Source organism: Zingiber officinale, chromosome 4A, assembly GCF_018446385.1.
Source record: "Zingiber officinale cultivar Zhangliang chromosome 4A, Zo_v1.1, whole genome shotgun sequence".
Classification (NCBI taxonomy): domain Eukaryota; kingdom Viridiplantae; phylum Streptophyta; class Magnoliopsida; order Zingiberales; family Zingiberaceae; genus Zingiber; species Zingiber officinale.
In genome coordinates, this window is record NC_055992.1 from 101,928,206 (window position 1) to 102,000,133 (window position 71,928).

Genomic DNA, 71,928 nt, shown 5'->3' on the forward strand with positions numbered 1-71,928 from the left:
GTTGTGTATATAAATATTCCAGCCGCATGTGGCTGATGTATTTTGCTTGTAGTGATGCTTCAGATTGTCACCGGTACAGGGGAGATGCTGCCGGATTTTTGTCTGGCAGAGACTCCTTTGGGGGCGTGACAAATTAGTGGTATCAGAGAAGGTATGATGCCTGTTGTTTGTGTTTTGGATTTCGTGATTCGATTTTCTTGATGTGACTTTCCTGGTTTTGGGACCAGGCAGCAGCAGGACATCTCCAGGCTATAGGAGGTATGTTTGCATATTCTTATCATGCATCTTTGTTGGTGTATGTATTGTTGCTCATATGGTTATGACATGTGTTAGTATTCTCTTGTTAGTACTTGCCTATTTGTTTGTACCATACATTTCATGTGTTGGGTCAATCACTGATCACGGTTGACCTACTGGAGATCAAGGATTTACAGTCTGAGGGGATTTCCTCATATCATATTACTAGTAGTCTTGGTGTCTGTTACTACTAGTTGGTTGAGATTTAGAGTCACATACCAGTCTCTATTAGTATTAGTTGGATAGTGGATGATATCTGTATACATATGTTGACTCGGTTAGTAGAGTAACAGTTTACTCCTGTTGAGGATTGATTTACCTGGTTGACTTGTATAGTTAGGGTTTGACTTATTACCCTTGTTGACTTGGATAGTTGAGGATTGACTTATCTTAGTTAGTTTTGTCAGTGGTGTATTGATGTACTCTTGTTGGATCATATAGTACTTGACCGATTTATTTTATTGGTCCGACCAGTAGGGGGCTGACTTACTCTATTTTTGAAGATTCCTATCTTTGGGATATTTCATACTTGGTTAGATATTTTGACTTGTACTGGTGTAGAAAGGACTGAATTGGCCGTATACCATTATCAGATTGGTCAGTATATAGAGGATCGAGATATCCTATTCCATGGGACTTTGACTATGGATTGTCTGTACCTGGTTGGGGGGCTTAGAAGGTACATTCAGATAGGATACCGCACGGTGTGGAAAAGTGTAAAGCTACGTGCTTAACACTTTGAGATATAACCGTTAGTATGGTGTATGAGTTGGAGAGTACCTTCGGACATATGAGTTGTACTGATATGAGAGAGTTGAAGTTAGTTGCTTAACCTTTACGTGACTCGGTACCACGTGAAGGGAGAAGCAGAGAATGTTTTCTTGGAGATCAGGTCATCACTTAGTGATCTCCTTGAGATGTTCGAAGAGAGAGTAGTTCTCTACTTCTTTCGTCAGCATGATGGAGTTTAAGGCGATGACTAGTAGACTCGCCTAACGTTGTTCCATGGGAGATCCTGACTCATGGAACTATTGGATAGGATTAGATATCCATGATGTACTTAGGGATATATATCCCGCAATGGTGCGGAGGAGGTGGTGTTAGTTGAGTAATACCTAGAAGGTCCGACTGTAACTAGGTATAATTTCAGATGATGATCTTCGAGGGGTAGAACGTCGATTGACGGATATTTTAATCAGCTATTTAGTTGTAGCATTCCTCTATATTTGTGTTCGTTGCTCGATACTGGAGGTTGCTGAACTTCAGGGTGGAGCAATCATAGTATGATGGGGTACAAGACAATGGTTAGATGACTCAGCTAACATTGTCTCTATCAGGTGGCTTAAGACCTTGACCACGTGATCGTTTTACCAGATATTGTAGTCTATATCTCATATTAGAGGGTTTGACCTTTTATCGGTATTTGTCGAGGGACATTTATAGATGAGGGTTGTGGAGATATCTTCTGGATGGATAGACTCTTAGTCAGTAGGTGTTGTGGGTTGGATGCTTTCATTTTTCTCTATCATTGTTTAGGAGACTATCTAGTATGATTGAGTGATATTGAGGATGATTATGATTGGTAGATATTGGGAGATTAAGTATGACTTAAAAGGTTAGATGGTACTATCCATATCACCAAGGTGCACCTTCCTTTTCGGAAGCCCAAACTTAAGAACTCCAAAGTTAAGCGTGCTTGGCTTGGAGAAATCTTAGGATGGGTGACCTCCTGGGAAGTTTCCCAGGGTGTGTGCGAGTGAGGACAAAGCACGCTGAAAGGACCTTCGGTGATTTGTGGAGCTAGTCGTCAACCCGATGGACAGTTATGGGTAGCGTTCCCGGTTCGGTCTGGGTGGGGCCGCCTGGGCTGGGGCGTTACACGGTGGGTAGGTCTAGGGATGTCCAAGGTGGGCATGTTAACTCTAGGGTTAGAACCCTAGAGTTGGAAAATCAATCCTTGAAAGCAAAGCTTGAGGAAATGGAGAAAGTCCTAGAGAGGTTCATTATTGGACCTAAAGGACTTGACATGTATTTGGGATGTCAAAGACCCAAAAATGTCAAATTCAGTCCCTCCAAGACCAAAAAGGGGTCAAGTGTTAAGGTAGCACATGACATTGGTAAGGGAGGTGTGACCAAGGACAAGGGAGAGTCATCCAAGGCCAATAAGAAGGAATATGCTAGGGTGGCATATAATTATGGCAAGGATGAGGAGTCCAAGGTTAAGCATAAGAAGAAATTAACCAAAGACAAGGTGTCTAAGGTTAAGAAAGTGAGTTTTGTAGGCCAAGTTGTTGGATCGTAGACATTCGATAGAGGGGGGTGAATATCGAAAAACATTCGGACAGTAGTAAACGCAGCGGAAAAGTAAAACAATGCTAACACAATTCACTTTACTTGGTTCGGAGCCTGTGTCGACTCCTACTCCAAGGCCCGCGGTCGTTGACTGCTTTCGTTCTGTGGGCAATCACTATCAATTCGAATAGTACAAAGTTTAAGTACAAGAATTAATAGAGAAAGAAAATACCGACAATAAAATGAAAAACAAAGCCAGCACTGAGTCAGAAAGCTTTTCGTGGCGTCGCGAGAGCACAGAGAAGCAGATCTTGGATTCTGAGTTGTTATTGAAGCTCTACCTCTGCCCCTTCTTTTATATGAGGCTCGGGGCGCCTCGGATCCCTTCCGGGCACCCTGGTGAGACGTGGCAGGTCCAACCTGCGATCTCCACGTGGCGACGACGCGTTCAGGATAAAAGTTGCCTCCCGGGAGCCCGGATCCCTTCCGGGCGCCCGGACCTCCAGGTGCCCGGATCCCCTCCGGGCGCCCAGACCACCTTTTTCCAGGGAACACCTTTCCTGCAAAACAAGGTTAGTCCGAGGCAAATAGATAATGTATATCCTGCAAAACAAAGTGTTAGCACAGTTTATAAGTTCAATATAAAGGGTATGACTTAGATTTTGTCTTTTCAAGACCGGTATCTAGTCACGATCTCGACTTAGATATCCGAAATGGATCTAAGTCGGATCGATGCCTAATGTTCCATTCCCGGGAACGCGTCCTCACAGTCACTCCCTTCCAGTGACTTACCTTTACTCACCTACCAAACGTCCGGTCAGCGCTTCGACCCGTCTGGACTTCTCGCCAAGCGTTTGGTTAGCCCGTCGACCCGCTTGGACTTCTCGCTAGCTATCCGGTCAGCTCGTCGAACTAGCTAGACTTCTCACCAAGCGTCCGGTCAGCCCGTAACCCGCTTGGACTTCGTGCCAAACATCCGGTCAGCCCGTCAACCTGTCTGGACTTCGTCTGCACACTTGGTCAGAGTGTTAGATCACGACAAACCTAACTTAACCTGATTTATCATTCATCAAAAGCTGAGTTAGACCGTTAGTGCTAACTACACCAACAATCTCCCCCTTTTTGATGTAATGACAACCTGGTTAAGTTAGTGAAAAATATGCTAGTAAAAAATAGCATGTTTTATAAGGTTTAAGTTAGTTTTTAAATATGACATTTTATTTCTCTAACTTAACACCTATCCCTCCCTCTTTGACATTCATCAAACAAGGACATAAGTTAAACATTAAAAAATACAGAATACAATCAAAGTTAAAATGTAAGAAATGATGTCAAGTTAACTTGGGGAAGTTTAAATTTTTAAAGACTTGTTTAAAACATTAGCTTTAGCTTTTAGAAAATAGCTAAGTTTTGAAAGAGTAACTAATTTTTAAAGATCATTTTTGCAAAATTAATCAAATTTTAAAAAATGACTTTGCAAACTCAAAGAGAATTTTCTAATCAGAAATTTGAAAAGCTAATTTTCCAGTATAGGTGTATAAGTTTCAAATTTTAGGATCAAGTTTTAATTTTTCAAAATACGTTTCAATTTTGAGGTATCTTTCAAACATAAGTTTTCAAAATCAAAATTTTAAGGCTAAGTTTTCAAAATTAGATTTATCAAGAAAATTTCCAAACATAAGTTTTAATTTTGAAACACTTTTCAAACCTGAAAAATCAAAGATTTCAAAGCTGAGTTTTAAAAGATATTTACTTTTCAAAACTGATTAAAACTAAGTTTGCAATAGACTCAACATCTTAGTTTATAAAATCTAATTGAAGAATTTAGTTTTATAAAAGCTAGTTTTTTCAAAATTAAGGATTTCAAAGCTAAGTTTGAAAAAAATCTTCTTTTTAATACTGATTAAGTTTGAAAAAACTTTTAAATTTGAAAACTGAAATTCAATCTCAAAACTTAAAAAAATATTATGTTTAAGGTTGAGAAAATAATTTTAGTGCTAATTGTTGATTTAATCCTCCCCCTAAATCTGACATCTAAAATAGTTGTCTAACAATTAGATACTTACTGACTATCAGAAGATAGCAGCTTTCACTTGGTTAGTCAAGTTAAGTTCATTGTAATCAGTTAGCGGTTGACTAAACTGAATAACTTAACTTGATTAATATATGTTTGGTATTTAACGCCCAGACTTATATTGATACACTGATATAAGCATCTTAAGTCCAGGCAATTGGCCTATACATCTCACTCCTTTCTATGTATGTCAAACACAAGCAAAGTAAACCTAGGGTGTTGGTGAGATGCTCAAATACTAGTCATGGGGGAACATGATTTCTAAAGGGACTTTTCTAGTCTAAGGCTAAAATTATTTTGAAATTATAAAAGTAGGAAGGTTTTAAAAAAAAATAAAACAATTTTAACCTAGAATTTAAAACAATTATTTTTGAAAAATAGTTTTGAATTTTGAAAAGTCCTAGTCTATTAAGCACATTCCTAATTTTCTACGCAGATTGCTAAATTCACTTTCAGGGAGTGGTTTTGTGAATATGTCAGCTAAATTGGATTTGGACTCAATGTATTTGAATTCAATGTCCCCTTTAGTAACATGATCCCTGATAAAGTGATGTCTAATTTCAATGTGTTTAGTTCTAGAATGATGCACTGGATTTTTTATTAGGTTAATTGAGCTAATGTTATCAATTAAGACTTTGACATTTGTAAGGTTCAAGTTAAAATCTTTTAGGGTGTGCATCATCCATAATAATTGTGCAACACACTCTTCTATTGCTATATATTCTGACTCAGTTGTGGATAAGACAACACAGTGTTGCTTTCTACTAAACCAGCTGAGAAGTGATGGACCCAATAATTGACATCCGCCACTTGTGCTTTTGCGGTCTAATTTACATCCAGCATAATCTGAGTCAGAGTACCCTATTAATTCAAAATTATTAGTCCTAGGATACCAAATACCTACATTTGTTGTTCCTTTAAGGTATCTAAAGATTCTTTTGACTTGAGTCAAATGAGATTATTTAGCACAGGTTTGGTATCTGGCACACATACTAACTGCAAATAAGATATCCAGTCAACTTGAAGTTAAGTATAGTAGGCTACCTATGGCACTCCTTGTTGGTGCGGGAAGCATCCGACGATCGAACTCATGTTTTGATAATGGCAAAGAATTCAAAGTTAAGATGTTTTGTATTCTAACAAGTCTACTTGAGGATTTCAGGAAAGTCCTAACTGCGGTTAGGCAAAGGAATAAAACCCTAGGGGGTGGTAACCCTAGGTCATAGGGGGTGGTAACCCTATGCGGAAAGTCTTGGCAGGTCGATGACTTCAGGCAAAAAGTCCTAGGGGGTGGTAACCCTAGGTGGAAAGTCCTGGTGTCGTGAGCCAGGTGAAAGACTGGACTAGCCGGGAAGCGGATGTCAAGCAGAAAGTCCAGAAGTATCGAGTGCTGAGCAAAAGTCCAGTCGATCTGGAGGATCGTACTGGCAACAGGTAAATCTCCTGAGTGGAGTAGGTGAGGACGCGTTCCTCGTAGAGGGAACAGTAAGCGTCGGGTCGACCTAGGGTTTCCGGTTGGAAATCCAAAGTCAGACCCGGACAGTCCGGAGACTGTCTTAAACATTCTTTATTTTCTATACTGTTATTTTGTGCTAACTTTGTGTTGCAGGATGTTGTTTGGGACTAACATATCTTGCAGGTACAAAATAACGAAGATTTTTCTCGGATGAACAGTGTCCGAGGCGCCTCCATGGGGCTTGGAGGCGCCTCGGGTTCAAAATCCTGAGCTAGCGCGAGGAGCAGGCTTAAGGCGCCTTGGAGGGGTTTAAGGCGCCTTAGACAGCTTGGAGGCGCCTTGAATGGGTTTAAGGCGTCTTCAGGTCGCGGCAGTCAAAGGATTATCCCAGCGAGCAGAACGGGATAAAATTCAGGCTTAAGGCGCCTTGAAAGGGTTTAAGGCGCCTTGAACACTGTTTATAAAGGGGATTCGACTAGCAGCTCAAACCAACGAGTTCCAAGTCTTCTTTACTCAACGTGCTGCTCCGAAAGACTCCCGGAAGTGCTGCTACAAGTCTACGACGGCCCAGAGCTCCAAGATTTCTCTTTTTCGTCGTCGGTATAGATTTCTTTTATCGCATCTCTTGTAATACTTAGTCTGTAATAATCGAGCTTATAGTTGTTGCCCACCGGAAGCGATCAAGGATCGCGGGCCTTCGAGTAGGAGTCGCCTTAGGCTCCGAACGAAGTAAAATCGACCTGTGTTCTTGTGTGCTTGCTTTTATTCTGCTACTTTATTTACTCTAACGCTGTTTACAATTCCGATACGTACGAAATAGCCACGAGCGCTATTCACCCCCCCCCCCTCTAGCGCGATCTCGATCCAACAATTGGTATCAGAGCGGGGTTGTTTTTGAACTGGTGCAACCACCATTCAAAACAAATTTTTTTCGTGGTATTTTGTTTCAGAGTCACTTAGAAATTAGCTAATTAGCTAAAGTTCTAATTCTTTTCTAATCAGTGTTGCTCAAAGTTGGTCAATACAACTTGAGCTCGTTGTTTTTTTTCTTCTTCCTCCCGCACTACTAATCCAAGACTCAGTCTTGGAACAGATCTTTTTGTTTTTGTTTGTTTAGGTCTAAAATGACTCAACAAGAAGGATACAACACTGTTCGTCCCCCACTATTTTCCGGAGAAGACTTCGGATATTGGAAGGGGCGAATGGAGATATATCTGAAGATCCAGTTCGACACCTGGATGATAGTCAAGACAGGACTTAAACTACCAACTGATACAGACGGTAAGCCTACATCCTGTGAGAACTGGGAGCCAGCCTTCATCAAAAAGGTGGAAGCCGACGCCAAAGCTACCTGCACCATCCAGTGCGGTCTTACCAAGGAGGAGCTCAACAGAGTCGGTCCCTTTTCAACCGCAAAAGAACTCTGGGAAAAGCTGATCGAACTCCACGAGGGCACCACGGACACAAAAGTAAGTAAAAGAGATCTACTATTTAATAAGTTGTATAATTTAAAAATGCAGGAAGGTGAGACGGCGAGCCAACTACACGCGCGCATCCAGGACATTCTCAACTCTCTTCATGCAATTGGACAGAGAGTCAAAAACCGAGACGTCATAAGGTATGCATTAAATTCGTTTCCAAGGAGTACATTCTGGGCATCAATGGTAGATGCCTACAAGGTCTCCAAAGACTTATCTTCTTTAAAGTTAGACGAGTTATTTTCTGAGTTTGAACTTCATGAACAAACTAATGCACAGCCATCCAAGAAGGGTATTGCTTTGGTTGCAGGTACGAGTCGAACTCGGGAATCAAGAGTACGACGAAAAATTGAATCAGAATCAGAAGACGAACCCGACTCAGAAGATGAATTGACCAGCGAACTCGTGAATCTTGTAAAGAAGCTTTACAAGAAAAAGAAGGGCTTCAACAAGAAAGATCTGAAGAAGGCAGTTCAATCCAGAGAGTCCCAACCGAACTCAAAGGTAAAGTTCGAAGTCACTTGTTACGGGTGCAACCAGAAGGGGCATATCAAAGCCAACTGTCCCAACCAAAAGGAGACAAAAAAGCAAAGAAGAAAGAAGGTCCTGAAAGCAACCTGGGACGAATCTTCTTCGGAGGACGACGATGATGAACTTGATCAAACAAGTCTACTAGCACTGATGGCCCGGGATCAGATCATCGAGAACGAGAGCGAGTCAGAAGCCGAGTCTGAGCAAAGCCACGGATCCGCATCCGTTTCAGAAGGGCCAGACTCCACTGTAAGTATTCCAAGGCTTAATAATTTAGTTAATTACTTACTTCGCAAACTAGCTAAGTCAAACCTTAGGATTAAATCACTTCTAAAGGAAGTAGCTGTCCTTAAAGAAGTGGCAAACACTAATTCTTTACCTGATCAAGTTCAAACTGAAAATTCTACTCAAGTTCAAAAACTTGAGGAAGAAAATTCTAATTTGAAAAATCAGTTAAAATATTTAAAAATTACTTTAGAAAAGTTTTCTCTGGGCTCCAAGAATTTGGATCTAATTCTTGGGACACAAAGAGTCATTTACAACAAAACTGGGCTGGGATATAAAAGTAAAAAGACATATAGATCTTATCTATCCTTAATAAACAAACAAAATAGTAAATCAGTCCAAGCATAGGTCCCCAAGTCCAAATTGATCAATCAAGTTGGACTTGGCCAATACTGGGTTCCGAAGGATCAAATACACTACGTCGATAAACCATACCGAGGATATGATCCAGGGAAAGCTAAAAGAAAAACTATCTTAAAAATCTAAATTCAAATTAAAAATCAAATTTAATAATTCGAAATTAAATTCTAAATTCTAAATTCAAATTAAAAATCAAATTAAATACGAAATTAAATTATAAATTCCAAATTCAAACATAGAAGGTGGATCCAAACTAGCTGGCACCTCCAACTGAACTACCCGACAGGGTAACTGAACCCAATTTACCCGAAATGGATAAAACAAGAGTAGATTACCCGATAGGGTAATTAAGGCTAGTTTAAAAAACGGGCTAAGTTTAACTTGAACCATAGTACCGGTGGAGTTTTTGGATGATAGTACGTTAGGGAAACTTGGGCATTGCATGTCTAGGAAGATATGGCTTCGACCTGGTGCATTTGGCCAAGTGGAACTGACCGAAGCTACCCTTAAATGGATCCTAACTAGTTAGACCAAGGATTAGTATTAAGTCCAATGGGTAGGACTATTTGGAAAACCTCGAAAGCATGGTTACTTTAATGAGCTCCGTGTGACTTACCATAGCCCAGAAGTTTATCAAAATAATGCTTACTTGTTGAACCCAAAGCTAAACCTGAATCTAACACAAAGTTAAACCAGACCCTTAAAATTCAATAATAACTCATCTCACAACAATTATAGGATTCCCTGATTGACAATTTAGATCGGGTGAGATGACTAAGAAATTTCAAAATTATTTTAAAACTTAAATTTCAAAATCATTTTAAAAAACTTGAATTTCAAAATTATTTTAAAACTTAAATTTCAAAATTATTTTAAAAACTCAAATTTCAAAATTATTTTAAAAACTCAAATTTTAAAATTATTTTAAAAAAACTTAAATTTCAAAATTATTTTAAAAACTTAAATTTCAAAATTATTTTAAAAACTCAAATTTCAAAATTATTTTTAAAACTTAAATTTCAAAATTATTTTAAAAACTTAAATTTCAAAATCATGTTAAAAACTTAAATTTCAAAATTATTTTAAAACTCAAATTTCAAAATCATGTTAAAAACTTAAATTTCAAAATTAATTTAAAACTCAAATTTCAAAATTATTTTAAAACTCAAATTTCAAAATTATTTTAAAACTCAAATTTCAAAATCATTTTAAAAACTTAAATTTCAAAATTATTTTAAAACTCAAATTTCAAAATTATTTTAAAAACTTAAATTTCAAAATCATTTTAAAAACTTAAATTTCAAAATTATTTTAAAAACTTAAATTTCAAAATTATTTTAAAAAAAACTTAAATTTCAAAATTATTTAAATTTCAAAACATTAATAATCATAGGATTAAAGTGCTTGCAAAATTACCTTGATACAATAGAGTAAAATAGAAAATCTAAGGAGTAGACTTCAATCACGGTATCTTTAAATCCATTAAAAAGAAACCAATTCAACTACTGCTTGTGTAGGAATTAGATCAATGGATGTTGGATAGTGGATGTTCCAGACATATGACTGGAGGCAAGTTGAAGTTTACCAAACTCAAGTACAAGAATCTAGGATCAGTTGCATTCGGCAACGACGGTAAACTTAAAGTAATCAGAAAAGGTAATATTGAACTTAGTTCCGATTTCATTATTCGAAATGTTTTATTGGTTGAAAATTTTAACTTTAATTTACTAAGTATAAGTCAATTGTGTGACAGTGGATATCTAGTCAATTTTGATAAATCTGGATGTCTAGTTAAAAATATTGAAAACCCGGAAATTAAACTTAAAGGACTTAGAAAGAATAACATCTACACTATTGACTTATCAATATCCTCAATAAAGTGTCTCCTGACACAACAAGAGGAAACCTAACTGTGGCACAGAAGACTGGGTCACACTCACACTAGACTCATTTCAAAAATGAGTCAAAATGGTCTAGTTAGAGGTTTGACCAAATTAAAATTTATTGAAAACTCAGTCTGTGATGCATGTCAAAAAGGAAAACAAACCAAGTCAACCCATAAGTCAACCAACTTAGAAAGAACTAACACCATATTGGAGCTCCTTCACCTTGATCTATTTTTCACATGGAGCCAAATCACTAAGCAAGAACCAATATTGCTTAGTAATAATTGACGACTACTCTAGGTACACATGGGTAAAGTTTCTAAAAACAAAAGACGAAACCTATGAAATATTTAGTAATTTTTACAATTTAACGGAAAATGAAAAAGATACTAAAATTAAAAGAATAAGAAGTGATCACGGAGGGGAATTTGAAAATCATAGGTTTATCCAATTTTGTAAAATAAATGGATACCAACATGAATTTTCATGTCCTAGAACCCCCCAACAAAATGGTCTAGTGGAACGTAAAAATAGAACACTACAAGAAGCCGCTAGGACTATGTTGAACAAGTATCATTTAAATCATCAATTTTGGGCTGAAGCGATAAATACTGCAAATTATATTCAAAACAGAATTTTAATTAACAAATTTCACAATAAAACACCATATGAACTCTACTATCATAAAATTTCCAATCTAAACTATCTAAAAGTATTTGGGTGTAAAGTTCACATTTTAAATATTAAAGATTACTTAGAAAAATTTACACCTAAATCTAACCCACAGATAAGACCAACTAGAGTAAGTACCTCTCACCCACCTGACCAAATTTTAGGTGATCCAAACCTAGGAGTCAGAACTAGATCATCATAAAGAAATTTTAGTCAGATTGCTCTTATTTTCAAAATTGAACCTAAGACTATAGAAGAAGCTCTGCCTGATCCAGATTGGATCATTGCAATGTAGGAAGAATTAGCACAATTTGAGAGAAACCAAGTCTGGGACCTTGTACCTAAACTCATAGATAAATCAATAATAGACACCAAATGGGTTTTTAGGAACAAATTGGATGATCACGGTGATATAATAAGAAACAAAGCTAGGTTAGTAGCCAAAGGGTTTAGTCAAGTCGAAGGCTTAGACTATGATGAAACCTATGCTCCGGTAGCTAGACTCGAGTCCATTAGGATGTTATTAGCCTATGCAGCAAATAAAGGGTTCAAATTGTACCAAATGGACGTTAAGTCAGTCTTCTTAAATGGTGTTATCAAGGAAGAGGTCTCCGTAAGCCAACCTCCAGCCCCTAGAGCATGTATCCTAACCATGTATTTAAATTAAAAAAGGCATTATATGGACTAAAACAAGCCCCTAGAGCATGGTATGAAAGATTATCTAATTACTTAATATCCAAAGACTTTAACCAAGGACAAATCGATCCGACCTTGTTCGTAAAAACTATAGAAAAAGACATCTTTATAGCCCAAATTTATGTTGACGACATAATCTTTGGTTCAACTAATTCAAAATTCTTGAAAGAATTTGTCAAATTAATGGAAAGTGAATTTGAAATGTGTATGGTTGGGGAACTTAATTTCTTCTTAGGCTTACAAGTTAAACAAACTAAAGATGGAATCTACATTTATCAAACTAAATATGCTAAGGAGTTAATTGAAAAATTCTGTATGGAAAATTCAAAAATCATAAATACTCCAATGGCAACAAACATAAACATTGACTCTGACCCTGAAGAAAAACCAGTTGACCCAAAATACTATAGAAGTGCCATAGGTAGCTTACTTTACCTAACTACAAGTCGACCCGACATATTGTTTGCAGTAGGTATGTGCGCAAGATACCAATCCTGTGCAAAACAGTCTCACCTATCATACATTAAAAGAATACTTAGATATATTAAAGGAACTCTAAATGTAGGACTTTGGTATCCAAGAACTTGCGCCTTTGACCTTTATGGCTATTCTGATTCAGACTATGCCGGGTGCAAGTTAGACAGAAAAAGTACAAGTGGTAGTTGCCAGATTCTAGGTCAGTGCCTAGTAAGTTGGTCAAGCAGAAAGCAACATTGTGTTGCTCTATCCACCACAGAAGCTGAATACATAGCTCTAGGAGAATGTGCATCTCAACTGTTGTGGATGATGCATACATTAAAAGACTATCAACTAGAATATAAAAATACACAAATCTTTATTGATAATATTAGTTCAATTAATCTCACCAAAAATCCTATTCACCACTCTAGGACTAAACACATAGAGGTAAAACACCACTTTGTAAGGGATCATGTAGCTAAAGGTGAAATTGCACTCAATCACGTTGAGTCCAAATCAAACCTAGCCGACATCTTTACAAAACCCTTACCTGAACTTGAGTTCAGTGCACTTAGAAGGCAAATAAGAATGTGTTGGGTAGAGTAGGTATCTCATTTCATTTTGTAAAATTTAGGAAAAATAATTTTTTTAAAATTCCCAATTTTCTTAGAGTTTTCAAAATTTTGGAATTAGCCTAAGTTTTCCCCCTAGAAATCATGTTCCCCTAGAATTAAGCCAGAGCATCTCACAAACACCTAGGTCTACCTTGATTGTGATTGAAAAATATAGAACGACGTGAGATGCATATGGTTCAGCCTGGACTCAAGAATACTTATATCTGTGCATCGATATGAGTCTGGGCGTTAAACACGCAATAAAAATCAATCAAGTCAAGTCTTCCAGCTCTAGTCAAATCTAACTGGACCAAATTGACTTAACTTGACTAACCATACGAAAACTGTTGCCCTATAAGCAGTCAGCAAGTAGCTAAAGGTTAGACAGTTGAAAAAGACACTCAGTTTTTGCCTAAACATGTTTTGATCTTTAGGGCTCTGATACCTAGTAAGTTAATTGAATATAACTCATGCTTGGACTTAAGGACCAACTGAATTTGAACCTAAGTTTTAAAATTCAATACTTCTAAAAGTTCTATGCAACATTACAATCTTAATGTTCTCATCCTTACTGAGCCTAGCTAACTTTAAAATCTATCTTTGCACTTAACTAAGAAATATCTAGTCTATTATTGTTTTTTTTATATATATATATGGCAAAGGGGGAGAGTAGCAAAATTCAAAATTTAAATTAATAAAAAGGGGGAACATCAGTTAAGGGGGAGCAACAGTTAAGGGGGAGCATAGAGTTTAGCAAAATTTGCTTTGGTTAATATGGTCACCTATAATTAGCAAATTTGCCGGTATTAAGTGGTTATTTATTTTTTTAGTTTACTTAACTTTGAATTTGAGTTGCCATAATCTAAAAGGGGGAGATTGTTGGTGCAGGAAGCATCCGACGATCGAACTCGTGTTTTGATAATGGCAAAGAATTCAAAGTTAAGATGTTTTGTATTCTAACAAGTCTACTTGAGGATTTCAGGAAAGTCCTAACTGCGGTTAGGCAAAGGAATAAAACCCTAGGGGGTGGTAACCCTAGGTCATAGGGGGTGGTAACCCTATGCGGAAAGTCTTGGCAGGTCGATGACTTCAGGAAAAAAGTCCTAGGGGGTGGTAACCCTAGGTGGAAAGTCCTGGTGTCGCGAGCCAGGTGAAAGACTGGACTAGCCGGGAAGCGGATGTCCAGCAGAAAGTCCGGAAGTATCGAGTGCTGAGCAAAAGTCCAGTCGATCTGGAGGATCGTACTGGCAACAGGTAAATCTCCTGAGTGGAGTAGGTGAGGACGCGTTCCCCGTAGAGGGAACAGTAGGCGTCGGGTCGACCTAGGGTTTTCGGTTGGAAATCCAAAGTCAGACCCGGACAGTCCGGAGACTGTCTTAAACATTCTTTATTTTCTATACTGTTATTTTGTGCTAACTTTGTGTTGCAGGATGTTGTTTGGGACTAACATATCTTGTAGGTACAAAATAACGAAGATTTTTCTCGGATGAACAGTGTCCGAGGCGCCTCCATGGGGCTTGGAAGTGCCTCGGGTTCAAAATCCTGAGCTGGCGCGAGGAGCAGGCTTAAGGTGCCTTGGAGGGGTTTAAGGCGCCTTAGACAGCTTGGAGGCACCTTGAATGGGTTTAAGGCGCCTTCAGGTCGCGACAGTCAAAGGATTATCCCAGCGAGCAGAACGGGATAAAATTCAGGTTTAAGGTGCCTTGAAAGGGTTTAAGGCGCCTTGAACACTGTTTATAAAGGGGATTCGACCAGCAGCTCAAACCAACGAGTTCCAAGTCTTCTTTACTCAACGTGCTGCTCTGAAAGACTCCCAGAAGTGCTGCTACAAGTCTACGACGGCCCAGAGCTCCAAGATTTCTCTTTTTCGTCATCGGTATAGATTTCTTTTATCGCATCTCTTGTAATACTTAGTCTGTAATAATCGAGCTTATAGTTTTTGCCCACCGGAAGCGATCAAGGATCGCGGGCCTTCGAGTAGGAGTCGCCTTAGGCTCCAAACGAAGTAAAATCGACCTGTGTTCTTGTGTGCTTGCTTTTATTCCGCTACTTTATTTACTCTAACGTTGTTTACGATTCCAATACGTACGAAATAGCCATGAGCACTATTCAGCCCCCCCCTCTAGCGCGATCTCGATCCAACACTTCTATAGTGTTTTAGATCAACTGGTTTTCCATTGGGATCATCATCTAGAATTGTGTTTACTGCCATAGATGTTTTTATCTCTTTGGTGTTTTCCATTCCAAATTTTTTAAGTAATTCCTTAGTATATTTTTGTTGATAAATGTAGTTACCTTCATTTGTCTATTTGATTTGTAATCCTAAAAAGTAGGTTAATTTTCCTACCAGACTCATTTCAAACTCGTGTTCCATTAAACTTGTAAATTCATATAAAAATTCTGAATTTGTTGAACCAAAGATTATGTCATCTACGTAAATTTGTGCTATAAAAATATCTTCTTTTATTAATTTGACAAATAAGGTTGGGTCAATTTGACCTTGGTTAAACCCTTTAGAGATTAGGTAAGACGTTAGTCTTTCATACCAAGCCCTAGGTGCTTGCTTAAGTCCATATAAGTCTTTCTTCAATTTATAGACATAATCAGGGTGTTTTAGACTCTCAAACCCAGGTGGTTGTCCTACGTAGACTTCTTCTTTTATTAATCCATTTAGGAATGCTGACTTAACATCCATTTGGTATAGTCTAAACCCTTTGTGTGCTACATAACTTAGTAACATTCTAATGGACTCTAGTCTAGCCACTGGGGCATATGTTTCATCATAGTCATGTCCTTCCACTTGACTGAACCCCTTAGCAACTAGCCTGGCCTTATTTCTAGTAATTTATCCAGTTTCACTTAATTTGTTTCTAAATACCCATTTTGTTTCTATTATTTTCTTATTCTTGGGTGGTGGTACCAAGTCCCAAACTTCATTACGCTCAAATTGAGCTAATTCTTCTTGCATAGCTATAACCCAGTCTGGGTCAAGTAGTGATTCGGCTATGGTTTTGGGTTCAATTTTTGAGATTAAAGATATTTGACTTAGATTTCTAAAGGAATATCTAGTTTGAACCCTAAGATCTGGGTCACCAATTATTTGATCAGTTGGGTGATTTGGATTAACTCTTATTGTTCTAGGGGGTTGACTCTCCTGAGGTTGTTCTTCTTCTTCATTACTTAGGATTTGGTTGGTTTCTTCAGAGTTATTATTTTCTTGAACAAATTCAATTGATTGATGTTGTGTTTGTTCTAGGTTTTGTTTGGATTCTTCAAATTTCACATTAGTAGTTTCTTCAATTCTTAAGGTAACCTTATTGTAAACCCTGTAGCCTCTACTATTTAGGGAGTATCCTAAAAAATTCCATTTTCAACCTTAGAGGTGAATTTTCCTAAGTGTTCTCTTGTGTTTAAGATGAAAGCTGGGCACCTAAATACTTTAAAGTATTTTATATTGGGTTGTTTATTGTAATAAACTTCAAAAAGTATTTTGTTATGGGTATTATTTAGTGTTGTTCTATTTTGTACATAGCAAGCTTGTAACGACCCGACCCTTTGGCCTCTTGGGCAGCCCTTGCGACGGCCCACTGGCGGCGTCGTTACTCACTAGGACTTTCCACCCCTGGCCAGTGGATTTTTGCCTCCCCCAGGATTCGAACTCTAGACCTCCAGGCTTAAGTATTAGAGTTTATGAATCATGGTAATCAAGTGAGCGCCTCTCACTTGGTTACTAGGATTCATAAACTCTAATACTTAAGCCTGGAGGTTTAGAGTTCGAATCCTGGGGGAGGCAAAAATCCACTGCCAGGGGTGGAAAGTCCTAGTGAGTAACGGCAAGGCTAAGGGTCGTCGGTCGACGACATTAGAGGTCGCCAAATGGGCCGACGACATAAGGGGCCGCCAGTGGGCCGTCGCAAGGGCCGCCCAAGAGGCCAAAGGGCCGGGTCGTTACAATAAAAAGGCGTCTTTTATTTTAGAGATTTTAATTTTAGAGAAAACTTTCCCTTTTTGAAATCATCCACGTGTTTTAATAGAGATATTTTAATTTATAAAATTTCCTTTTATAGCCAACCATGAAGGGAAAAATTATTAGAGAAATTTTTATTTTAAAAATTTCCGGAAATAAATAAGGAAGTTTTAATTTTGTGTTTAAAACTTGCCTTATTTGGAGCTTGTGATGTGGCCGGCCATAGCATAGGGAAAAAGGAAATTTTAATTAAAATTTCCTTATTAACCAATGGCAAGGAATATAAGGGAATTTTAATAATAATTAAATTTCCTTATTTTTCAAGATTAAGGAATATAAAAGAGGGGGTAGAGGTGTCTTACCAAGAGAACAACTCTCTTCTATTTTCTTCCCCTCTTCCTTGGTGTGGCCGGCCCTATTCTTCTCCTCTTCTCTCTTCTTTAGTGGCCGGTTCTTCCTTCTCTTGGAGCTCTTGTTGGTGGCCGATTCTTACTAGGAGAAGAAGGAGAGAAAGGAGACTTTGCTCTTGCATCCCTTGGAGCTTGAAGGTTGGTGGCCGAAACTTGCAAGAAGGAAGGAAGCTTGGTGGTTCTCATCTCGGAAGATCATTGCCCACACAACGTCCGAGATAAGAAGAGGAATACGATAGAAGATTAAGAGGTTATTGCTTACAAAGAAAGGTATAACTAGTAATTGTTTTCCGCATCACGCTAATTTTCTTTGTATGAATTCCAAACACAAGTGGCTAGTTATTCTAGATTTCCGAATTAGATATTCGAAGTTGTGTTTCTTTTGTTTTATTTTTCGATCTTGTGATTCGATTGTTCTTTTTGGTTAAACCTAGAGTTATATAAGGAAATTAAATATTGAATTTCGTTAAGAGGCTTTGTCGAGGCAGTGATGGATGTTCCCATACTCAATAAGGCCAAGTGTCTCGCCATGTTTGACCTGGGAGCCGATTTTTAAAATAAATATTTAATTGAATTTATAACATAGGTGGATTTGGATCTATAATGGTAAGTATCGTTTGCGATCCAAGTCTAAACCTCTAAGAACAGATAAGTTAAATTTGGAATCAATAATCTTAAGTTCCATTTGCGATACCGAATTTAATTTCTAAAGAACACAATAGGTTGTTAGGAAAGGTTGGACACTTGTACAAAATTTTTGTACAGTGGAACCGGTACAATATTCTTAGGGTCAACCAACACCACTATCGTCGGTCAAGAATGCATGGGATAGCCACCACCTCCTCCGTTCCCTGGCGATGACGCTGCCGAGGAGCATCACCGTTGTCTCCGGCAGCTGCCGTCACCGCCTCCTGTAGCTGTCGCAACTGTCTCCAGCAGCTACCACTTCCAATGGCTGTTGTAGCCGCTTCTAGCAGCTACCACCTCCAACGGTAGCCGTCGCTGCCTTCAACGACAGTTGTTAGCCGTTGTCATCTCATCCACAGTCCTTACCCTCATGACAGTCGCCACCTGAGTTCTTAGACTCCGTACTAGTTATCTGCTTGGGCCTGTGAGCCGATATGGTGTTCGACCTGCGAGCCGATATGGTTTCGACCTTCAAGCCGTTGACATGTTCCTGCTCCTTAGTTCCGTGGGACCTCCGACTTGTATTACCCCAGTTCTGCGTTGACCCAGTTCTCCATCTAGTCCGATCCTTTAGGCTATAGAAAGTCCCGCCCCCTCAAGCCAAGGTACAGGGAGGTTATCACTCCCCTTTTTACATATGATATTTTTATTCGTCATCATATTTTATATCAAAGGAGGCTAACCTGAGACAGCTTATCATCTCTTCTTGTGGCTACGGGCCAAGCATTATGACCAGCTCACCGGTCTACTAGAGGGCACCCCCCTCCCCCCGGGGCCAAGGTACGTTACCGTACTCATTCTCTATTCATTTCATTGTTCTATTATCATTCAGGTGCTTATATATTTTTTGGGCATGCCTCGAGTATCGGGGTACCAGGGACCGGGCAACTTGGTCGCTGGCTACAGGTAGTGTTGACTAGAGGTCTCCTGACGATTTGGTCAACATAGAAGACAGTCCATCACCCCTCTTCACTTCGGGTTATGGAGATGCGGTCAGCATTCTAGCCACGTCACCGGTAGTTCCATCTTCTTAAATTCACGATAGGATCACCCATAATTTAGGAATCATGTAGGTAGCCCTTCATTTTATAAATTGCATAACATAATATCCAGACTTTCTCAAAACCATAGTCTTTAATTTGGTTCAAGATAAACATTAAGAAATGAAGAATAGCATTTGGTTGTTAGGCAGCAATTAAAGCCAGGATACAAAAACAATGGTTATTGATCCCGTCCGGAAGCTGAGTTGGATGAAGGTGGGCCTTGATGTATTGGAAATTGACGAAAAGTTGTCGCGGAGTCTGATCTACCTGGCACCCCTCGAAAAGGCTCGCACGAGCGGATGATGAAGGAAGATGATCAGGATGATGACACTGCAGCTCTGCGCACACTCAGACGATCCCACGAGTCGTTAGAGACTAGAAACCTGGGAAAATGTCCCCAGGTCAGGCCCTTCGACGCTCAAGTCAGATACTTTTTCCCCAGAAAGCACAGAGAAAGGATGAAATGTAAAGACTAGTGAGAAATGACGAGTGCGTGTACCTGCATAAGGGATAAAGTATCCCTTTTTATACTGTAATGGATGTTTCTGGGGCCTGGCGAGTGTCAGGGAATATCGGCTGTCAGACTTTGTTGGGTGGTGAATGACATGTGGCGCCTCCTCATAGGCTGGCGGCAAAACCAAAAGGGTAATGAGCCCCGACTGTTAGCATATTCCCTGACACACTGATTGTTCTCAAACACTCTCTGACAGGCAGTTACGATTCCCTGGCTTGTTTGTCCTGTAGTGCCTGGACCATAGGTCTATACTCTGAGGTATGCATTCTGACCTGTATGCTAGGTCTATGTCCCGACCTGCTTCTGTCCACTATTATCCATGGCTTGTACGTCCCGACCTGCACGCCAGCTCTGTCTTCCGACCTGCATCTGTCCGCTGTTATACATGGCTTGTACGTCCCGACCTGTACGCTAAGTCTGTGTCTCGACCTGCTTATGTCCGTTATTATCCATGGCTTGTACGTCCCGACCTGCACACCAGCTCTATCTTCCGACCTGCATCTGTCCGCTGTTATCCATGGGTTGTACGTCTCGACCTGTACGCTAGCTCTGTCTTCCGACTTGCATCTGTCCGCTTATATCCATGGCTTGTACGTCCCGACCTATACGCCAGGTCTGTGTCCCGACCTGCTTCTGTCCACTATTATCCATGGCTTGTACGTCCCGACCTGCACGCCAGCTCTTTCTTCCGACCTGCATATGTCCGCTATTATCCATGGCTTGTACGTCCCGACCTGTACGTCAGGTCTGTGTCCCGACCTTCTTCTGTCCGCTGTTATCCATGGCTTGTACGTCCCGACCTGCATGCCAGCTCTGTGTCCCGACCTACTTCTGTCTGTTGTTATCCATGGCTTCTATGTCCCGACCTGCATGCCAGGTCTGTGTCCTGACCTGCTTCTGTCCGCTGTTATCCATGGCTTGTACGTCCCGACCTGTACGCCAGCTCTGTGTCCCGACTTGCTTCTGTCTGTTGTTATCCATGGCTTGTACGTCCCGACCTGCACGCCAGCTCTATTTTCCGACCTGCATCTGTCCGTTGTTATCCATGGCTTGTACGTCCCGACCTGTACGCCAGCTCTGTGTCTCGACCTACTTCTGTCTGTTGTTTTCCCTGATTTATACTTCCTGACCTGCAAGCCAGGTCTGTATCCTGACCTTCTGTGTTTCGCCTGAGGCCTTTCTTTCTGCGCCCTTACCTGGCCTGCGGGCCCGCTCCTTAGCTGTACTTGGCCTGTGGATCTAATTCTAGGTTGTACCCAGCCTGTGAGCCCCGTTCTTGATTGCTATCGAGGCTGGATTCGGTCCCACTTGGAATCCTATCCTTTGACTGCCCCGTCAACTGGGACTTTGACTACCGCCACGTAAGCTTGACTTCTGACCTCCATGTAAGCTGAACTTCTGACCTCCATGTAAGCTTAACTCCTGACTATCCTGTGGTCTTGACTCCTAACCACATCATCTTACTGACCCCACAATCATGCACCGTATCACAAGACTCCCCCTCAAGTCTAGTCGAAGGAGGCTCTAGTCCGACTGACTAGACCCAAGTCCCTTTATTACCTGACCTGGTTCTTTCATCCTCTGCCAACCCATTTTCCATCTATCTTATTCAGAATTTCTTGCCATCCTAGGAGATAAACTAGATGGTTTTGCGTGCATATGGCCTCTTCAACTTCCTAGCCTACTCTCCTCCTATAAATGTTACACTATTTTCCAAGCGTCCACTCAAGTTCCGAGGAAATCCCTTCATCTTCTTCTTCCTTATAAAAGGTCCGAGCATACCTTTCTCCTCCATGCCTCAAGCTATCCTCTTGTTAATAAAGTATCACGTCTCCATGGAACCTACAACGGAACCTAGCGAACCTGCTTCTTTGCTTTAGCAAATTACCTATCTGATGGAGTTATTGGCTCAGAAAGAGGATGCCTCACTTCAGCAAATTTCCCAACTGACGGAGTTACTGGCTCAAAAAGAGGAAGCCCTACTGGAGATGACTACGAGCAGAGATCTTCAAGTGTCCCTTATTCATGAAATGGAAAGCCTCTGGCTGACCGCCAAATCCAGAACCCAGGCCAAAGTTGCCCTCAAGCTGAAAGCTCAATCGGACTTCTAGAGCCAAGTTCACTATATTATCTATTTGAAGATGAAACATGAGGATGAGGTGACTCTCTTGAAAGAGGAAGGACGGATCAAAGACGAGACCATTGGGCAACTAAAGCGCGCCATCGATCTTATTAAGAAAGATGTAACCAGAGCTTAAGCTCATCTGGCTAGAAAGGATCAAGCATCTAGATCTGGCAGCAATGTGAACCCTTAAAAAATGTTATTGTTATCGAAATAACGCGTGCTTCTTGGATTTCGTTCAGGATGTAGCCCCCTATCCTCTGGTTCTAATGTTGATATGTTTCTATAAAGCACCTCATAACATATGGGCCCCCGGCCAGGGTAATTGAGACACTTGAGGATGTGCCTACGACTTGAGAATGTGCCTGCGAAATTCTATATTTAGCAAAAACCCTTGAAATATGGCTTACTAACCAGTCAGGCATGAGAACTTGGCTTGTTGCATTTTGCTTCGGCGAATATAAGGAATACTGACCGAGAAAATCATTGCACTGACTGGGAAGGTCGTTGGGCGTGAGAGCATGCTCACTTATAACTCGTACTAGGGCGAGAGTCTGGGACCCGACTTGGACGATCATTGGGCATGAGAGCATGCTCACTTATAACTCACACTGAGGCTAACTCGCACTAGGGCAAGAGTCTGGAACCCGACCTGGATAGTCATTGGGTGTGAGAGCATGCTCACTTATAACTCGCACTGGGGCGAGAGTCTGGGACAGCTGACCGAGAAGGTCATTGGGCGTGAGAGCCTTGCTCACTTATAACTCGCACTGGGGCGAGAGTCTGAGACCCGACCTGGACGATCATTGGGCATGAGACCATGCTCACTTATAACTCGCACTGGGGCGAGAGTCTGGAACCCGACCTGGACGGTCGTTGGGCGTGAGAGCATGCTCACTTATAACTCGCACTGGGGTGAGAGTCTGGGACAACCAACCGGGAAGTTCGTTGGGCGTGAGAGCCTTGCTCACTTATAACTTGCACTAGGGCGAGAGTCTAGGACAGCCGACCGGGAAGGTCGTTGGGCGTGAGAGCCTTGCTCACTTATAACTCACACTAGGGCGAGAGTCTAGGACCCGACCTGGATGGTCGTTGGGCGTGAGAGCATGCTCACTTATAACTCACATTGGGGCGAGAGTCTGGAACCCGACCTGAAAGGTCATTGAGCATGAGAGCATGCTCACTTATAACTCGCACTGGGGCGAGAGTCTGGGACCCGACCTGGACGGTCGTTGGGCGTGAGAGCATGCTCACTTATAACTCGCACTGGGGCGAGAGTCTGGAACACGACCTGGACGGTCGTTGGGCGTGAGAGCATTCTCACTTATAACTCGCACTGGGGCGAGAGTCTGGGACAGCCGACCGGGAAGGTCGTTCGGCGTGAGAGCCTTGCTCACTTATAACTCGCACTGGGGCGAGAGTCTAGGACCCGACCTGGATGGTCGTTGGGCGTGAGAGCATGCTCACTTATAACTCGCACTGGGGTGAGAGTTTGGAACCCGACCTGGACGGTTGTTGGGCGTGAGAGCATGCTCACTTATAACTCACACTGGGCCGAGAGTCTGGGACAGCCGACCGGGAAGGTCATTGGGCGTGAGATCATGCTCACTTATAACTCGCACTGGGGCGAGAGTTTGGGACCTGACCTGGACGGTCGTTGAGCGTGAGAGCATGCTCACTTATAACTCGCACTGGGACGAGAGTCTGGGACCCGACCTGGATGGTCGTTGGGTGTGAGAGCATGCTCACTTATAACTCGCACTGGTGCGAGAGCCTGGGACAACCGACTGGGAATTCTTATGAAAACCTGTTCGGGAACATACGTTGCAAACCTGGGGGAGATTTCCCGACCAGGAATTGCTTGAAGGTTGCCGACCTGGGGGCGATTTCCCGACCAGGAATTGCTTGAAGGTTGTCGACCTGGGGGCGATTTCCCAACCAGGGATTGCTTGAAGAGACTGCTTTGACCTTGTCTGCAATCAAGAGATATACCATATCAGATGTATTGTGAGGACAAAAATATTAAAATCTTACTCGGTCCTCGAGAAAAGGATGTTTTGTGGCCTTGCAACATTTGAATTTATTTCCCACCACTTTTCTTCGCCGCTTCCCGAGAAGATCGTGTGGCAGACGTTTCCGTACGCCCGCTTCATCTCATGATTTCCTTATCACGTCCATCGTTAATACGCTTCCTAGGGTGGTGACACCTGTCCCACGCCTTTATTGCTTACGTCGTATGATGCCGCCGACTCCACACTTTTTTATACACGACTTCCCATAAGAGCATGTCGTTCTGTGATCGAACGACCTTGGGTGCTTTACCCAAAAATATACTCGACTCATCTTTCGATATTCCCTAGGAAAACCTCCTTTATAAGCCCTAAAGGCAGTCCACCGTCATTGCCTTGAGCGCTTCGACTGCCTTCGTCCCCTCGCTGCTTTGTTGTCTCTGGTGTCTCAGGCCTTCCCCTTCTCGACTTCTTACGCCTGGTGCTCTTCCCCCTTTCGACTGACCTCTTCTCCAACTTTCTTCACCTTGATAATGGCGGACGGTAAGACCTCCTTTTGGTATTCGCATTACATTTCTGACATAGACAACCATGACCTGTCTGTGATTCGGTCTGACCTGAGACTTAGCAGGAATTACGAACTTTGTGTCCCCACACCTAGCGAGCATCCTGTTAGAGTGTATACTAAAAGCCTAGCTTTTGTAAACATTTATTTTTGAAGTAAAAGAATCACATTGGTCAATATCTGCATTTATTTGTTAAATGTAATTGTTCAATTAATTTATATAGTAGATAACATGGAGTATGGTGTCACACTCAGAATATCATGTTGTCGGTTCTCTATAAATTATAAACAGTAGCTCACGACTAAGATGGAAAGGAACAAACCATCAGAATAGTCGTAGTGTAATTAAGTATTAGTTTATCTTGACTAATAAATTACACTGATACACTTTAAGTGTATTGAGTAGGATCATTTAGGTAAGTTCTTTTTGTACTGACTTAATAAAAGAACTAGACCTTAGTTATTATGGAAGTGTGTGCTCTTAATCCTAATATAATAATAAGCACATATATTTAATATTTATTTGTTTAACTCATCAAAGGGTGAGGTTTAGCTCGATAAATCAATATGCCCGATAAGTTGGGAAATGATATTACTTATAGTGTGTGTTGTTGATTATAGAAGGAATCTGTGTCCTAGTTATCTAGGTTGAGAATATCCCCAAGAGGAGCTCATAAGGATTGTTATGTTAAACCCTGCAGGTGGACTTAGTCCGACATGACAATGAAGTTGAGTGGTACTACTCTTGGAGCTAGATATTAATTAAGTGAGTTGTCAGTAACTTACTTAATTAGTGGACATTCGTAATCTTAAACACAGGGAGACTAACACACTCATAATAAGAAGGAGCCCATAATGTAATTTGTAATTGGTGCGGTAGTGTGGTAATAACTCTCTAGTGGAATGAGTTATTATCGATGAACTTGAGTTGTGTGTTCGGGGTGAGCACGGGATACTCAAGCTCATCGGAAGGTCAAAACCAATTTCTCCTCTAGGTCCCTGTCGTGGCCTCATTATAGCCTCAAGTCCATCCAAATGTAAGGCTCTTCTTGGTGTCCAAGAAGTGGGCCAGTCCAATGCTTGGTGACCAAGCAAGAGCCGACCACATCCTCTTTATAGGGGTCGGCCCTTTGCTTGGTGACCAAGCATGAATGGGCCGACCACAATATTCAAACAAGGAGGGTTGTTTTTGAATTTTTAAAATCTTCTCTTTGTAGAAAACTATAAGTTTTAAAAGAGAGATTTTAATTTTTAAGACTTTCCTTATTTGAATTTGGCTACATGTTTTAATAGAGAGTTTTAAAAGTTTTAAAACTTTCCCCTTTTAACCATCCTCATGGTTTAAGAAAAAAAGGAAGATAAGTTTTAAAATTAAAATTTTCTATCATCATGTTAAAAAAAGGAAATTTTATAAGAGAAGTTTTAAATTTTAAAACATGGTTTTAATTTTTAGAACTTTCTTTTTTTAACTCCTACTTTAGGAAAGAGAGCTTGTAAATTTTATAAGAAGATTTCTTCTTGTAAAATTTTAAAAAAATATATTTCCTTATTCCTCTTGATGAGGTGGCCAGCCACCTTGCTTGATGCCCAAGCAAGTGGTCGTCCATATTAAAAATAATAAAATCATCATCAATCAAAATTGGTGATTGATTCAATCAAGAGGAAAGAAAATGAAAAATTAAAAGGGAAAAGGAAAAACTCTTGGATGATTTTATTTTTTATAAAAAGTTTTTCCTTATTTGCCTTGGGCAAGTAATGTAAAAGAAGGGGTGAGGGGGCTTCATGAGACATAACTCTTATTCTCTTGCTTGGAGACCCTCTTGGTGTGGTCGGCCCTCTCCCTTCTCTTTTCCCTTTTGCTCTCTTCTCCTTGGTGGTGGTGGTGACCGGATTTTAGAAGAAGAGGAAGAAACTTTTGGGTGGTGTTCATCTTGGAGGATCGTCGCCCACACGACGTCCAAGGCGAGGCCGAGGAATACGGCAGAAGATCTCGAGGTCATTAGCTTACAAAGAGAAGGTATAACTAGTAATTTTCTTCCGCATCATACTAGTTATTTTCTTTGTAAGAATTCTAAATACAAGAGGCAATTAGATCTAGTTTATCGAATTTATTTTTTGAGTTTGTGTTTTCTTCTTTTTCGAATTTGTGATTCGATTGCTCTTTTTGGTTAACCTAGAGTTATTTAAGGAAATTAAATATTAGCCTTCCTTAAAAGGCTTTGCCTAATCGGTTGTGGTTGCTCCCATATCCAAGAAGGTCACGCGCCTCGCCATGCAGTGCTGGAAGCCAATTTTGGAAATTAATATTTAATGGAATTAATAACGTAGGTGGATTTGAATCAATAGTGTTAAGTTCCGCTTGCAATTCAAATCTAAACCATTAAGAACAGAAAAGTTAAATTTGGAATCAATGATGTTAAGTTCCGTCTGCAATTCCTAATTTAACTTCTAAAGAACACAATAGGTTATTTAAGGAAAGATTCGACACTTGTACAAAAATTTTTGTACAGTGGAGCCGGTACGTTTTCCTAGGACTAACCAACACATCCCTCATCTCCTCCTGAGGGTTTCATGACTGTTTTCAGAGATCAGCTTCTGGGAGGCCTTTGTTTTCCCATACATCCCTTTATCTCCTCCCTGAGCCAATACTTTGGCATCTGCCCTTCTCAATTTGCTCCCAACTTTTTCAGAGCTGTATATGGCACCGTCATTTTGTGTCGCATATATCAAATTCCCTTGACCACTCAGCTATTTCATCATTTTTACTCCTTCAAACGATCTGATCCAGGGGTATTTATGGTGCAAGCTAGACCTAACTATAAGTTCTTTTCTGACATGCCCTCTTCCAACAAAGGTTGGAAATCTCGCTTTTTCTTTATTAGACTACCTGAGCCCTTGGTCCAACCAACCCAATGGTGTCCTGACATTCCTACTAACCTCCCTGTGCACCAACATCAGCCTTCCTGCGACGCCGCTTCAGAAAAACTACAAGGCGTGAGTGTTCGCTTGTCTATAATACTATTGGAAGGTTTTTTGTATTCTTTCGAGCTCAGCCCGGTTCCTGCAGAGATAGGGGCTCCCTTAGGTAAGACCTTGTTTTCCTTCTTGCTATTCTTCGCTAACTGAGGTATCTCTCTTTCACATTGCAGAGGCGGCTATGCTCCGGGCCTATTCCTCGGATATGAAACATCAATCTATCTCCGTTTTGAAAGCCCTGAGCTTGGAGCTCAAACAAGGCTTAGCAGCTGCCTCACAGTCTGCCCCTTCTGCCTCACAATCTGCCCCACCTGCGCCGGCCCGGGCAGAAGCTTCTCCCACTCTTCCCCTGGATGCTGCTTCTACGGAAGACCTTGCCACATTGGAACAGGCCAAGGAAGAGTGAACTGCTTCTCCCCCTCCTGCTAAACGATTACGCCTCCAACGCAAAAGAAAGAAGGTTATTCCTGCGATTCAGGAGTCTCCTCCGCCTCTTCCTTCAGGCCAGCGCTCATCCGCGGCCTCTCAATCTTCAGCGGCCAAGACTATTACTCCCGACCAGGAAATGGCTTTGGGACCAGAGGTTCCCATCCTGTCACCCCGCATATCAGCCCCGACACCCGGTCGGGATCTATCTCCCGAGCAGGCCTCTCTTCTTGCTCAAGTGTTCTCTCCCGGGAAGATCCCTTTTCCTGTAATTGACCAACCCGGGAGTTCGGCAACCTTATCCGCATCGCTTCTGGTAGCTGCTCCGGCCTCCACTTCTCGATCCCAGGGGAGAATCCCCAAAAAATATGCCTTCACCGCTTCTTGGTGGTTGCCTTCCTCCACCGAGCCCGAGGCCGCCGAAGAAGCTACAGAAGAGGTTCCTCCCACTGTTGGCCTGGTTCAGCTGCAGGGCGGGTTAGCAACTTCCTGGCGGTTAGGCAACAGGAAATTTTGGAACAATCTGTCGATGGAAGGGATGGACCAAGCTTCTCGCCAGATAGTTTCTGTGAGTTCTCTTTTGTCTGGGCTCCTCTTCTGGAATCTCTTATAATCCTTCCTTCTATATCTAATGCAGGCATGTTCTGCCAACCTGAGTGCAATTCAATATGCTGCCAACTTATTGAGGGAAAATGAAGTGTTAAAGGCTCATCTTCAGGAGTTGGAGTTGCCACTTACTCCCCGTGATCCACTCAACCCCACGCCCGGTGATCTGGCAGGGTATCTTTGACTGATTGGGGAGTCTGCAAAGTCTGCCCGAAACATCTCGCACGCTGCTTTTGAAAAGATAAAGACCGTGGAGGCATCTCTGAAGACCAGCGAGTCCAAACTGGCTTCTGAGGTGGAATGACGTCGCTCGCTGGTGGTTGAATTAGATGAGAAGGATGCCCGATTGGCCACCCTATACTCTGATCTAAAGAGTCTGCAAGAAACCCAAGAGACTCTTCAGAAAAGTTTAACAGACGTTCAAGGTCAGCTCGCTTCCAGTGCCGACCGGGAGAAGGCTATTCAAAGTCGCTGGGAGGCCAGCCAAGCAACCCTCAAATCCATGCAGGCCGATCTTTTGAAGGCTCAGGAGGATGCTTCCCAAAGTCAAAAAGATTTGACTTTAGCCCGAGCCGATGCTGAGAAGGCTCGGGCAGAGCTGGCAGATTATCAGGCAGGCGAGGTCGATCGTCTAAGAGCATATAGACAATCGTACGTCACATCTCCCTTCTTCTTGAGGAAGATTGGGGGTCTGATGAACCTTATGCTATTCTGTGGCACGGCCGCCTGGGCTCGTCAAATGTTTGAGCAGGATCTACTTCGCTCTGCCCCTTCAGAGAACTTCTTGGATACTGTTCGCCTGATGAACGAGCTTCCGACCGGGTCATTTCCTTCCTTTAAGGATGATGACGACTTATTTCTCCTTCCCGAGCCTCTTGCTGATAGTGAGCCTTGATGTGGCCCTGTATGCTGAACTTTGACGTGTGTCTATGTAACTAAAACATTGTCGACGATTCTTGTATGTCAGAATTTGTTAGCATAAAGGACCCTTTAACTCTTGTGTGATATGCTATGACATGACTGCTTGTTTTTGATCTCTCCTTAGCTCATTAGCTTCTTACCAATTGCCTTGTATGTTTCCTGACCAATATGAATTGTGGCAATATGGAGGTGTACTTAGACCCTCTAGTTCAAGTGTTATCTAGCCTCGGTCGGGATTTCCCTTTTTACCCCGCCCTATTTACCTTGCCTTTTTCTGCCGACCACCTTGGCTCAACTTGATTTAGCAAATCACCCTGGTCTGCGTTTTCTACCCCGACCTATTTAACTTGCCTTTCTCTGTTGACTGCCCTGACTCAGCCACACACCCCGGTCTGCTCTTTCCACCGTAATCCAGGTCAGGATAATTCCAGAGCGGGAAATCGAGGATTAAGACCAGACCGGGAATCATAGAACACTTAGAATGGTTGTATCTTTTCCTGAAATCTATCTTCTCGTACTTCACACCGACACTTTTCCAGATATACCCTCGGGCGTTATTTTCAAAGAAGATCCCTCGGCCCTCTTTGCTCCCGTCAATTATTGTGGACCGGTGGATGATACTTAACTAAACTGCCCCTCCGCCCAGCGGCTATAAATAATCTCCTCTCGCTTTTGCCTCTAGACTTTTCACGTCTTCTTCTTCTTCCCGCCAGAATCCCTTGCTACTCCTGAATCTCTGTTTTTGAGTCAATAGCTTTCCTCTTGATCCCTTCTCCTTCTGTTTCTTTTCACATGGCATCCTCCTCCTATCTGTCTTCTCTGGCGGCGATGTACTTTCCTGACTCATCCACTTTCGACGAGCTGGATCGGGATGACCTACGATATATGTATGGAGTGGAGGATAACGCACATGTGATCATCCCCACCGGAGTACACCAATTTTTTGCTCCTCCTGATGGATATTGCACCTTCTTTAAAGAACAATTTGTGGTCGGCCTCCGTCTCCCTCTTCACCCCTTCTTTTCGTGCGTGTGCCGCCACTTCAAAATTCCCCTAGGACAACTAACGCCGAATTCTATAAGGATCCTCTGTGGATTTGTAGTGCTCTGCGACGTGTGCGAGCTATCCTGGTCTGCCCCTTTGTTCCACTGCTTCTTCACCCTTCAGCAACAGGAAGAAGGCTCATTCCGCTTTCAGCCTCGTCTTCGAACTACTTTTTTCTCACCTCTACAACCTTCTGAACCGAACTGGAGGAGCAAATTCTTCTTTATTCGATTTCCCCATGAGGTAGAGTGGCCCCTGCAATGGCAATCGTCACTTCCCCCGACCCCACCACTAGGGGATTTTCATCTTGATACATCCTATATAGAGGCTTCCTCTCGCTTAGTGGGATGACAACTGAACTTAACACGCTTATTGTCTGAGTAATTGTTATCATATTTCCGCCTGAGCTATCTTACTCCTAAGACGCCTCACTCCTTGAGTAAGCTTCTCCTTTGGTTATTTTATAACTTTATGCATTTTATTTTGCCTACTCTAGCTGATCCCGTACTTTATCTTGTGCAGCTGATGTGTTAACCCGTGCCTCAGAAGTTCAGCCTCTCCCGATAATTGATATGGAGATAATGAGGCGCGGTTGAGTTAGTTTAGAAAGGAGATCTCTCCCCTACTCGACTTCAACCCATGTCAGCGCGGCTTCCCCTGCAAATCCCTGACCCCGTCTTCCTCGCCGAGCCTCATCTACTGTCCGACCTGCCTCCTTTGCTTGTCCCGTTCGTCCCAAGACTGCACGTCCATCCCGGCCTGCCGCCCCTGTTCGTCCCCGGGCCCCGCCTACAGCCCGGCCATTCACCTCGATGCCTCTTCAATCTATTAATCCTCCCCGACCAACCTCTAGCCCGGGTCGTGGCCACGGTCGAAGATCAGCCAACGTTCCTTACGCCAGCCCTGCCTTCAGAGAAGCTTCTCAGGCGGCTCGTCGGGCACATTCTGTAAATGACCGCCTGAGTCGTGATGCCCCTTCTTCTTCTCGACGTAGGGTTCGGCTACCTTCCGAAGATTCTAATTTGGATAACTAGCCTTTGGCTCAAAGACTTCGTTATAGGGCCCCCGATCGTATACCAGACTTGGGCCCTTCCACTGTTCCTCCGCCTCCTGCTGCAACCACCACCTCTCCTTTGCCTCCTATTGCAACCACTTCTCCCATCCCGAGCCAGGCCGATGCTCCTCCTGCTCCACCCGAGGCTCCGACCGAGCCTCTACTAGCTCAACCTTCCACCTCATAACAGCATCAGAGCACCGAAGCTGGCCCATCACATCACCCTTCATCAACTGCCTCACCTCCAGAGCCTTCTCATATGCCCCCTTCAGCTCCTTCCAGGTCAGCTGCTGGACCCTCTGGCTCAGCCGCTGGGCCTTCACAGCCACCACCACCTGTTCATCATCATTTGTAACGACCACCCTTTCTACACTACTACTATTCTCTAAAGGTGGACGCTACTTGACTACTAACTCTACTTAACCGATATGATTAAGAATCACATAGAAACTCTACCGAAAAATTTCGACAGAGTCCCCCCTGTTCCGGTGACCATATCCGTAAATACATACAGAGTATACTCAGCCACAGGCGGCTGGAACATATAATTTCACAACCACGCAGTATAATAGCACAATAAAAATATGAAACTACTCTAGCAATGGCAAACAACCATATCACTCCAACGATAGGAGGTATCAAACTACAAATGCGGAAATAAACTCAATTTCAATATAACATTAAAAGAGAACTAAAAGAAAAGTCTTGACAATTTTGCCAGCTAATTCTGGATCTCTCCATAGTCCTGGCATCACACACACTGTCACAGCATCTCCTTGTCGCCTTCCTTCTTATACTTTTCCTTTTCCTTTATCTGCAGTAGGAGGAAAATAGTATCTATAAGCTAAAAGCTTAGTGAGCGCTATCCTACTCACAAAAACTCGATATGCATGTATATAAATAAAAAAAAAACATGCTAAAACTGAATGCTAACATGTAGAGCTACTCATGCTCATAAATAGCAAAGAAATCAACTAACTGAAAAGCTAACATGTATAGCTAAGCATGCTCATAAATAGCAGTAAAGGAATCATACTAACTGAAATACTAAACATGTATAGCTAATCATGCTCATAAATAGCGAAGAAACTAACTGAAAAACTAACATGTAAAGCCAATCATAGAACTATCATGTGTATCAATAAGAAACTGAATTGATACCTAAGCTAAACTAATTAATGCTAAACTGAGTCTAACTTGTATTCACATAACTAATTTGTGAAGTTTTGAAAACTATTTACATAATAGATTAAAATAATAATCATGCTGCTGATGGGCCCGACAACTGTACTTGCTGTGCGCGCATCCCTAACTAAACCCGGGATTGCAAGTTCCGAGTCTAGTAGGGTTTACTAGGTTATCTAAACCTAGGGACGACTGTGGGAGCCCAACCCAATGGATATCTAATCCAGTACAGTGCCACTGCTGAAAATAAAATACTGATTTCATAGCTAATTTTCTTACCTTGCTTTAACTAGGTTATCCGAACCTAGAACTAGGTTATCTGAACCCAGAGGCTACTCTATGGAGCCCACCCATTGGACCGTAGTCCCATATAAGCTGAAGCAAGACTAAATAAGTTATTTTAAATGCTTCTATTGCATTAACTGAGCTATTAAAATGCCTACTGTAGCATTATATTGAGCTAAGCATTTTATCAAGCACTTGGTGTGCACTAGAACACACCCTACGTACTGAAAATCTGTATACAAAGCTTAACAAAAATCTGCATATTAAGCCTATCAAAATTTGCATACTTTACTTATAAAAATCTGCATGCTATAAAAATAGAATTGCTCATGTTATTCCAATAGCAAATAGGAAACTAGAACAACTTAAGCATGCTGTGAAAGTAAAACCAATTCAACTACTAAGCATGCAATAGAATCTAGAAAATAAGGAATCGTTGCTGTATGGAATTAACAGAATATCATGCTTCACGGAACTTAAACTAGCTTCAAAGGAACTAACAAATAAAAATCTAACTCATGCATAGGGAAGTAAAAGATGGATCAAGAAAATTGCTACTAGAAATCAAAACTTCATGCATGGATTAACTACTAAGAATCCAACTGAAACTTTCCGAATTAAATCAGTTCATCAAAATCATTGTTTCATTGACCTAACAACATGGAATTTTCTTATACTAAAAAGAACCAAAATCGATAATCCTTTTTCATGTTCGGTACTACAAAGATTTGCTACTAAGAACTTATGAACATAGCTGTTTGTCACGTTCTGTTAACAAGGTATACTATTCTGCAATCTACTGGAATTCAAAACAAAAGGAACATTGGCCTATTTCCCTTCTTTGAGGCACACGGCAACTAAACAAAAGGAACTTAAATTGCAACTATTCTACATGCCTTGTAGCACAGCAAGGAAAAAACCAAGATGCAACTAATAAGAGAACACTACTATGGGAAATCTAGGACCATATTTGTAACTGTTCTTCAGGCTTAAACTGCACTAATCCTTCTCTTCTTTATTTAGGGTTCACGGTGGAACATCAAAACCAAAAACCTTACAACATGCTTCGAAATTCAAAGGAAAACAAGAATCCGAAAGCCATGAAAATGAATCAAAGCTCGAAACAACTCCTACTGCAGGTGAGAAGCAACTCACATGTGTTCCTTGGACTTACAGCCGAAGAGAAGAACTTCTAATTCTTCTAGGGCTTGCGGCGAGCTTGAAATATCGGCCTTCTTCGCGCCTTCGAGTTCTCCTTTACGAGAGGAGCTTGGATCGGTGAAGAACTCACGGAAGAAGACGCTCGCCGGCCGCAGGAGACAAAGCCCTAGCCTCGGACAGGAAATCGCGGACGCCGTCGCCGAGTGCGAGAAGAGAAATTTTGAGGGAAAAGAAAAATAATTAATCCCTCTCCTAACTTATCCTTTTATAACTACAGCTTAAGACCAATTCGTTATGAATCTGTTTACGAAATACCCGCTGGCGCGCTTGGTCCGCTGGAAAGATGAGTTCCCGAAGGTCTTGGGTTCGAGCCGTCCTTGGCTCCTTTTTAAACGGAATTTTTTATTTCGTTTCTTACAACTACTTAACTACATTTAATTCCCTTATATTATAACAAAATTTGCTTAGCTCAGTTGGTTGGCTGACCTTGGTTAAGGTCTAGTTCGGTCTAGGGTTTAGGGTTCAAAACCCAACCTTAACACTTTACTTTTATTTTAAACTTCTTTTATTTGGTAAAAATACCAAACGAACTCCAAAAATTACATAAAAATATTCTAAAATTTTCTAAAAATCTCTAGAATATTTTAAGGGTATTTCTAATTATTTTTGAATTATTTTTGAGACTCAAAATGAGGAAATTTGGGTCGTTATAATTCCCCATACCTTATAAAAAGTTCGTCCTCGAACTTAGATTAATTCTGGATATATTTCTGTCTCATGCTGTCTCCACGCTCCCCTAGTAACTTTCTCGGGCTTCTGGTTCTACCAGATGACTTTTACTAATGACACTTCTCTGTTTCCTAGTCTCTTGTCTGCTCTGTCCACTATCTGTGTCTGCTCTCATAGCTAAGATCCTCTTGGATCTGCACTGTCTGAGGCTGAATCACTTGGCTAAGGTCGTGAATACACTTCTTTAGCATGGAGACATGGAATACATCGTGTATTGCTGACATATCTTGAGGTAAGTCTAGCTTGCAAGCTACCTTCCCAATTCTCTCTGTGATCGGGGTAGGGTCCTACGTATCGAGGACTTAACTTGCTCTTTTTCTCTTGGGTTCTCCGATGTACTCAAAATGTGCTTCTGCTTCAGGTTCTGTTTACGGCACTCTATGGAGGCACCGTATCCGATCAGGAAGTTCATTCCAAATATGACATCGTAGCTCATGTTAGCACTATCGATCACAAAAGAGTTCTCCGTTCGCTATCATGACCGCACTGCTCAACCAAAGGCATGGATGCCATAACCTCCCGAAGGTAATGTTGTTTAAATCGACTCAACGAGTACCTCGGTATTGCTAACTTTCGCCAATGCCCCTGCTAGAATGGGTTGCCCAAGATCAAATAGAAACAGAGTACTACTATCAAAATGTTAATCGACCGTGACAACCGCCGAGGCATTGGCTACGCCCTCTCGTGAGTGAGTAGATCCTCGCCAGCTGGAGGAGCTTCTAATCTACCCGGCCGATAAGTGGACCTTCTAGAGCGGATTGCATCTGATATACTCGAGCCGGCTGGCCTGCATACGAATCTGCTGTGGCGAGGAAGACCGGTCTTGTTCGGCACCGCTTGGCCATGTGCCCTTCTTGTCCACATTCAGCATCTCGTGCCTTGCGACAAACCCCGGGTGGAATTTCCCAAGTAGCACACTGATAACCGGGTCGCTTGCTAGATGGTCCTCCTTTGGGTCACTCCCCGATTGCGCTTGTTGTTGGAGTCCCCTTTCCGCTAGAGCCGTGGTCTTGCTTTTTTGAGTGTGAGAGTTTCCTGCCTGGACTCGAGGAGACTTGCTTCACGCTTTATGCTCGCTCGTAGTGCTCGTGATCGAGCACTACTCACTAGTTCTTCCGTGGTTTGTGGCCTATGGATGCCACCGCCACATTCATCGCTATTTCCGCCTCAACATTTTGAGCATCACCAACCTGCTTCGTTTCTCAGGCTGACTAATTCGGGACATGGAGCCGGCCTATTGAATTTCTTGGCTTTCCTCAACTGATAGGTTGCCGAGAAACTCCGTGAACTCGTCAGAGTGGCGGTTTGGACCCGCATGTGAAAGAACCTCAAGAATTCTTTCTTGAAGTCACCATGTCATCCTGGTTCATTGGGCGCCCGCTCGACTCTCTCCCACCACGCGGCCTCTCTGTCAGTGCGAAGGAGGCACACTTTACCTTCTCCTGTTCGGCTCCGAAGCTCCATCGTGCTCTCCAATGTTTTGAACTGTGCTTGAGCATCCCATGGTTCACCGGTGCACGAGAAGTTCTCCGGCTTGACTCACGCCACCGGATCAAATAGGCTTCCTTTCTTGGCTCACGACCGGGGCCTGTTGGGTGTCTTAGGCTTAGTGGCGTTGGCCTGTAGGGTCTGGTGGAACCTCTAAGACTCGAGTCGCCGATCGGTTCCGGGTAACCGTGGGGTATTCTCACGATTAGCCTTTAAGGGGCTATTTCGCTTTGCGTCAGCTAGCAGAATCGAGCCACTAATTGTGTAAGGTCCGGAGGAGGTCACCAACCGCTGCCTCTTGGGGGCTCAGAGCTAGTGCCCTTCTAGCTGGGCGCCCGCCATTTCTAAAGACATCGAGAACATAACATAACTAATGTAATCACAGTTATATAACTACTGATATCATGTTTAAAAACTATCACATACTAACAAGCAGTAGGCATATAAACATGAACTGTAATAACAAAACAAGGAGCATAAATTAAGTAGAGGTATTCTTACTTGGAAGACGGCAAGGCTGATGCTAATGTGTGTGATGCTGGAGAATGGGAACTGCTCTGATACCAACTGTAACGACCACCCTTCTTACTACTACTACTACTCTCTAAGGATGACCGCTACTTACTACTAACTCTACTTAACTGGTATGATTAAGAATCACATAGAAACTCTACCGAAAAATTTCGGCAGAGTCTCCCCTGTACCGGTGACCATATCCGTAAATACATACAGAGTATACTCAGCCACAGGCGGCTGGAACATATAATTTCACAACCACACAGTATAATAGCACAATAAAAATATGAAACTACTCTAGCAATGGCAAACAACCATATCACTCCAACGATAGGAGGTATCAAACTACAAATGCGGAAATAAACTCAATTTCAATATAACATTAAAAGAGAACTAAAAGAAAAGTCTTGACAATTTTGCCAGCTAATTCTGGATCTCTCCATAGTCCTGGCATCACACACACTGTCACAGCATCTCCTTGTCGCCTTCCTTCTTATACTTTTCCTTTTCCTTTATCTGCAGTAGAAGGAAAATAGTATCTATAAGCTAAAAGCTTAGTGAGCGCTATCCTACTCACAAAAACTCGATATGCATGTATATAAATAAAAACATGCTAAAACTGAATGCTAACATGTAGAGCTACTCATGCTCATAAATAGCAAAGAAATCAACTAACTGAAAAGCTAACATGTATAGCTAAGCATGCTCATAAATAGCAGTAAAGGAATCATACTAACTGAAATACTAAACATGTATAGCTAATCATGCTCATAAATAGCGAAGAAACTAACTGAAAAACTAACATGTAAAGCCAATCATAGAACTATCATGTGTATCAATAAGAAACTGAATTGATACCTAAGCTAAACTAATTAATGCTAAACTGAGTCTAACTTTTATTCACATAACTAATTTGTGACGTTTTGAAAACTATTTACATAATAGATTAAAATAATAATCATGCTGCTGATGGGCCCGGCAACTGTACTTGCTGTGCGCGCATCCCTAACTAAACCCGGGATTGCAAGTTCCGAGTCTAGTAGGGTTTACTAGGTTATCTAAACCTAGGGACGACTGTGGGAGCCCAACCCAATGGATATCTAATCCAGTACAATGCCACTGCTGAAAATAAAATACTGATTTCATAGCTAATTTTCTTACCTTGCTTTAACTAGGTTATCTGAACCTAGAACTAGGTTATCTGAACCTAGAGGCGACTATGGGAGCCCACCCATTGGACCGTAGTCCCATATAAGCTGAAGCAAGACTAAATAAGTTATTTTAAATGCTTCTACTGCATTAACTGAGCTATTAAAATGCCTACTGTAGCATTATATTGAGCTAAGCATTTTATCAAGCACTTGGTGTGCACTAGAACACACCCTACGTACTGTAAGGTCGTAGGTAGTTAGCGCTCCATGGTTGATCTAACTTCTTGCCTTGGTTATCTTGTAAATAATAAGCTCCGAACGATAATTTTTTGATGACTTTGTAAGGCCCATCCCACTGGGGTGCTAACTTGGCCACGTCCCCCACGGGTTTGACTCGCTTCCAGACCAGATCTCCTTCCCCAAAGAAACGAGGGACCACCTTCTTATCATAATTCTGCCGCATCCTTTATCGATATGCAAATAGCCGAGTTGCTGCTTGTTCATGGGTTTCGGTGATGAGGTCCAGTTCTGTTAACCGTCGCTCAACGTTCTCTTCATCATACAGAACTCTTCTAGTTGAAGGCACCCCGATCTCCACAGGTACCACTGCTTCACTGTCGTAGACCAGGTGGAATGGAGTGAGGCCTGTGCTTTCTCGTGGCATTGTGCGATAGGTCCACAGAATACTTTGTAGCTCGTCCACCCAATCTCCTCCATCATGATCCAGCTTTACTTTAAGTCCTCGTACAATCTCTCGATTGATCACCTCGGTCTGCCCATTACTTTAAGGATAAGATATGGAGATGAAGGCCTGTATGATGCCAAACCCCAAACACCAGGCCTGGATCCTCCGACCCTGAAACTGTCTCCCGTTATCCGATACCAACTTGTGGGGTATACCAAATCTGCATAAAATGCTTCTCCATAAAAATTGAATAACTGCTCCTTCGATAATCTTGGCCAGAGCTTCCGCTTCCACCCACTTCGAGAAATAGTCTACAGCTACCAGCAGGAATCTCCTTTGGTCGGATGTCATAGGGAAAGGTCATACAATATTCATACCCCAATGATCAAAGGGGCAAGAAACCATAGACGTCTTTAACGCCGGGTAGGTGTATGTGTCAGATTTTGATGTTTTTGACAAGACAGACAAGTGTTCACTAACTGGTGAGCATCTTTTTGCAGAGTAGGCTAGATATACCCAGCCAGCAGCACTTTACGAGCAAGAGTTCGACCACCTGCATGACTGCCACAGCATCCTAAGTGCATCTCTCGCAAGACCTGATCAACTTCTTCTATACTTATATATTTGAGTAAAGGTCGAGAGAACGCCTGCTTGTATAGTTGATCACCTACCATGGTGTATGCATGGACCTTTTTCTTGATTAGCTGCGCTTGTTCCAGATCTGTGGGCAAGGTGTCCTACTGAAGATAACTAATCATAGGTGCCCGCCAGTCAATAATCTCGTCCATGTTGTTTTGCAGATCTATCTGAGATATTAAGAAGGTCTGGGCTGTTGGCCTATCCAGTACCCACATGGTCAAGGAGTTGGTCATCTTGGCTAACTCATCAACCTTACCGTTCTCAGATCTGGGGATCTTGCTTATAATGACCTCCTTGAATTCTTGCTTCATTTTTTCATAGACCTCCTGATATATTTGTAACCTGTCGCTATTGATCCCAAAGTTGTCAGCTACTTGTTGAGTTACTAGTTGGGAGTCCGAATAAATGATAACTCGGGCAACTCCTACATGTCGAGCTGCTTGCAAGCCTGCCAATAAAGCTTCATATTCTGTTTCATTATTAGTGGCTCTGAAGTTTAGCCACACGACCAGCTGCAAAACATCTTCCTGAGGAGATATCAGAAGAACTCCCACATCACTCCCCTGACGTGTAGCTGATCCATCTACATATACTTTCCAAGTCTCCTTTGAGTCGGGATGATGAATCTTAGTCAAGAAATCAGCCAAGGCCTATGCCTTAATAGCGGTTCGAGGTTGATACACGATGTTATATTCTCCCAATTCGATTGCCCATTTGATGAGTCGTCCTGCAACTTCAACGTTAGTTAGAGCTTTGCCCATCGTACTGTTGGTCAGGACCGTAATAGGATGTGCCAAAAAGTAAGGCCCAGACGCCGAGCCATAAGTACCAATCCATAAACTAATTTTTCCAGAGCTGTGTATTGAGACTCAACCCCTTTTAGTAAATGACTGAAAAAATACACTGATCTCTGTACATTATCTTGCTCTTTTGCCAGTACTGCCCCCACAGCCTCGGGGGTAGATGATAGGTAGATCCAGAGCGGTTCCCCTGCGACGGGTTTAAATAGGGAAGGCAGTGTCTTCAGATAGGTTTTTAATTCTTCAAAGGCCCGTGTGTATTCCTCATCCCATTAGAACTTAGAAGCCTTTCGAAGGACTTTGAAGAGGGGCGCCGCTTTGTCCGCCACTCTGGAAATAAACCAAGACAAGGCTGTTATCCTGCCAACCAGCTTCTGAGCCTCCTTCAAGTTCTGGGGAGCCTTCATATCCCGGAGTACTTGGACTTTCTCTGGATTGGCTTCAATTCCCCGCTCAGTGACAAGATAGCCCAAGAACTTCCCTCCCTTAGCTCCAAAGAGGCACTTCAAAGGATTTAATTTCAACCCATACTGTCGCAAGGTGTCGCAGGTCTCCTCCACATCAGATATTAGATTCGTGGCCAGGGGGATTTGATGAGTATGTCGTCTACACATACCTCCACATTGCGCCCGACCTGCTTCCGGAAGATCTTGTCCATCATTCTCTGGTATGTAGCTCCAGCATTCATGAGCCCAAAAGGCATGACCGTGTAACAAAAAGTACCATCTGCCGTAATGAAACTAACCTTTTCTTGATCTTCCACGGCTAAGGGGATTTGATGATACCCATGATAAGCATCTAGCATACAGATTCTTTCACAACCTGCCATTGAATCTACCAGCTGATCAATCCTGGGTAGGGGGTAGCAATCTTTAGGGCTGGCTTTATTGAGATCTCTGAAGTCTATGCTGACCCTCCATTTGTTATTGATTTTTGCTACCAAGACGACATTGGAAAGCCAAGATGGGAATTGCACTTTGCGAACATGCCCTGCTTTCCTGAGCTGATCTACTTCAAATATGATAATTTTATTTTGGTCGGCCGAGACCTCTTCTTCTGCTTCACAGGTCGGGCATCTGGTAGAAGATGCAACTTGTGCTCAGCTACTTCCGGCCTGACCCCAGGTAATTCTTCAGTGTACCAGGTGAAGACATCCCTATTACGAGTCAGACACTGAACCAGTTTCTCTTTGAGCTCTAGAGGTAAGTTGCTTGCCACACGAGTGAGGCCTTCTGGGTGTTCAGGGTAGAGCTGGACTTCTTCCCAGGGATAGGCACTTCGGCCAAAGGCAAGGGTTCTTCTTGAATGGCATGCACAGCCCCATCCTAAGTTCTTTGGGATTTGCAAGCTTCTACCATGACCATGTCAATGTAGCACCTCCGAGAGACTCGTTGTTCGCCCCTAACTTCTCCAACTTGATCACCGACTGGGAACTTGATCTTCTGATGAAATGTAGAAACGACCGTCCGGAATTCATGCAAGGTCGGTCGGCCCAAAATGACATTGTAAGAGGAGGGTGAGTCCACTACAAGGAAAGTACTCCTCCTGGTTCTGACCAATGGTTCATTTCCCAAGGATATAGCTAATTTGATCTGGCCCATGGGTCTTACTTCATTGCCAGTGAAACCATATAGGGAGGTAGCCATTGGTTGGAGCTCACTGGCGTCGATCTGCATTTCTTCGAAAGCTGACTAGAATAAAACATTTACCGAGCTGCCCGTATCCACAAAGACTCTAGCCACACGACTATTGGCTATGATGGCCTTGATGATGAGAGCGTCATCATGGGGTAGCTCCAGTCCTTCCAAGTCCTACGGTCCAAAACTGATGATCGGGTCGGCAGCCTGCTCCCGACTACACCCTACAACATGAATCTCTAACCGGCGCTCATGGGATTTGCGCGCCCGGCCTGAATCCCCATCAGTGGGACCTCCGGAGATCATGCCTATATCTCTTATTGCTGCGTTGCCCCGATTTTCTACCTCACGTGCTCCTTCTGGTTCTCCGATGCGCCCTAGTGGTTGTATGCTTGGTCCCTCTTGCTCAATTCGAGGTCGGCCAGCCTGCCCTATCGCATTGCGCCGCTCCTCCATCATTCGCTGAACTTGAGGGGCCAACTCCGGTGGCGGTAAACCCATCTCAGCAGCTAACTGGGCATCCCGGGCGAATTGGTAGCAGTCATTGGTGGTGTGCGTGTGGGATCGGTGGTACGTGCAATAACGTGGTCCCCATAGACCAGGTCGGGGGACCTGAACTGCAGCTACCCGTGGCACCGATCGGGTATCCTGCCCGGAGTGGAAAGTGGGTCGGGCATCCCGAGCACGTGGGAGAGGCTGAGCAGGCGGCAGAGGTACTCTTCTCTCTGGCCAGTTTATAGCGGAAGGTGGCTTGTCTGCCTTCTTTCGTGCCGCCTGCGCTTCCTCCACATTGATATAGTTGGCCGCCTTTTCCAACATCTTATCGAAATTTTTTACGGGATTCCTAATGAGATCCCTGAAGAACTCTCCTTCAGTTAACCCATGGGAGAAGGCGCTCATGAGTATTTCGGATGTGGCTGAAGGAACATCCTGAGCCACCTGATTGAAGCGCTTAATATAGCTTCTCAATGGCTCCGCAGATCCCTACTCGAGGGCAAACATGCAGTGATATATCTTTTGATATTTCCTACTGCTGGCGAAGTGGCGCAGGAAGACACTCTTGAAATCAGCAAAACAGATGATGGACCCATGTGGCAGTCCATCAAACCATTTTTGGGCAGAACCCGATAAAGTATTCAGGAACACACGACATTTAACAGCGTCGCTATATTGATGTAACAGGGATGCATTCCTGAATTTACGAAGATGATCTTCATGATCTTTACTGTCATCGTATTCCCCTATAGCAGGGGCAGTGCCCTTTAGGCAACCTTTCTTCCAAGATTTTGGAAGAAAAGGGGATTTTCTCTTCCTGCTCCGATCGACGTTTCTCACGGGGAATGATAGATTTCCCTTTCTTGGAGTCTTTAGGTAAAGAACTCTCAGCCACCGAGAATTGTGGCTGCTCTTTGTGGCTATAACACCCAGGGTATGGCTGATACTACCCCTATCCCGACTCTTTGTAGAAGGCAGGGGGAAATTCCAGAGGTTGTTTTCTCTTAGAGCCTCGGTCTGAGGCGTGAGCAGGCTCTTTAGAAACATCCGGTAGCTTTTTTGGTCGGGAAGCAGTTGTTTGTTGTTGCTTTTCTGAGGCAGCCCTCTTCTTTGCCTCCTTGAAGAGCTCGTATTCTCCGACAGTCATGGTCACGTTGATTCGTCTCGAGTCCTCCATCGTCACGTTCTGGAACAGGCTGTTGTGTTCCCATAGACGGTGCCAAATTTGATCCCGTCCGGAAGCTAAGTCGGATGAAGGCGGGCCTTGATGTATTGGAAGTTGACGAAAAGTTGTCGCGGAGTCTGATCTACCTGGCACCCCTCGGAAAGGCTCGCAAGAGCGGATGATGGAGGAAGATGATCAAGATGATGACACTGCAGCTCTGCGCACACTCAGATGATCCCACGAGTCGTTAGAGACCAGAAACCAGGGAAAAAGTCCCCAGGTCAGGCCCTCCGACGCTCAAGTCAGGTACTTTTTCCCCAGAAAGCACAGAGAAAGGACGAAAAGTAAAGACTAGTGAGAAATGACGAGTGAGCATACCTACATAAGGGACAAAGCATCCCTTTTTATACTGCAACGGATGTTTCTGGGGCCTGGCAGGTGTCAGGGAATGTCAGCTATCAGGCTTTGTTGGGTGGTGAATGACACGTGGCATCTCCTCATAGGCCGGCGGTAAAACTAAAAAGGTAATGAGCCCCGACTGTCAGCATATTCCTTGACACACTGATTGTTCTCTGACACTCTCTGACAGGCAGTTACGATTCCCTGGCTTGTTTATCCTGTAGTGCCTGGACCCTAGGTTTGTACTCTGAGGTCTGTATTCTGACTTGTATGTCAGGTCTGTGTCCCGACCTGCTTCTGTCCGCTATTATCCATGGCTTGTACGTCCTGACCTGCACGCCAGCTCTGTCTTCCGACCTACATCTGTCCGCTGTTATCCATGGCTTGTGCGTCCCGACCTGTATGTCAGGTCTGTGTCCTGTCTTCCGACCTACTTCTGTCCGTTATTATCCATGGCTTGTACGTCCCGACCTGCACGCCAGCTCTGTCTCCGACCTGCATCTGTCCGCTGTTATCCATGGCTTGTACGTCCCGACCTGTACGCCAGCTCTATGTCCTGACCTGCTTCTGTCCACTATTATCCATGGCTTGTACGTCCCGACATGCACGCCAGCTCTGTCTTCCGACCCGCATCTGTCCGCTGTTATCTATGGCTTGTACGTCCCGACCTGTACGCCAGGTCTGTGTCCCGACCTGATTCTGTCCGCTGTTATCCATGGCTTGTACGCCCCGACCTGCACGCCAGCTCTGTGTCCTGACCTTCTTCTGTATGATGTTATCCATGGCTTGTACGTCCTGACCTGCATGCCAGGTCTGTGTCCCGACCTGCTTCTGTCCGCTGTTATCCATGGCTTGTACGTCCCGACCTGCACGCCATCTCTGTGTCCTGACTTGCTTCTGTCTGTTGTTATTCATGCCTTGTACGTCCCGACCTGCACGCTAGCTCTGTCTTCCGACCTGCACGCTAGCTCTGTCTTCCGACCTGCATCTGTCCGCTGTTATCCATGGCTTGTACGTCCCGACCTGTATGTCAGCTCTGTGTCCCGACCTGCTTCTGTCTGTTGTTATCCCTGATTTATACTTCCCGACCTGCAAGTCGGGTCTGTATCCTGACCTTATGTGCTTCGCCTGAGACCTTTCTTTCTGTGCCCTTACCTGGCCTACGGGCCCTCTCCTTAGTTGTACTTGGCCTGTGGATCTAATTCTAGGCTGTACACGGCCTGTGAGCCCCGTTCTTGATTACTATCGAGGCTGGATTCGGTCCCACTTAAAATCCTATCCTTTGACTGCCCCGTCAACTGGGACTTTGACCACCGCCACGCAAGCTTGACTTCTGACCTACATGAAAGCTAGACTTCTGACCTCCACGTAAGCTTAACTCATGACCATCCTGTGGTCTTGACTCCTAACCACATCATCTTACTGGCCCCACAATCATGCACCGTATCAGTTATGATGCTGCATTAATGTATTATGATCATTGGATCGTTTGACCTGAATCATTATACTAAGTATAATGTTAGATTGATAACTTCACAGTGAACATGTACTTGATGCAAAGTAAATCATCAAATTCGAAGATGCACAAAGCAAAGTTCTACATTTGAACTGACGGAAAGAAGGTATATTTAGATGACAAACGCATAGTCTACATCATCTGCATCAAGGGAAAAAAACATGTATATAACATTCTTAGCATGCTCACATAACACTTGGTAATCAAATTGTTTTTTAGGTTCTTCTCTAAATTACAACTTGGTCAAAACATTTCCAACCTGAGTAGTTCTGCATTTCGTCGGCCGAGCATGTTCCCTATCTCATGATGTTCTATAGGAACATCTAAACCAATGTTGATGGCATATTCAATCATGCCTGGAAATACAATATCGAAGCCAATAGGTGACTGCAAGTGCTCATCCAAAATGGATGAATAATTACTCCCAATAAAATTCAGACCTGCAGTAACAACATGACTTGTCATTTAACATATATCAATCAAATGCTATAACACTGTTTATCATCACTTACCCCTCCTGACTTGTTCCTGACCAACTTTCCAGCGTTCGAGCGCGATTACACAAGCTAATGTCGAAGACAGGTAGTCTTTAACGAGAAAGGGTTGGAAGTGATCGAGTCCCCATGATCCATCAGAATGTTGATGCTTTATTATCCAATCAAGGCATTGTGGAAAGCATGGATGGTTAGGAGAAGTTGGAGAAGGGACCATTGCTATCCATGCAGTGTCATAATGAAGCTGATAGTTGGATCTTCTGGAATTGCATACTGATTCTTTCAATTGATCTGCCCTGGCACTACAATAAATTTGAAACTTATTTGAAACATACAACAAAGATTACCATCATATTTAGACTATAAATATGAACAAAATTGCCATTTCACCATATATGTTTTGTTGCCACTTCTATGCATCGTGTATCCTAGATCAGTAAGTGCTGCATCAATTAGCAGGAATACATGGATTATATGAGAGAATTTTATTAGAAAAGATTTTCACTGATTTTCTATTTACGATAGATGTTTGCAGGGTATAAGGAGCAACAATGAAGAAGAAGAAGAATATGAAAAACAGTTTGTAAGTAAGGCTTGTATACTGAGCATTGAATTTACTGCATTTCGGAGTAGCAGCTATGACAGAATGCATGATCTCCAATAATGGACTCATTGGAGAATCTGTATATATCTGCACACCTTAAGTAGATAGTAATGAACTATGCCTATCTCCTCTTTCACGAAAAATGATTAATAAAGTTAGGTAATGTTGAGATTGAGGTGATCGGTTGAGTCTCACATAAATTTTCTAACGGCCATCAGACAGTGACGGATCTAGGAATTTAAACATGGAGGGGCGATTTTTACAAGCAACAAGAGGTAGTATTCTCTATCTCCATCGGTGAGATCTCATAATACTGGAGATTCCACCGTCGGCAGGGGGTGACCGTCGATGCCGCCCCCAAACCGTAAGTACCTAGGTGACAACCTGAATATCTTACCGTTGCATTATAACTCTGGCGGTGTATCTCCTCCTTTCAAGGCCTCATTGAAAGGAGGAGAAATAGTTTGCATTTCCAAAGAATTTATATATGATGGCGAAAAACGAATACGCTCAACTCCAACGCCCTCGTCAACCTGTCCCAGGGCCAACACGGAGAAGGTAAATCACGGGCGGCTACTAGCCTTTAGAATAATGACTAGCACATAAGAGAGGTATTTACCTCGACCTTGTCAAGATTCGAACTCTAAATTTCATGATGATAACATTTTATATGCTATTCACTAGATCTATATGAGGGGACGCTAAAGAATCTATACATGTTCTTTATAGAATTACTCCATTAATTTAGGAGCAATAGTTAATTATGTAAAAAAAAAAATGTTTGTCAAACCACGTGTCCTTTAGGAAGTCAGTGAATAGTTTGAGGATGGTGATGGATAGATTGAGATGGATATTGGAGCTGAGATTAATGTTTGTCAAATTTTATTTTTAATAAATAAACATTAAAAATGTCTTATTATAACTTTTTGTTTTCTTTTCAAAATATTTTTTTATTTAAATGATATAATACTTTCATAATAGTCTTTGTCAAAATAGTCTCATGATGGTGTAATCCCACTCGCTATCAACACGACATGATAAAACTTGTCAAACATGTAGATTGATAATGTGTAGAAAATGTAGATTGACAATGTGAAGAAAATGTATTTGAATTGAAAATGTAAAGAAAATGTAGATTGACAATGTGAAGAAAATATAGATCTACAATGCGAAGAAAATATTATGATAGGATGTGAGAGAGGATTGCGTACATTTTGATCCAAGTCGTAAAACAAGAATAGATCTCTAATTCTTGAGATGTCTCATATTAAGGTCAAATGAAGCAACAAGATTCTGAGATGTTATTTTCCTTTTATTTTTTGCACTCAACATACTTGATAGGCCAACTCAGTCTTCCAGCTCGACTCGATAGCTTCATAGTTAGACATTCAATCACTCAGCCAACTCAGTCTTCCCGCTCGATAGAAAACAAGTCTATCCTGACAGACCAGATAACTTTGAATTTGAATTCAATATTTTATTTATAGTTTTTTAATCCAATATTTGTCAAGGAAGACGTCATTTCTCAGCTATCAGTCTCCCAATAGCATTAAGCTTCTGACATGCATAGCGGGTAAGAAGTTATCACAATAAATTTTGGATTTGAATCACAAGGTTTATCTAGCCGTGCTAGGCCCCCACTTAGGAGGCCGCTAGATTAGCCGAATGGTCCCATAAGTTATTTCCTTTCAATATGTTTCGGATCATCTTGAAGAGCAATGGGTTTTGGATGGTCTTGAAGAGCCCTCAGGTGAAGATTATCATCTTTTATCACAGTAACATTAACATTAAGCTTCTTATGAAGTAAAAATAGATGATTACCAAACTACTCACTGTCTTGAAAAATATACCTTAAAAATATATTATCCCTAGTTTTTAGTTCATCATTTTTTATTTCAAACTCATAAGCATTCTATCATATTCCTCTCATCCTAGATTTATGCTCTGTTTACCTGAAGAAATAGATGATGGATAGATGAAATAAACCTAGGGACATAGGAAGAGAATGAAAAAGAAAAGAAATTTCTTTCTATACATGCTTGTTTACTTTGATTGAGGAAGGTGGGTACTGTAATTTTTTAACTAAAAAAGGGTACATACATCATTTTTGGATATATGGTATAATTTTGTGAGTTAAAAAGGGTGCATGTGTTTTTTTTTTTGATATATGATGTAATTTTATGAATGAAAAAAGGTACATACGTCATTTTTTTCATCTGTTGTTTTTCGTCCGATTTTGATATGATCAATTTTGGCTCTAAAATCATCCGCTAATGAATTGAGGAAGGTGGATATATGCGACATAATTTTTGTAACTGAAAAAGAATACATGCATCATTTAGGTATATTTTATAATTTTCTGAGTTAAAAAGACATGCGTCATTTTTTTAAATATATGGTGTAATTTTATGAATAAAAAGGGGTACATACGTCATTTTTTTCATCTAATTTTGAGGTGATCAATTTTGATTCTAAAATCATTTGTCGATGGATTGTATTTCTCTACCCTTTTAAAATTTCAATGAAGTAAACGACAGAAAATTATTCAGTACAAAAAATTTTCCTTAATTTTATTTTCTGCTCTTCCGAGTAAACATAGTGATCCGGTGACAAGGTCAGGTCCCGCCACGTAGAGAGGTCAACGGCCGGTCAACGCCCCAAGCTAGTGTCCGATCGGGCGACCCCATCTGCCGATCGAACTAGGGAATGGCCTGTCCGACGTTATTACAGCTCGGTTTCACACCGAGCTTCCGACGCTCAACTATCACTAAAGCAGGCGCCAACCGACAAGTCATTTGCGGAGCAGCTGAGCATGCGCCGGGCGGACATCCTGATGGCCACAGATTAGATTACAGCCATCAGAGCGCAAACCCGACCCAGCAAACCTGGACAATGAAAGTAGCCGAACGATCATCCCGCTCGGCCCAAACAGCAGAATTAGCCGAGCGGACCACCCACTCGGCCCACTACCAGACAGAGGCAGGATCAACTGATATCCTCCTCGAGATCCGTATCGCAGACAAACAGTATGGTCGGCAACATGATCAAGCAGAGAATCGTACGATGGAAGCTTCCACTGTCTTGTCAGGATATGCTCGGGCTGTTGAGGTATGGTGTCAGGTATACTTTTTTGACACGTCCTATCAGGGAGAGCTTTGAGATGCGTGCACGCGTCGAGGGGTGTACATGCGCACCCCCAAGAACCCTATATATATGGGACCCCAGACATCGACGGAGGTATGCGCATTCTACTGTAGCTGTAATTATGCTGCTGCTTTCGTTTCTTTGCTTGCTTACCTTCGCCGGAGATCTGACTTGAGTGTTGGAGGGCCATCGCCGAGGAACTACTCCCTGGTTCGGCACTGACGCTTTTGTGCTTGTAGGCTAGTCTCATCGGAGGTTCACGCACGGTCAATAGGAGCGCCACATCCCCAATGTCTGTCACCTCGACTCTCGGACAAGATTAAATTTGGCGTCGTCTGTAGGAACGTACCTGCATCTGAGCCAAGAAGATAGAAGAAACTGGACGACTGCACATGGTTACGCTCACTCAAGAGGAGCTCGACGCACTTATTCAGGCACGAGCGTCGAAAATAGTCAAACAGCAGCAGCAGAGAGCGCTAGCCGATCAGCTTGCCCAGCAAGCGACATCGGCTTCAGGGGGCCAAGTAACGCACGAAGACCGACCGGAGTAGCTCTCTGTCTAGGGGCAGAATAAAATGCTGACCGACACTCAGGGAGAAGCTCCACCCGCGCCGATTCCGTTCCACCGGGTATTGTTTCAAACACCCTCTGAGATTGCTCAAGCCCCTCAGGGAAGGGACTCTTCTTCAGATGAAGCACCCATGCGGGACGCAAGGAAAGGTAAGGCGCCCCGAGCTGATTCGTCACTCAAGCGGATCAACTGCCAATTCTCCGAAGCAATCCTACAAGATCCGCTGCCAAGACATTACGCTCCTTTGGCAATCAGAGAATATAACAGGTCGACTGACCCGGACGACCATCTTGGTAAGTTCGATAACACTGCTACTCTCCATTAGTACACAAAGGGAGTCAAGTGCCGAGTCTTCCTCACCACGCTCTCCAGCTCGGCACAACGATGGTTCAGAAGGCTACTGGACGGGTCCATCCAAAGCTTCAAGGACTTCCGATTGGCCTTCTTGCACCACTTCGTAAGCAGCAGACGATACCAAAAGATGAGCGTCAGCTTGTTCTCCATGAAGCAAGGTCCCAGAGAGTCCCTCCGAGCGTACATCCAACGCATCAATCAGGTGGCCATGGACATCCCATCGGTCTCGTCTGAGACCATGATAAATGTGTTCACCCAAGTGCTCGTGGACGGAGATTTCTTCCGGTCTCTCATCCGAAAGCCACCTCGAGACTACTACCACATGCTGAAGAAGGCCAACGAATATATAAACGTAGAAGAGGCCCAGGTGGAGAGGAAGAAGGAAACGCCATCCGAACCATCGACGCCGACCGAACGGAGGCCACCGATCAGCCATCAGCCACCATGAGGACCTCGAGCCGAAGGGACGCGGCTACACCAGGAAGCAAGGCCTCACGTAGTTCAGCATGTGGCCGCCAAGCGTCCAAAATTGAAAGGAAAGGTATGGACCCCTATGTTCTGTTCCTTCCACCAGTCAGCAACTCACAACACCCGCGACTGTCACGGATTCAATTCGGTCACCCAACCGAAAAGTTATCGCCGCTGGTCTCCCTCTCTTGACTGGAGACACAGGCACCATGGCGCCAAACGATGAGAAGAAGTAGGAAGATCATCGCAGTAGCCCCATCGAAGAAGCGCCAAACCCGATCGAGCCACACGTGAGTGAGGCAGACCATCCGCTCGGGAGGAGGAGAACATGAGCAATGTGGCGCGAGGCGAGATCAACATTATAGCTGGTGGACCGACCAGCGGAGACTCCAACCGAGCTCGAAAATCATACGCTTGACGGCATGAGATCCACGCCGTTGGCTGCAGCCGAGAGCAGGCAAGTGGGTCCGAGATCAGCTTCGGCCCCAGGGATCTCGAAGGAGTTGAAGTGCCGCACGACGATGCCCTCATCATCCGAGTGGTAATTACAAACTATACCATTCACCGTGTATTCATTGACACAGGCAGCTCGGTCAATATCATCTTCAAGAAGGCGTTTGATCAACTCCAAATCGATCGGGGTGAGCTACTGCCAATGACAACTCCGCTGTATGGGTTCATCGGCAATGAGGTCCAACCGATCGGCCAAACCAAGCTAGCCATATCACTTGGGGAGGAGTCGCTCCGAAGGACAAGGGCCACGAACTTCATCGTGGTAGACGTTGCCTCAACCTATAACGTCATTTTGGGCCGACCGGCCCTCAATGAATTCAGAGCAGTTGTCTCGACCTTCTGCCAGAAAATCAAGTTCCCAGTGGAAGATCAGGTAGGAGAAGTAAAGGGTGATCAGTTGGCCACGCGACGATGCTACGTCTAGATGATCAAGACGGAGGCCAACGCCGCCCGGAAGACTCCCCGGCTAGAGGTTAGCACCATAACTGGAAAACCTCCTACTTTGATTTACAAAGAGAAGGAAGAGGTGCAGATCCACCCAAGCCGAGCTGAAGCTACTACCTTCATAGCTGCCGACCTGAAGGTCGAGCAGAAAGTCGAGCTGATTGAATGTCTCCGACGGAACCACGATGTCTTCGCGTGGTCAACACACGAGCTCCCTGGGATCTCTCTGAAGGTCGTTCAGCACGAACTCCACGTCCGACCAGATGCTCGGCCGGTGAAGCAAAGGAAGAGGGACTTCAGTGCCGAATAGAATGTAATCATCCGAGTAGAGATAGAAAACCTCTTGGAGGCTGGCCACATCCGGGAGGTTCAATTCCCGAGCTGGCTTGCAAATGTGGTGCTGGTCTCCAAGCTTGGGAACAAGTGGAGAGTCTGTATCGACTTCAGAGACCTCAATAAGGAGTTCCCCAAGGACTTTTATCCTTTGCCCCGGATAGATCAAATGGTAGATTCAACCGTCGGGTGCGAGTTGATATACATGCTGGATGCTTACCAAAGGTATCATCAAGTGCCGCTCACCTGGGAAGACCAGGAGAAGGTCAGCTTCATCACGGCTGATGGAACTTATTGCTACAATGTTATGTCGTTCAGACGAAAGAATGTCGGCGCTACCTATCAGAGATTAATGACCAAAGTCTTCCGGCGGTAGATCGGCGGCAATATGGAGGTATACGTCGATGACATTCTGATCAAGTTTCTTCGAGCTGCTGATCTCCACGCTGATGTCAAGGATACGTTCCAGACGCTGAGGACATATGGGATCAAGTTAAATCCGAACAAGTGTCCGTTCGGCGCAAGGAGCGGATATTTCCTAAGCTACATAGTTACCGAGCGGGGCATTGAAGCGAACCCAAGCAAAGTGAAGGCACTACAAGATATGTCACCACCTAGGAATTTGAAGGAAGCCCAACGTCTCACCGGGCGGATAACTGCCCTATCGTGGTTCATCTCCAAGTCGTCCGACCGGAGTCTGCCATTTTTCAAGATATTACCCGAGCCACCACCAAGTTTCAGTGAGACGAGGCGTGCGACCGAGCATTCGAAAATCTTAAAGAGTATCTCAGCTCGTTGCTCGTACTCGCTAAGCCTGTTACCGGTGAGCTGTTTCATATTTATTTGTCCTCAACTGAGCATGCGGGTCAGTTCGGCATTAGTTAGGCAGAATGGTGATGAGCAACCCGTGTACTTTCTGAGCCATATATTAAAGGATGCTGAGTCTCGCTACACTGGTCTTGAGAAATTGGCCTATGCGCTGGTGCTCGCAGCTCGGAGGCTTCGTCCATACTTCCTCACACACACAATCATTGTGATAACCAATAGCCCTTTGGGAAGAATCCTTCTTAATCCAGAAGTGTCTAGCCGGTTGATCAAATGGACAACGGAGTTTAGTGAGTTCGACATCTAGTATCAGCCCTGAATGGCCATCAAAGCACAGTCCTTGGCAGATTTCATCACGGAGGTGCATAATCTTGAACCAGAGGTTGTCTGGAAGATATATGTAAATGGGTCGGCCACTCGGTAGGGGAGTGAGATTGGAATACTACTGATCTCCCCACAAGAATAGCAGATGCAGTTGTCCGTTCAGCTAGACTACCGGGTGACCAATAATGAAGCCGAGTATGAGGCGCTCATAGCTGATCTACAGGCTGCTCAGCACGTCGGAGCTATATGAGTCCTCATACACTCAGATTTGTAGTTAGCCACTCAGCAGCTGACCGAGACGTTTGAGATAAGCAACACGCGTCTCAGGCTCTACGCAGAAGCCTTCGAAAAGTTGAAGGCAAACTTTCAGGAGGTAATCATACAGAAGATCCCCCGAGTGGAGAATCAAGCGGCGGATGAATTAGCCAAACTAGCGAGCTCACTCTCGCCGATCATTATAGCACAGCCGATCGAATAGGTATCTTTGGTGGCGCATGTTGAACGGATGGAGGGACTCACCTTCCCGAACGATTGGACGACGACACTGATAGAATATTTGTGATCAGGAGCTACACCATCCGATCGACAGGAAGCCCGGCTGCTAAGGAGAAGGGTTGGTCGATTCACCCTGATAGGGGATCAACTCTACAAGAAGGCTTTTTCCCGACCTTTGCTCAAGTGCGCCGGATCAGAGGACGCCGACTACATATTGCAAACATCAAGGCTCATGTGGAGGACATCTGGGCAACCGGTCACTGGAAAGGAAGATTTTGTTGGCCGGATACTTTTGGCCGACCTTACATGAAGACGCCGCTCGGACAGTTGTCACTTGTTTGTCCTGCTATAAGTACCACAACCTCTCGCATCGGCCGATAGAAGAAATGAAAGCTTCCACTATATCGTTTCCGTTCGACTAATGGGGCATGGACATCGTGGGGCTCTTCCCTATGGTGATCGATCAACGGAAGATCTTGCTTGTCACAGTGGACTACTTTTCCAAGTGGGTTGAAGCCGAGCCATTGACAAGAATAACCGAGCAGATGGTTCAGAAATTTATTTGGCAGCACATCATTTTCCAGTTCGGCATCCCTCGCCGACTCATCTCGGATAATGGGAGGCAGTTCGTCGGTCGGAAGCTCAAGGAGTGGTGTGATAAGTATGTCATCCAGCCAGCCTTCACCTTGGTAGCATACCCTCAGAGCAATGGGCAGGCCGAGGTCGCCAATCGAGCGATCTTGCGAATCCTATGAGCTCAGCTCAACCATATCGGAGGAAGCTGGGTCGACGAACTTCCTAGCGTGCTGTGGGCGATCCGCACAACTCCTAAGGAAGGAACCGGAGCAACCTCGTTCCACCTGGTGTACGGTGGCAAAGCGATCGTCCCTGTGGAAGTAGGAGTCGAGTCCGATTGGATACAACACTACAGCGAAGACAACGCTGAGCTGAGCCTTCTGGAACCGAACTTGGTGGATGAGGCGCGCGATAAAGCAGTCGTTCAGCTGATGGCTTATAGGCAAAGAATGAGGCAGAGCTACAATTGGCGTGTGATCCCGAGGTCGTTCCAAGTTGGCGAGCTCGTATGGAAGAAGGTGAAGTCGGTCGACGACGTCACCAAGTTGGAAGCCCCATGGGTCGGGCCCTTCAGGATCGTGGAGAAGCTCCGCTCAAGCGCCTACTACCTAGAGGATGAGGATGGATGGCGATTAGAACGTCCATGGAGCGCGAACCATCTCCAGCCATACAGAGCCGGATGAGAGGTGCGTTGATGTAATCAATGTATTTCCTTTATCCCTGCACCCTTTGAGGGCAGGATTGAAATCAAGAGCAAAAGGTTGTCGAAGCTCAGGCCGAACGGCAATTTAAATCGTCGAGCGACAACGTTAAACCCAGGTCTTCACCAACGGTCGAGCGGTGACCTTAAACCTGAGTCTTCATCAAATCGTCGAGCGACGATGTTAAACCCAGGTCTCCACTGACGGTCGAGTGGCAACCTTAAACCTGAATCTTCATCAAATCGTCGAACGACGACATTAAACTCAGGTCTCCACCGACGGTCGAGCGACGACCTTAAACCCGAGTCTTCATCAAATCATCGAGCAGCGACGTTAAACCCAGGTCTCCACTGACGGTCGAGCGATGACCTTAAACCCGAGTCTTCATCAAATCGTCGAGCGGTAACGTTAAACCCAAGTCTCCACCGATGGTCGAGCGGCGACCTTAAACCCAAGTCTTCATCAAATCGTCGAGCGGCGACGTAAAACCCAGGTCTCCACCAATGGTCGAGCAGCGACCTTAAACCTGAGTATTCATCAAATCGTCGAGCGACAACGTTAAATCCAGGTCTCCACCGACGGTCGAACAACGACCTTAAACCCGGATCTTCATCAAATCATCGAGCGAAGACGTTAAACTCAGGTCTCCATCGGTGGTCGAGCGGCGACCTTAAACCCCAAAGGTAAAAACCTGATAAATTCTCGGTCAAATGGCGGCTCAAACCCGTGGAGGGGTCGTCCGTACGGGATTATATAACTACCCCTGATCGGGAAGACTGCGAACAAATGTGGAAAAGGGAAGCTACGCTACAACAAGCGAGCATGCGTTTCATTAACAAGAAGGGTACTGCCGAACGACGGGGATACATTCAATACCTAAACAAAATTTTTTCCTATAAACTCCTCGATCACTCAATGTAGTCAAAAGCTTCGTCAGGTATGGAGTCGAGGTGCTAGACGCGGTTAACGTTGCTGTCGGACAGGGCCTCAGAGATGTGGCCGTTCGTCTTCAGTTGGCTAAGCATCGCGTCGATGGCTAGCTTAAACGATCGAACGACCCGCTTGACTGCCTTGTAAAGGAACTGGTCCAAGCGGAGGTATGCTTGCTTCATGGTCTCTAAGCAGCTCAGTTCAGCATTCTGGTACGTATTCAGGGCGGTGCGGGAAGACTCCAAAGCATCTTCAAGGGTCTTCACTTGCCCTTGAAGATCAGCGTCCCTAGCCAAACGGCTGTCCCGTTCGGCGATCAGAAAGTTCTCCGCTTCCCTGAGCTTCTCGGCTAAATTCCGACCCTCCTGGTTCTTCAGCTCCAGGTCAACTATGGCGCGTTTCTTCCTATTGGTGGCCATCTCGATCTTGTGGTCATAAGTTTTCACCTGAGTTTCGAGCTGACCCAGCATGATGGCCTGATCGGCTGATCTCTTCCGCTCGACCTCCAAGAGTTTATTGGCCCTCTCTAGATCGGCCTGCAATTGGGCAATGGATGGCCCCTAGGAGGAAGAGGCTCCTCTAGAAAGCTTAAGTTTCTTTAGCTCCTCCTTCACAAGCGCCAGGCGGTTGCATACCGCCACGCTCTCCACCCAGTACTGGCGCCGAGCGGAAAAACCTTAGTACCGAACGGAGGTAAAAACACAAATTGATCATTGTATACATACGCCGGTGTACATTTGTAGGTGGCTGTTGGCGAGCAGCCCGGGCGACATTATTGTGGCGTGTGCTCTAGCTTCCTCCTAGACTTTAGCGAGCGGCCCGTGGATGTGTATTTGATGTTCAGGAGTTTGCAGTTGATCGCCGTCCGCCAGGAACTCCTCTGTTGGGAGGTGGAGAATGGCCGTCACGGATCAGCGGCCGCTCGGGGCCGATTGAGCCGATGCTTCGGGACTAGAAGGCTGACCGGCTGAAGCCGAGAGAATACCAGATCACAGAACCCTCTGCTGAGCTAGAGGGAGAGACGCAATCGACTGGGTAGCAATCGGGTTCGGTATTAGATCGGAAAGCGATGGAGTCCGGTTGGAGGAAATGGCTTCTAACGCTTCATGGGCGTTTGCGGGGGATAGGATGCCCCCCCTGCTCTGGGACTCGCACCGCCCAAGTGCATTGAGCGGAAGGCTCTCACCCTCAGAAGTCGAGTCTTCGGTCCAAGCGGCTGGCGGCATGTTGTGAGGTAGGTCAATCATCCATTCTAGGTGAGTTGTCCAACCGGCAGCGCCTGAATCCATAGTCGGCGCGCCCTCGCCCTTAGGTGTACCCTCATGCGAGCCGACCAGAGTCAGGCCGAGGCTTGCCATTTCCTTCGCTGCTGCCGCCTCTATCTAAGCCTGCTTGAGCTTCATCAGACCGGCCGCCCGAGCACGTATCATGATGTCATCTGCAAAAGAAGGAAAGTATCAGTTAGACTCAAGGGAAGAATGTCGAGAAATTTCATACCTAAGCTGCTCGGGAGCTTCGTTTAGATCAGACTCAGCCCGAACATGTACATAACATCCTCCAGCAACAGCTTGTTGATGTCAAATTTCTAGCCGGACAGCATGTTCGCCCCATGGAGGTATTCCGATCGGGTCTTGTACTTCTTCAAATCTGGCTAAGGTGGAAGCCCGACCTACCAGGTTGTGCGAAAGCTTCGCCGCTCGGGGGTCTCAGGAAAAAGAAGTACTCCTTCCAGTGTTTATTAGAAGTAGGCATTTTGTCAAAAAAGACCAGGCCGACCAGAGATTGGAAGAGGTAGGTGCCCATTTCAGACTGCTTGGGATAATAGAAATAATGAAACACTTATGGAGTAAGCGGGATGCCGTGCAGCCGGAACAGCATGACAACACCACACAGAAGATGGAAGAAGTTAGGGACGAGCTGGGGGAGCGGGACACGAAAATAATTACTAACTTCTGTTATGAATGGGTGGATCGGATATCGAAGACCGGCCATGAATTGGTCTTTGAATAGGCAGATCATGTCGATCGGCGGATCGTTCGGCTGATCGAATGGAGAAGCCAAGACAATTTCATGGTTAGAGGGAATGTCGAAGGCATTTATGAGCCTCGCCGCGTCGCCCGCATCAAATCGAGTTTCCATGGTGATGTACCACATGTCGGGAGCAGGGTCCGATGGCTGCGACGAACTAGCCATCGTCGGAAAACAAGATAACAGGGAGATGGACGGAAAAGGGGACAGGAAAACACCAAAGCAGAAGCGGGAAAGTAACGGAAGGAAAAGAACCAAGCGGGCGCAAGATTGTAGAAATTACAGAAGGGGATCGCTGAGAGGAGAAGCCGAGGTTCGTCGGAGCACTGGACACGAGTAGTATTGCCGGAGCACACGAAGAAGACGCCAGTGAAAGAACAGAAGTCGACACTGCGGCTTTATAAAGAGGGGGTTCGGCTGACCGGAGTCGTCCGATCTAGGGCACAAAATCCAAAGTATAGATCCAGTCGTTGAATTCAAACTGCCAAGCATCACATCAGCAGTTGTCACCTCGAACGTGCGGTGGTGACACGTGGCAGGCTCCCACTGGGCGGTTGTCGCCTCAGACAGGCGGCAATCGCAACAACGACACGTGGCACACTCTCACAGGGCGGCATTTAATGGGCGCCATCATTAAGCGTGGGGGCGCGCTCGGCCTTAATTGGCGGGATTTGCATGAATTCTGAGGACATTCGGGATACGTCAGCATTGACCGCGCGGTTCGCCGAGCGGCCTTGAATATCGATCCTACGTAGACTGGTCGGGATCCAACTAGCATACTGGTCGACCGGCCAATCAATCACCAGACCACCTTGTCCAGTCAGTTGGACTTGCCATCTCCTTCGACTAGACTTGAGAGGTAGATATGTGATCCGGTGACAAGGTCGGGCCCCACCACGCAGAGAGGTCAACGGTCGGTCAACGACTCAAGCTAGTGTCCGATCGGGCGACCCCATCTTACAGCTTGGTCTCGAACTGAGCTTCCGACGCTCAACTATCACTAAAGCAGGCGCCAACCGACAAGTCATTTGCGGAGCAGCTGAGCATGCGTCGGGCGGACATCCTGATCAGATCATAGCCATCAGAGCGCAAACCCGACCCAGCAAACCTGGACAATGGAAGTAGCCGAACGGTCGTCCCGCTCGGCCAAACAACGGAATTAGCCGAGCGGACCACCCACTCGGCCCTCTAGCAGACAGAAGCAGGATCAATTGATATCCTCCTCGAGATCCGTGTCATAGACAGACAGCATAGTCGCCGACATGATCAGGCAGAGAATCATATGACGGAAGCTTCCACTATCTTATCAAGATATGCTTGGGCTGTTGAGGTATGGTGTCAGGTACACTTTTCTGACACGTTCTATCAGGGAGAGCTTTGAGATGTGTGCACGCCTCGAGGGGCGTGCACGCGCACTCCCGAGAGCCCTATATATATGGGACCCCAGGTTTTAACGGAGGTATGTGCATTCTACTGTAGCTACAATTACGTTGTTGCTTTCGTTTCTTTGCTTGTTTGCCTTCGCCGGAGATATGACTTGAGCGTCGGAGGGCCATCGCCGAGGCACTACTCCCTAGCTCGGCACTGACAATTTTGTGCTTGCAGGATAGTCTCATCGGAGGTCCACACACGGTCAATAGAAACGTCATATCTTCAGTGTCCGTCACCTCGACTCTCAGACAGGATCACGTATGTCTTTCTATAATCTCAATTGAGACGTATACACCACTAATATCTTAAGAGGTATAATCCCTTTTTTAATTACCATTTCATTCTCTAGTAAACTATCTGTAACAATAGTTATTTTATTTCTTATTTTATTTTTCCTTTAGTATTATAACTTAAAACAGGACTCGTCCTTTTATCTCTCTCATCCATTTTATCTCTAGAACATATAAAATATTAAACACCCTACGCAGTGAGCGCAACTCTCGTCTGTTTTTCATCCGGGTTTGAGACTGGATTTGCAAAACAACTAAACATATCACTAATTTTTTTTCGGTTTATCCCTGAAAATTGCAGCAGAATTAATAAGGATAGAAAATGATATGTAGCATCCCATGGAATAGCTTTCCTCGTGAAACTGTACTGAACCGAACTTTATATATGGAGCTTTAAGGGATGTTGGAGTTCAGATTAATACCCCACGAGTATGCGTAGAGTTCACAAAAGATGGCAGTCGTCTTAGTTAACTTTGTAATTTACCTCCATTCATACAAAAGAGTGTCTCTGGAATGAATGTAATCATCGTTTGCTAAAAAAGAGTTCACAAAAGATATCAAGAACAAAAGAACTATTTATGGCACAGCCAGAAACATTCTTAAAATGTTACCGAGTCTTCAACAAGATTCCAATTGAGTAAATGGGATAAAAATGCTGGATATTATCGACAGATGTTCTTGTATGAACTCAATTGAAAAGTTGATGTGGCTGAAAAAGTAATTGGATAAGCTTATAATTCAAACTTGAATGGGGGTGGATAGTAGACCACAAGAATGGATACCAACAGGGAGAGCTAGTTCCCTCCTCTCCCACGGACACCCATCCGTCCTCGTGCACGATCATAACCTCTGCCGCCACTGCCATTCCTTCCGCCACCAACTGGGCCACCTCCATATCCTCCTACATAGACAGGACCTGCAGTGCCTATTGCATCAAGAGATTGAATCAACATAGAAGAATTTGAGTGAAAAATTTTAAGCAAAGAAGATAAATAACAGAGCTATAAGCAGGCATTCAAGATCTGAAGTTATTGTTAGCCTCTCATATCTGTATGGAACTTAATAAGAATAGAAAATGTAGAAGCTGAAAACAAGTTCAACTATAATGACTATGTGAATTAAAATGAGTGCAATAAGATGGATATGGACATTAACACACCAATGCTACTATTAAGCCAATAGATCAAGATCAGCCTATTTCAGTACCTGTAGAACCTTCTGGCAATGGTAAGACTATTATCGATTGCAATATCTGCTTAAGTACTAGCAAGTTACATCTATTTCAATCTATACATGTTCCAAATACTTCATTCGGTACCAATTGACTTTTTAGTAAATTCAAGAATTTTTCTAATCATATTAGCTAATTTAGCTAGTCCTATACTTTAAAATTGTTCTGAAATACACTCTGAATAATTGCATGACAAAATGAATCATTATGAGATTACCATAAAAATTCCAACCTCTACCTGGCCCACCACCTCTGCTCCAATTTCCATTCCATCCACCATTTTCTATCATGAAAAAGAGTGTATTGAAAAAAGATCGAACAAAAGAAATGAAATAGAAGGGAACAAAGATCAATTGTGAATATAATCCATCATAAAGACACATGCAAATATATAAAAAGTATATGTAAAATTCATAATAGTACGACAATAGACTGAAGTATCAAATAGTGACGCATGTACAATACAAGGTTCAAAAAATTAGAATACCTTGATTGTTTCGGTAGTCACCGTGTCCACCTTGATTATAGCTGATACTGCTGTACCCCCCACTGCTGTACCCACCTCGATTGCTGCGGTATCCATAATACCCACCCTGATTGTTGTTATATCCACCATAGCCACCATATCCACCTCTTGTCCAGCCCCTTCCTCTTCCACTGCCCCTACCGCGTCCCAGTCCATATGAATCTTTTACAAGTAAAACAAATTACATATGGAATCCATAGTTATAACTAGATCTTCATTGTTTACCAATGTTTTGTTTTTTCCAAACTCAGTACCTTGATTAAGCTGGCCTAATGTTTGTCGATGTTGTTGTTGTTGTTGAGGCTGTTGTAATTGTTGGAACTTCTGTTGACGCTTTGGCTGCTCAATTTGAGCTGGCGCTTGATAACTAAGAATGGAGCAAATTCAACCTTATACACATATTTTCTAGTACAGTGAACTCTAGAATTATGTTTAAGATGGCAATTATTAAATTCTAGTACCCTGTGGTCTTCTTTTTAGGCTCTCCGGTTGACAAAGTTACAGAGATCACTGACACAAGACGTTTTGTCTTCAACCTGTAACAATACTATGTAAGGGTATATTACCAACGGACCTACTGAAAAGACTCATTCTATTGAGGAAAAAAGTTCACCAAATGACTCACGGGACCAAACCCTCTTCAATAGGCTCCCAAACATTAGTGATTCTGACAGAACTTATTGAGATATCTTGATGTAAATGAGGATTCCATTTCTGTGCTAAATATATTAATCAGGAAAATCTAAATTAAGAAATCTACTAACAAAAAGACAAATAAGTAAAATTACAATCTTGATAATCTCGGTAGCAGCTACTGCTTTGCTGATTGCCTGTCCCATAGCCTTTAGCACAATCACCCTCAAACTTCTTTCCTGAATGGAAATTCACATTAATTACTAGCAAATTAAAAGATATCAACGTTTGAGATGGATGAAAAAACAAAAATAAATAGTGAATTTCCTACAATACCTAGCAAAAATAAGCATCATTTAGCTGGCAAAGTCTCCATGTCACATTTTAGAAAGTATTTTACAGCACCACAGTTTAATATTGATAGAAACACCATGACTTTTAAACTTAGCAAGAGAGAGCATTTGAGTATCATAAGGAGAATGTATTAGGCTATTAAAATCAAATGAGATAGTGTATATCAAAATAATTCAAATTTGGTGAACACAAGATAAGAACGGTAAACATTCACTCATTTGGAGGACCAGTGTAGACTGAAAGCTCCCTGGCAAGTGGCTATAGTATGCTTCACAATCTTAGAAAGAATCCTAATGTAAAGGCAAAAGGATTAAACGAAGCAAAATTCTTCAATGTTGAAGCAACATTAATAATCAATATGTTTTAAGAATTACTACTTGTAGTTGGCAACTTTTAAGATCTATACTGTTTTAAGAATTCCTACTTTTCTTTATTTCACAGGTAAAAATCTACAAGTCAGAGGCTGAAAGAATTTCCTCAAATAATTTGCAGAGGGATTATGATAGCTATAGCAGTCAGATAAAACCAAATTAATATGTGGATTCATATTTCAGCTTAACGTAATTGTTATAATAAGTAATGAGCAAATTAACACATGGACAGGCACAGAAGTCACTGTTGATGTATTGGTACTTCATCCCAAAAAGTACAACGGGTTATTCCTGCTAGTTTCTCAATGAAGAAAGATCAAATGCAAAATGTTAGCATTTCGTTTACTCCATTAATTGTCATCTGTCCTATCTTCTCCAGAGCAAACCTCATCTAGAGAATATTAAGATCCCAATTTCACTTTTGGTTTTTAGAAAATAAGTTTGCAAAGTAGAAACTATGAAGGATACGGGAAAGTCCAAACTCATCCTGAACAAGCCCCAGATTCCCATGAACTGTTCCCTTCATTTCTATTATATTAAGAGGTTCTCAAAATAAACCGTCAAGATTTCTGTCTCTGATACTACTCCAAGGTTAGGAAATGACAAACAAGAATGACACGTACAAATACATCCGACCAAAGAAGGGAAATACCCAAAAGAACATCGAATCCCCACAAAAGCTAACCGCAAGGGAGAAGCAGAAGCGGATACCTGAAGTAGGCTGGTGGCGTAGTTGACATAATTACGGATGAGTCCCTGCGAAGTGATGCGGATCTCATTGTCGTTGATTCCCACCGACTCCGGCCGAGGTTTCTCTATTTCCCTTTGCATCTCCTGCTTCACATCTTTTTCCGTTGAGGAGACGACAACATGTGCTTACTAGTTGGAACAAATTCTGCCCCCAGGGGCTGGATCAGTTGGTAAGTTGGTGGTATGTTTACAGCATGGAGCGACGGTTCGAATGTCACCAGTTGCAATGTGGGATAATATCCCCGTCTGCTGGCTTAAAGCCTCGAACAACCATCAACTTGTCAACCCAGCATTCACCCTGATTTACCTTCCTCCTACAATACCATGGGGCAGGCGTAGGGGGCCGCTGGGCGGCGGAACCCGCCTTTGCAGCATAGTTGGAACAAATTCTCATTTACTGTACGCCTTACCAAACATTTGGATGGACTGAGGGAAGATTCATTAACGAAAAGGAAAGAGAGGGGAAGAAAGGAAAAGTTAGAAAAAGTAAAGTATTTAATTTCATTTTATTTGGGATGGAGGAAAGGTTCATTAATATAATATATGTGTTATTTTATTTGGGAGAAAAGGAAGGGGAATGAAGGTTAAATAGATATAGTTACAAAAATATTTTTACTTTTTAAATTAGATATTTTTCATAATATTAATATTTATTTTATAAATATAAATTAGATATTTTTAATAATAAAATTAATTTTTATATTATTATTTAATTAAGTTATTTTTTAATAAAAAATTAATTTTTTATATTATTCATAACAAAACACTGAATTATGGATAATCAAGTAATTAAATGAGAAATAATGAAAATAATGATTTTAGAAATCTTAAATAAAAAAATTTGAAATATAACGCTGATAACTTTGATGGAAAAATAAAAAAATAGTAGACATCCTTTTAAATGTTGACGATAAAATGATTTCTCCCTTCAATTCAGTTAGAAGACGTGTCGGATCCCCTCCTCTAATAATCTGGTAGTAAACTGTGAAGAAGGCGAGGAAATTAAATTCCGACGACATAGCAAAATTAGAAATTGGAACATTTTTTAAATTATTAAGAACAGGGATAAAATTGGAATAAAAAATCTTTTGTTTTCCCTTCCCCTTCTTTACACCCCAATTCGGGGTGTAAGAAAATCTCTTTTTCCATGGGTAACGAAGGTTAAAGCTTACCCTTCCTTACCTTTCCTTCCCTTTCCTCACTTCTTTCCAAACAAGGTTCAAAGTTTCCCTTCCCCTTATTTCCCTTTCCTTCCCCTTCCCTCACCTCCTCCCAAACAGATCGTTACAGTACTCTCTGGAGATTTCGGTCCAACAAATAGAGTGCTGGGAGAATAATTGGTCCTAGAGCAGAGGATACAAAAACTTCCTTGGTTAGCAGCCAGTCAGTAGGGATGACAATGGGGCGGGGCGGGGGTGGGTTTGCCATTCCCATCCCCGCCCCGTTCTCATTTTTTCGGGTTCGGGGATTCCCCGAACCCACGGGAATCAAATCTCCATCCCCGCCCTCATCCCCACCTCATTCCCAAATTTAATTTATATTATTATTATTATTATTATTATTTAATAATTATTATTAATGATAATATTAATATTGATATCAATAATAATAATAATATTATTATTAATATTTTCAAAAACTTTAATATTAATATTAACACTATTATTAATATTTAAAAAAAAAACATATTATTATTTATTAATATTAATAATAATAATATTCGGGGCGAGTTCGGGGATGAGGATAGTATTCCCATACCCATCCTGAACTCGCCTCATCCTCGAAAAATCGGGGATCCTCATCCCCATTTCGGATTTTCTCCGCGGGGCCCCAAACCCACGGGGAAAATTGCCATCCCTACCAGTCAGCTTCTAGATTGTTATGCATGTGAGAAGAGGAGAAGAGGAGAGGAGGATGAATCATGTGATTTTAAAAGAAAATTATCTTTTTTAATTTTTTTAAATGCGAGTATAGCAAAATAAAATAAAATAAAAACAAAAAAAAATAAGAACTTGAAGAGTTATTTAGTTTGGAGTCTTCGGCGACTCCTACTCCAAGACTCACAATCCCTCGGATCGTATCGAAGGACAATTCACTAAAAACCTCTTCCGGAACTATTAAAAGAGGGAATCGAGTACAATAGAAAAATAAGAATAAGTGTAACACTATATACTTTTCTTTATGCAGTAATTAAACACTTAATTAAAACTTTCGTTACCCAATACTTGAAGATTATCGGATCGAGCTCGGTGTTAGACCCTGAAAGATCGCTTGTATAAGTTATATTTGAGTTATGTCTTGATGGCTACTCAAACAGGGCTTATATAGACGGTTGAGGGCGCCTCCAGCAGCAACTTCTATCCCCTCAGCTTTAGAAATGATAACATCCGCAACCTACAGTTTTTATCCACTAGAGGGTGCCTTCAAAGCTCTCTGATATGGGTTAGGTTTAGTAGGCCCCTAATAGGAAGGAGGTAGGGGAATTGAGCAAGTATGAATATCAGCCGGGACAATACCTTAAGGAAGATAGGCCGATATCGGTCGGGATAATATCTTAAGGAAGATAGGCCAATATCGGTGGGGATAGTACCTTAAGAAAGATAGGTCAATATCGGTCGGGATAATACCTTAAGGAAGATAGGCCAATATCGGTCGGGACAATACCTTAAGAAAGATAGGCCAATAGCGGTCGGGATAATACCTTAAGTAAGATAGGCCGATATCGGTCGAGACAATACTGTCACGCCCCGGGGGAGTACCTGTCCGAAGAAATTTCGGCAGCACCTCCCCTGTATGGGTGACAATCTGAAATATTTCTACAGGCACAATATACCTCAGCCACAGGCGGCTGGAATATACACACAACCACGCAGTTTATATGCAGCCTACTCGGCTGATACAATAAAAACACAACCACGCAGTTATATGTAGATCTAACAGCCCACTCGGCTGTACCAAAACCAAAATACAAGAATGCTAGCCGGCTAGGCTTACACCACACAACAACACAACACTCCGGAAACAAAACCGGAACACAAAGCCAAATACACACATATCATATACCAAGATAAAAATAGCCAAAATGCGGAGACTGGTCTTCTAATGTGACGTGGGGACCGGCAGGCAGGATACTCCAAGCGACTCCATAAACGACCTGGTACCTGAAAAATATAGTGTCCACGGGGGTGAGTTCAACAACTCAGCAGATACCAGTTGACATGTATAGTAAACTATAACAAATAGTAATAACTATGGAGTACAGTCTCCTGGACAAAAGCTGGAAATGCACAATAGAAAAGGTTGAAGAGAACTGTACTCACCAGGGCCTCCTATCAGAATAGTCAGGTCGTCAGACCGAGAGTATCATAAATCCTGTATGCATGTCAAACATATGCATCCATCCAAATGCAGCATATAAATGCAACAAACACAATCAGTAAATGCATAAATGCATATGATGCCAATGACATGGTCACCCCTGACGTCAGTCAGCCATCTCACACACAATGGTGAGACCGAGTGGGTAGGGCTGTGACAACCGTGCACTCTGCCGTCACTGCTCCTGATGAGTGACCGAGTGGATGGGATGCTGTCGGAGTACACCTATCCTCCTATCCCAAATCATAAGTGGGGGAGCACAATGCTCTCATCTCTCGGTACACAATGACGGGGAGGAATCTCTGCCGGCTACCACGCTACGTCACACTACCCATGAGCGGACCAACGGAGCCAAACAGAGTTCAACCGCCTACCGGCTACCACGCTGCTACACTAAACCAGCGGAGCCTAACAGAGCAGAACTGTCTGCAGGCTACCACGCTGAGTCACGGGACCAACGGAGCCAAACAGCAGAACTGCTTCACACCTGTCTGATATACCACTAACCCATGAGTGGTGGTGTGTGCAGATCCATGTAACTGGCGATGTGCTCGACAATAATGGAGCAGACTATCACACAACATGCAATCATGCGAGATGATGCATGACACTAAGTATGGCAAAAATCCTGAACCTATCCACAGATATAAAATGTGTACCCTAGCATCAATGGATCAATCTGAAGATCTAAGTTACATAGGTCAGATAAGGTATCAAAAACCTAGATCCTGAACATAATAAACACATGGTTGTCTCACTACCCCTCTAAGCATGTATAATCAGGTAGGTACTAATATGAAGTGCATAATAGGTAGACAAAACAAGCATGTAACAGGTATCGGGTAGGTATCGGGTAGTGACCAACCGAAGCAAAGACGAACATAATCATTACTAAAGGTTATAATCTACTAAACATATCAACATGACATTATCAAAGATAAGTCAAGGTACCCGCCTCAAATAGGAAAGTCCAATCTAGTCCAAATCCGACGTCGAGATGCTCGTCTCGCGGCAAAGTCCTGTAATACCTGGTATATAGATTTAGCTAATTAAATATAAATAAATTAGCTAAATCAAATCCTCGAGAAGCTAACATAAATCCAAATCCAATTTAAACCATAATTGGATCATCTAACTCCTCAATCGATTCTAACTAATCCATTCGAATTAGAACTTGCAATAAGCATAATCAATCATAGCATCTTACCCAATTTAGCCCTAATTCAACACATATATCAAATCTCTACCCTTACCTCAAGTTCCACAGTCGTTCGAGCTGCTGGAATCAGTAGCTACTGAATGGAGTGGCTGGTCAGAACCAAGAACAACCCCATAGCAAGTCCTACTTCACCTCACAATCACAATTACAGTCTTGAGTGTTGATCCACAGCACATAACCCTTGCTGGATACTTCACTACTCGAAATCAAGAAGAGAAGATTCACTTATCAACACCCATCAATACTACTCAGAAATCAACTACTCAATTTACCAGTTAGGGTAGAACACTTACCTCCCAGATCATTGCTGCTTTGGTCAGATCCGGTAGCAAGAGGAGATCTAGGGCACATGAACAGGAAATCTCCATAGATAGTCAGCGCTGCTCCATGCGGCGGCAACCACGAATCGGAAACTAGGGCACAACACGATAGACACACGGTGCTAGTGCGCAGAGAGATCAGGTTGTGGCAGTCGGCTTCCGGCTAGAGAGCGACGTGGAGAAGGCCGACGACACTGCGGTTGGCGACGAAGGAGGATCGCAAGCTAGGGCACAAGGAAGAAACTAGGACTTGAATCCTCCTTGCTCCTGGCCGGAAACAACCCGAGCAAAGACGTGCCAGCGGAGAACCTAGGGCACAGTGAGAGATCGGTTGCGGGGTCTCGGATGCCGAAGGATCGGGAGCAGGGGAGAGAGAGTTGGTCAGCTCTTGCTCAGGTGCCGGCGACGTCGAGAAGATGAAAAATCGACGCCGCACGGAGGAGAGGATCGAGATGGAGAGGAAGGGAAAAGGAATCAGAAGAGGGGGGATTGCGGAAGAAAAGGAGAAGAGGAGACGGCGGTTTCGGCGCAGAGGAGGTTAGGGCACGCGACACTGTTCGGCGGGGAGAAAAGGAAAAGAAAATCAAAAGAAAAATAAAAACCAAACTTTTCCTCTTTTAAATGGGGTATTATAAACAGGCTTTCCTGGGACCCATAATTGATCCCCATAACCTGCACCATACGGTCTCCGAAAAATTCCAGAAAAAATTCTAAAAATTCAAGAAAATTCCCTTATCATTATTCATCATTTTTCGGTATTTTACATTCTCTCCCACTAATAAAAATTTGATCCCTAAATTTCGTTATCTAGCATCAGCAAATACTAATAACAGGTAAAGAGTATAAATGCTGAATGGTAAATTAAATCACATACCTCAAGTGAAAAGAAGGGGGTATCGAGCTTGGATAATATCCTCGAGCTCCCAGGTAGCCTCCTCGTCCGAATGATGCAGCCATTTGACTTTAACCAGTCAGATAGTCTTGTTTCGCAACTGACGCTCTTCCCGGTCTAGAATCAGTACCAGAACCTCCTCATAAGTGACGTAAGGCTGAACGAGAACTGAGATATCTATCAGCACATGTGTCGGGTCGGGTATGTATCTCCTCAGCATAGATACGTGGAATACGTCGTGCACGCCTGCTAGGGACGGTGGTAGTGTCAGACGATAAGCTACTGCTCGAATCCTCTCCAAGATCTGGAAAGGTCCAATGTATCATGGAGCTAGCTTTCCTCTGAGGCCAAAACTCTTCACCCCTTTCGTGGGTGAAACTCGCAGAAATACATGGTTGCCTGTAAAGAACTCCAGGGGTCTGCGTCTCCGATTAGCATAACTCTTCTGGCGATCTTGCGCCTCTGACATCCTCCGTCTAATAATACGGACCAACTCTACCTCATGCTGAGCTCTATGAGGTCCCAACAGCTGGGCCTCCCCAACCTCATCCCAGACGGTGGGTGTCCGACAAGGCCTACCATACAACGCTTCCAACGGTGCCATATGGATAGCTGAATGAAAGCTGTTGTTGTAAGCAAACTCCACTAAAGGCAAATGGTCCTCCCAACTACCTCCAAAAATCCAATACACAAGACCTCAGCAAGTCCTCTAGAGTCTGAATGGTCCGCTCCGACTGTCCATCTGTTTACAGATGCAGACTTTGTACTGAATCGGAGCTGAGTGCCCAAGGCCTGCTGTAGACTCTGTTAGAATCGAGATGTGAACCGGGGATTTCTATCCGAAATAAAAGAAAAAGGAACACCATGTATTCTGATGATCTCCCGGCAATACAGATCTGCCAATCGATCTAGGAAATCAGTCTTCCGGATCGCTAAACAGTGCGCGGATTTGGTAAATCAATCAACGATTACCCAAATCGCGTCATGGCCTCGTCGTGTCCTAGGCAAACCCACCACAAAGTCCATGGTAATATGTTCCCATTTCCACTCAGGAATAGGAATCCGCTAAAGTAATCCTGTAGGTCTTTGGTGCTCGGCCTTCACCTGTTGACAGACAAGACATCTCGCTACAAATTTCGCGATGTCTTTCTTCATACCGTTTCACTAGTAGGAACGACTCAAATCTCGATACATGTGAGTCCCACCTGGGTGGATCGTAAATCGAGAGCGATGAGCCTCCTTAAGTAGCTCCTGTAAGACCGGGTGAGACTGAGGTACACATAATCTGCCTCGGAAGTATATAATACCCTCCTCATCTCGTGTAAACTCGGTCTGCTGTCCAAAAGCTATCTGGCTGCCAATAAACGGTAAATGTAGATCACCGGCTTGGGCCTCCTGAAATCTTCATCCTGATCGACGATTGAGCAACCATGGTAACCAGAATACCCTGCTCTGTCTGTCCCTGCTCCGCAAGGCCCAACTCGGAGAAATCCTGAATCAAGTCCGTGACTGAAACTCGGTGGCAAGCCAAAATCCCTCGGGACTTCTAGCTAAGTGCATCGGCAACCATATTAGCTTTCTTCGGGTGATAGCCAATCGTATAATCATAATCCTTCAGGAACTCCATCCATCTCCTCTGTCGGAGATTAAGTTCCTTCTGGGGTGAAAATATATTTGAGACTCTTATGATCCATAAGAATCTCAAAGGTAATGCCGTACAGATAATGTCGCCAAATCTTCAGAGCAAAGATGATGGCGGCTAGCTCCAGATCATGTACAGGGTAGTTCTTCTCATGCTCCTTCAACTGACGAGAAGCATAGGAGACTACTCTATCGTGTTGTATCAGAACAACGCCCAAACCCTGAAGAGATGCGTCGGTGTAGGGTACAGATCCATCATCTCCAAAAGGTAAAACCAAATCTATAGCCGACACTAATCTCCGCTTCAGCTCCTGGAAGCTGGTCCCGATGTCCTCGGACCACATGAACTTCAAGTCTTTCCTGGTCAAGCGTGTCAGTGGCATGACTATGCGGGAGAAACCCTTGACGAACCGTCTGTAATATCAAGCCAAACCAAGGAAGTTGCGAGTCTCCTGTATAGTCTACAACTACTACCCAATGGTAACAAACTCTATCTCCTGTGGATCCACGATATTCCCTATTGGTAACATGTGTCCCAAAAATCTCACAGAAGACAATCCCAAAATGCACTACTGAACTTCGCATAAAGATGTTCCCATCGAAACATCTATAGAACTATGCAAAGATGGTGTACGTTACTCACCTCAGATCTGAAATAGATCACTACATCATCAATAAAGACAATGGAAATCGATCCAAACATCCTAGGAATACCAAAATCATTGAGTCCCTG

The 71,928-nt window shown here is 43.5% G+C and overlaps 3 protein-coding genes across 5 annotated transcripts; 1 reads left to right on the forward strand and 2 right to left on the reverse strand.

The window, feature by feature from the left end:
- Positions 1-31,029: 31,029 nt before the first annotated feature.
- On the forward strand, positions 31,030-31,631 carry LOC121972561 (lysine-rich arabinogalactan protein 19-like). Its single transcript, XM_042524213.1, has 2 exons — positions 31,030-31,337; positions 31,451-31,631. The coding sequence occupies exons 1-2, from the start codon at positions 31,030-31,032 to the stop codon at positions 31,629-31,631; spliced, it is 489 nt and encodes a 162-aa protein (XP_042380147.1).
- A 5,713-nt stretch (positions 31,632-37,344) lies between these two features.
- Positions 37,345-46,576, reverse strand: LOC121973504 (ent-kaur-16-ene synthase, chloroplastic-like). 2 transcript variants are annotated; one of them, XM_042524921.1, is made up of 5 exons: positions 46,452-46,576; positions 46,240-46,292; positions 45,868-46,151; positions 45,615-45,795; positions 37,345-37,384 (listed from the first exon to the last, which is right to left on the reverse strand). In XM_042524921.1, exons 3-5 carry the CDS (start codon positions 46,064-46,066, stop codon positions 37,381-37,383), a joined length of 384 nt encoding a protein of 127 aa, XP_042380855.1. In that variant the 5' UTR covers positions 46,067-46,151; positions 46,240-46,292; positions 46,452-46,576; the 3' UTR covers positions 37,345-37,380. The 2 variants fall into 2 exon arrangements, with proteins under 2 accessions (XP_042380855.1, XP_042380854.1); XM_042524920.1 differs by lacking the exon at positions 37,345-37,384 and having other exon boundaries at positions 45,483-45,795; positions 46,240-46,517.
- Positions 46,577-60,445: 13,869 nt separating this feature from the next.
- Positions 60,446-63,870, reverse strand: LOC121973505 (protein FAM98A-like). 2 transcript variants are annotated; one of them, XM_042524923.1, is made up of 8 exons: positions 63,707-63,870; positions 62,426-62,509; positions 62,263-62,351; positions 62,099-62,173; positions 61,892-62,004; positions 61,599-61,799; positions 61,350-61,394; positions 60,446-60,805 (listed from the first exon to the last, which is right to left on the reverse strand). In XM_042524923.1, exons 1-8 carry the CDS (start codon positions 63,824-63,826, stop codon positions 60,675-60,677), a joined length of 858 nt encoding a protein of 285 aa, XP_042380857.1. In that variant the 5' UTR covers positions 63,827-63,870; the 3' UTR covers positions 60,446-60,674. The 2 variants fall into 2 exon arrangements, with proteins under 2 accessions (XP_042380857.1, XP_042380856.1); XM_042524922.1 differs by having other exon boundaries at positions 60,447-60,805; positions 61,329-61,394.
- Positions 63,871-71,928: the final 8,058 nt, after the last annotated feature.

Coding starts and splice junctions, on each gene's coding strand:
- LOC121972561 (XM_042524213.1), top strand. CDS start 31,030: ATGTCAGCGCGGCTTCCCCTGCAAATCCCTGACCCCGTCTTCCTCGCC. Junction 31,338..31,450: donor CGGCTCGTCGGGCACATTCT/GTAAATGACCGC, acceptor ACTTCGTTATAG/GGCCCCCGATCGTATACCAG.
- LOC121973504 (XM_042524920.1), bottom strand. CDS start 46,066: ATGGTCCCTTCTCCAACTTCTCCTAACCATCCATGCTTTCCACAATGC. Junction 45,796..45,867: donor TCAGGAACAAGTCAGGAGGG/GTAAGTGATGAT, acceptor TTGTTACTGCAG/GTCTGAATTTTATTGGGAGT.
- LOC121973505 (XM_042524922.1), bottom strand. CDS start 63,826: ATGCAAAGGGAAATAGAGAAACCTCGGCCGGAGTCGGTGGGAATCAAC. Junction 62,005..62,098: donor CCTAAAAAGAAGACCACAGG/GTACTAGAATTT, acceptor CTCCATTCTTAG/TTATCAAGCGCCAGCTCAAA. Junction 60,806..61,328: donor TAGAGGTTGGAATTTTTATG/GTAATCTCATAA, acceptor TTGATGCAATAG/GCACTGCAGGTCCTGTCTAT.